The 72,089-nt window shown below is 43.4% G+C and overlaps 1 protein-coding gene across 1 annotated transcript; it reads right to left on the bottom strand.

Moving 5' to 3' along the window:
- Nucleotides 1-20,727: 20,727 nt before the first annotated feature.
- On the bottom strand, nucleotides 20,728-68,337 carry mal2 (mal, T cell differentiation protein 2). The gene is made up of 4 exons (XM_068032196.1): nucleotides 68,088-68,337; nucleotides 67,806-67,976; nucleotides 30,197-30,361; nucleotides 20,728-21,315 (listed from the first exon to the last, which is right to left on the bottom strand). The coding sequence occupies exons 1-4, from the start codon at nucleotides 68,316-68,318 to the stop codon at nucleotides 21,244-21,246; spliced, it is 639 nt and encodes a 212-aa protein (XP_067888297.1). The 5' UTR covers nucleotides 68,319-68,337; the 3' UTR covers nucleotides 20,728-21,243.
- Nucleotides 68,338-72,089: the final 3,752 nt, after the last annotated feature.

Genomic DNA, 72,089 nt, shown 5'->3' with positions numbered 1-72,089 from the left:
GGTTGGTCCAGTTTCCTCCTACAGCCAAAGACTTGCAGGTTGATAGGTAAATTGGCCATTGTAAATTTCCCCTAGTGTAGGTAGGTGGTAGGAGAATGGTGGGGATGTGGGAGGGAATATGGGATTAATATAGGATTAGCATAAATGGGTGGTTGTTGGTCGGCACAGACTCGGTGGGCCGAAGGGCCTGTTTCAGTGCTGTATCTCTAAATAAAAAAAATAAAGTATCAGCCTAGATTACTGTGCTTAACTCTCTGGAGTGGGACTTGAACCCACAACCTTCTGACTCAGATGCAAGAATGCTACCCACTGAGCTGTGGCTGACACTAAATAAGGGGTAACAGAGCAATATGTTGAATCTTTCTGAACAAGGAAGAATGGAAGGGTTCCTCACAACCAATCTAAAACAAACACATGTCAATAACACCCAATTAAAAGAAAAGTAAAATGGTACTGTTATGACTGAGGTGGGAGGAGTGCACTGTCTTCTCTAGTTCCACTTCTCTGCAGGTCACAACATATATTTTAAAAATGTTTACCCAGTTACAAATTCGGTCAATCACATACTCTACTCTTTATCCCAGAAAAAAATACACCAACCAGATTTCTTTAATAAACAACAAAATTATCGGTTTATTATCAAACAAGACTAGCTCATTCTTGAAGAAAAAAAAAGAGAAGATCTGGAAGGAAGTCAGTTATCCCTTTTGGTCTGGCATCCGGGTATACAGAGATGGGTCACAGGGATCTTTTCTAAAGCAGTTCTTTTCAGGTGGTGTTGAGAATTAATCTGGCAGGTTTTTCCAGCTTCTCAGGAGAGATGCAACACCAGGGATTTTAGCACTCCCACACTGGATCTTTGCAGGGTTTCTTCAAAGGGACAGAGAAAGAGGTGAGCTGGGAGGTTTCTTTTTCCTTGGCAGGCAAAACACCAACAGTCTTCAAAACAGTTCACACCCCAACTGAACCAAAATAATATCTCAGAAGCGAAACTCCAAAAAGAAAGTCAACTTCCTAACCTCCATAAACCTTGACACGTGGCTTCTCTGTAAACATCTTCCCCAGGTCACCAAGGTTTCTGTTTTAACTGAGCTTAAAGCACATGATTACCAGCAAAGGTTGTTTTCAAACAACATCTCAGTGTCTTTTCAGTGAACTGTCAACAACAAAACAAAGTCCAGCATTTATAAAATCTTCGGCCTTCCAATAAATCCATCTCCACAATTTAAATATGAGTCCTCAAAAAAATACTTAAAAAAATAAAGAAGCATCTTCATAACACCTCCACCCTTGGAGGAATGAAACACCATTTTTAAATGTGTTTCATTACAAAGAGTAAAAAAAAAGATGAAAAAAATTAAAACACATTTACACACTCATTCACTCTTTACCTGTTGTCATATGCACTTCTGTTTTTTTTTAAACACGAGGAGGTCTGTGTGCCGTTAAGACTGAAAAAACTCTGTGGACTATAACTGCAGAGGTTTAGTGTTTGAAGAGTCCAGGCTGCAGGGCAATTTGTATTCAAGCAACCTGATGGTTTTACAACAGGTCTTATGACTCCTATTGAGAAAGGCTTCCGGTTCCATTTTGGCAGTGAAAGAAGAAACTTGTGCTGTGAGCAACTGAAAGAGTTACTGCTGGAAACTTGCTAGGAATACAGTCCAGAAAACTCTCTCTCTTGCAAAAATAATTCCTGTATCAAAGAAGAAGTGACCCCATGATCTGGGGTGTCAATCAAATAATTTACTTCACCAATGCTTTTAACCACTTTATATGGACCACTGAACCGTGCTTTCAGAGGTTCACCCTGTAAAGGCAGTAATACTAACAGCTCATCCCCTGGTTGAAACGTTCGGGTCTTGGCATGATTGTCTGCCCATTTCTTCATGGTTGTTTGGAAAGTTTTAAAGTGTTGCTGAGCCACATTGCAGGCTCTCATGAGCCATTCTCGGAACACAGATACATAATGTATCACAGAAGATTCGTCTCTCTGTTCTGAAAATCTTTCTTTAATTAGTTTTAGAGGACCTCTTATCTCATGTCCATAAACTAATTCAAAAGGATTAAAACTGGTAGACTGATTAGGTGAATCCCTAGTGACAAACAAAAGAAATTCTAGCCCTTTATCGCAATCATGGGGATATTGATGACCGTATGTCCTGATCATCATTTTTGAGAGTTTGATGGCACCGTTCTAAAGCTCCTTGTGTCTGTGGATGGTATGCTGAAGGCTTTAACTGTGTTATACCTAAATTATTCATAACTTCCTGGAAAATTTTAGACATAAAATTGGAACCTTGAACCATATGAATATATGACTAGGAAGGGAATAGAGGGATATGGGCCCCGGAAGTGCAGAAGGTGTTAGTTTAGGCAGGCATCAAGATCGGCGCAGGCTTGGAGGGCCGAATGGCCTGTTCCTGTGCTGTACTGTTCTTTGTTCTTTGTTCTTTGACTGAATCTCAATCAGTAATCCCATATGAATTAGGAGAAGTAAATTAAAAGCAAAATACTACGGATGCTGGAAATCTGAAATAAAAACAAGAAATTCTGGAAAAATTCAGCAGGTCGGCAGCATCTGTGGAGAGAGAAGCAGAGTTAACGTTTCAGGTTAGTGACCCTTCTTCAGAACTGGCAAATATTAGAAATGTAAAAGGTTATAAGCAAGTAAAGTGGGGGTGGGGCAAGAGATAACAAAGGAGAAGGTGTAGATAGGACAAGGTCACAGTAAATTTTTCACACAAAGAATAGTGGTATCTGGAATGAGCTGCCAGAGGAGGTGGTGGAGGCAGGAACAGTAGCAACATTTAAGAGGCATCTGGACAGGTACTTGAATAAGCAAGGCATAGAGACATATGGAATTAATGCAGGTGGGATTAGTATAGATAGGCATTATGGTCGGCATGGATGCGGTGGGCCGAAGGGCCTGTTTCTATGCTGTACGACTCTATGACTCAAATAGCTGACCAGAAGGTCATGGAGCAAAGATATGTTAATGGTGTGTTGAAAGACAAAGCATTAGTGCAGCAAAGGTGTTAACGGACTGAAAACTGAACAGCCGCAGTTGCAAACATGAAAAAAACAGTGGGTAAGCAAACTGAACAAACTAAAATGGAATAAAATAAAATAAAATAAACACGAAAAAATATATTAAAAAAAAGGAAAAAGAAAAAAATAACTAAAAATGAAAGTAAAATGGGGGGCCCGTCATGCTCTGAAATTATTGAACTCAATGTTGAGTCCGGCAAGCTGTAGCGTGCCTAATCGATAAATGAGATGCTGCTCCTCGAGCTTGCGTTGATGTTCACTGGAACACTGCAGCAATCCCAGGACAGAGATGTGAGCATGAGAGCAGGGGGGAGTGTTGAAATGGCAAGCAACTGGAAGTTCGGGGTCCTGCTTGTGGACTGAGCGGAGGTGTTCCACAAAGCGGTCGCCCAGTCTACGTTTGGTCTCCCCAATGTAGAGGAGAACACATTGTGAGCAGCGAATACAGTATACTACATTGAAAGAAGTACAAGTAAATCGCTGCTTCACCTGAAAGGAGTGTTTGGGGCCTGGGATAGTGAGGAGAGAGGAGGTAAATGGACAGATTATGGAAAGATGTAGGAGCAACAGGGTGGTGGTGATAGGAGATTTTAATTTTCCCAACATTGACTGGGATTCACTTAGTGTTAGAGGTCTAGATGGAGCAGAATTTGTAAGGAGCATCCAGGAGGGTTTTCTAGAGCAGTATGTAAATAGTCCAACTCGGGAAGGGGCCATACTGGACCTGGTGTTGGGGAATGAGCCCGGCCAGGTGGTTGAAGTTTCAGTAGGGGACTACTTTGGGAATAGTGATCACAATTCCGTAAGTTTTAGAATACTCATGGACAAAGACAAGAGTGGTCCCAAAGGAAGAGTGCTAAATTGGGGGAAGGCCAACTATACCAAAATTCGGCAGGAGCTGGGGAATGTAGATTGGGAGCAGCTGTTTGAAGGTAAATCCACTTTTGATATGTGGGAGGCTTTTAAAGAGAGGTTGATTAGCGTGCAGGAGAGACATGTTCCTGTGAAAATGAGGGATAGAAATGGCAAGATTAGGGAACCATGGATGACAGGTGAAATTGTGAGACTAGCTAAGAGGAAAAAGGAAGCATACATAAGGTCTAGGCGGCTGAAGAAAGACGAAGCTTTGAAAGAATATCGGGAATGTAGGAACAATCTGAAACGAGGAATTAAGAGGGCTAAAAGGGGTCATGAAATATCTTTAGCAAACAGGGTTAAGGAAAATCCCAAAGCCTTTTATTCATATATAAGGAGCAAGAGGGTAACTAGAGAAAGGATTGGCCCACTCAAGGACAAAGGAGGAAAGTTATGCGTGGAGTCAGAGAAAATGGGTGAGATTCTAAACGAGTACTTTGCATCGGTATTCACCGAGGAGAGGGACATGACGGATGTTGAGGTTAGGGACAGATGTTTGATTGCTCTAGGTCAAGTCGGCATAAGGAGGGAGGAAGTGTTGGGTATTCTAAAAGGCATTAAGGTGGACAAGTCCCCAGGTCCGGATGGGATCTATCCCAGGTTACTGAGGGAAGCGAGAGAGGAAATAGCTGGGGCCTTAACAGATATCTTTGCAGCATCCTTAAACACGGGTGAGGTCCCAGAGGACTGGAGAATTGCTAATGTTGTCCCCTTGTTTAAGAAGGGTAGCAGGGATAATCCAGGTAATTATAGACCGGTGAGCCTGACGTCAGTGGTAGGGAAGCTGCTGGAGAAGATACTGAGGGATAGGATCTATTCCCATTTGGAAGAAAATGGGCTTATCAGTGATAGGCAACATGGTTTTGTGCAGGGAAGGTCATGTCTTACCAACTTAATAGAATTCTTTGAGGAAGTGACAAAGTTGATTGATGAGGGAAGGGCTGTAGATGTCATATACATGGACTTCAGTAAGGCGTTTGATAAGGTTCCCCATGGTAGGCTGATGGAGAAAGTGAAGGCACATGGGGTCCAAGGTGCACTAGCTAGATGGATAAAGAACTGGCTGGGCAACAGGAGACAGAGAGTAGCAGTGGAAGGGAGTTTCTCAAAATGGAGGCGTGTGACCAGTGGTGTTCCACAGGGATCCGTGCTGGGACCACTGTTGTTTGTGATATACATAAATGATTTGGAGGAAAGTATAGGTGATCTAATTAGCAAGTTTGCAGACGACACTAAGATTGGTGGAGTAGCAGATAGTGAAGGGGACTGTCAGAGAATACAGCAGAATATAAATAGATTGGAGAGTTGGGCAGAGAAATGGCAGATGGAGTTCAATCAGGGCAAATGCGAGGTGATGCATTTTGGAAGATCCAATTCAAGAGTGAACTATACAATAAATGGAAAAGTCCTGGGGAAAATTGATGTACAGAGAGATTTGGGTGTTCAGGTCCATTGTTCCCTGAAGGTGGCAACGCAGGTCAATAGAGTGGTCAAGAAGGCATACGGCATGCTTTCCTTCATCGGACGGGGTATTGAGTACAAGGGTTGGCAGGTCATGTTACAGTTGCATAAGACTTTGGTTCGGCCACATTTGGAATACTGCGTGCAGTTCTGGTCGCCACATTACCAAAAGGATGTAGATGCTTTGGAGAGGGTGCAGAGTAGGTTCACCAGGATGTTGCCTGGTATGGAGGGCGCTAGCTATGAAGAGAGGTTGAGCAGATTAGGATTATTTTCATTAGAAAGACGGAGGTTGAGGGGGGACCTGATTGAGGTGTACAAAATCATGAGAGGTATGGACAGGGTGGATAGCAAGAAGCTTTTTCCCAGAGTGGGGGATTCAATTACTCGGGGTCACGAGTTCAAAGTGAGAGGGGAAAAGTTTAGGGGGGATATGCGTGGAAAGTTCTTTACGTAGAGGGTGGTGGGTGCCTGGAACGCGTTGCCAGCGGAGGTGGTAGACGCGGGCACGATAGCGTCTTTTAAGATGTATCTAGACAGATACATGAATGGGCAGGAAGCAAAGAGATACAGACCCTTAGAAAATAGGCGACATGTTTAGATAGAGGATCTGGATCGGCGCAGGCTTGGAGGGCCGAAGGGCCTGTTCCTGTGCTGTAATTTTCTTTGTTCTTTGTTCTTTATTACACCTCCTGCGATTGCAGGGGAAGGTGCCATGGGATGGGGATGAGGTGGTGGGGGTAATGGAGGAGTGGACCAGGGTGTCATGGAGGGAACGATCCCTCCGTTCTCTCAGGTCTAACCCCGACATTGTCTTCAAACCTGCAGACAAGGGTGGTGCTGTTGTTGTCTGGCGTACCGACCTCTACCTTGCAAAGGCTGAGCGCCAACTCTCAGTCACTCCTTCCTACCTCCCTCTGGACCATTACCCCACCACCGAACATCAAGCTACTGTCCACAGGACTGTCACTGACCTTATCTCCTCTGGAGATCTTCCCTCAACAGCTTCCAACCTCATAGTCCCGCAACCCCGGACAGCCCGCTTCTACCTCCTTCCCAAAATCCACAAACAGGACTGTCCCGGCAGACCCATTGTGTCAGCCTGCTCCTGCCCCACTGAACTTATTTCTTCCTATCTAGACTCTATCTTTTCTCCCCTGGTCCAGTCTCTTCCCACCTACATCCATGACTCTTCTTACGCCCTACGTCATTTTGATAATTTCCAGTTTCCTGGCCCCAACCGCCTCCTCTTCACTATGGACGTCCAATCTCTCTACACCTCCATCCCCCACCAGGACGGTTTGAGGGCTCTCCACTTATTGCTTGAACAGAGGCCCAACCAGTCCCCATCCACCACCATCCTCCTCCGCCTGGCTGAACTTGTTCTCACATTGAACAACTTCTCCTTCAACTCCACTCATTTCCTTCAAGTAACAGGTGTTGCTATGGTACCTGCATGGGTCCTAGTTATGCCTGTCTTTTTGTGGGATATGTCGAACATTCTTTGTTCCAGTCCTACTTAGGCCCCCTCCCCCAACTCTTTTTCCGGTACATTGATGACTGTATCGGTGCCGTTTCCTGCTCTTGCCCCGAACTGGAAAACGTTATCAACTTTGCTTCTAATTTCCACCCTTCTTTCACCTTTACATGCTCCATCTCTGACACTTCCCTTCCCTTCCTCGACTTCTCTATCTCCATCTCTGGGTATAGGCTGTCTACTAATATCCATTATAAGCCCACCGCCTCCCGCAGCTACCTCGACTACATTTCTTCACACCCTACCTCCTGTAAGGACTCCATTCCATTCTCCCAGTTTCTCTGTCTCCGACGCATCTGCTCCGATGATGCTACCTTCCATGACAGCGCTTCTGATATGTCTTCCTTTTTCGTCAACCGAGGATTCCCCCCCACTGTGGTTGACAGGGCCCTCAACCGTGTCCGGCCCATTTCCCGCACCTCTACCCTCACCCCTTCCCCTCCCTCCCAGAACCGTGACAGGGTTCCCCTTGTCCTCACTTTCCACCCCATCAGCCTCCATATCCAAAGGATCATCCTCCGCCATTTCCGCTACTTCCAGCGTGATGCCACTATCAAACGCATCCTCCCCTTCCTTCCCCTGTCAGCATTCCAAAGGGATCGTTCCTTCCTTAACACCCTGGTCCACTCCTCCATTACCCCCACCACCTCATCCCCTTCCCACAGCACCTTCCCCGGCAATCGCAGGAGGTGTAATACCTGCCCTTTTACCTCCTCTCTCCTCACTATCCCAGGCCCCAAACACTCCTTTCAGGTGAAGCAGTGATTTACTTGTACTTCTTTCAATGTAGTATACTGTGTTCGCTGCTCACAATGTGGTCTCCTCTACATTGGGGAGACCAAAAGCAGACTGGGTGATTGCTTTGTGGAACACCTCCGCTCAGTCCGCAAGCAGGACCCCGAGCTTCCGGTTGCTTGCCATTTCAACACTCCCCCCTGCTGTCATGCTCACATCTCTGTCCTGGGATTGCTGCAGTGTTTCAGTGAACATCAACGCAAGCTCGAGGAACAGCATCTCATTTACCGATTAGGCACGCTACAGCCTGGCGGACTCAACATTGAGTTCAATAATTTCAGAGCATGACGGGCCCCCCATTTTACTTTTATTTTTAGTTATTTTTTCTTTTTCCGTTTTTTTTAAATATATATTTTTTTCATTTTTATTTTATTTCGTCTTAGTTTGTTCAGTTTGCTTACCCACTGTTTTTTTCAAGTTTGTACCTGCGGCTGTTCAATTTTCAGTCCGTTAACACCCTTTCTGTACTAATGCTTTGTCTTTCAACACACCATTAACATATCTTTGCTCCATGACCTTCTGGTCAGCTATTCTGTGACCTTGTCCTATCTACACCTTCTCCTTTGTTATCTTTTGCCCCACCCTCACTTTACTTGCTTATAACCTTTCACATTTCTAATATTTGCCAGTTCTGAAGAAGGGTCACTGACTTGAAATATTAACTCTGCTTCTCTCTCCACAGATGCTGCCGACCTGCTGAGTGTTTCCAGCATTTCTTGTTCTTAATTAGGAGAAGTAGGCCATTCGGCCCCTCGAGCCTGCTCTGCCATTCAGTAAGATCATGGCTGATTTGTTTGTGCATCTGTTTCTATATCTAGTGAAGAGCTGTGTTAACCTCTCTAACACTACTTTAGCAGAAATTGTTCTCAAAGGAATGGCCTCTGGGAACCGCGTAGCCATATCCATGATAATGAGTAAATATTGGTGTCTTACTTTCGGTAAAGATCCTACGCAGTTTACAAACACTAAATGGTCTGCCAAAAACTGATATGGGATTAAAGATGCCGGTTTCATGGTAGGTTGCGGTTTTCTCACAATCTGGCCTGTTTTACAAAACTGCACCACGTCCTTGGAAAGACCTGGCCAGTAAAAATGTCGACTTATACGTGATTCTCTCTTCTGGATATGTCCTGCTATAGGAATTTCATATTTAATATTTCCTTAATATTTCCCAGCGATACTTGGGCAGTATCGCTATCTGGTGAACAGCCATCCATTCTTCATCCACAGGTCTCCACTTGTTCATCAGAACCCCACTTTTAACATAGTAGCCTTCTCCTTTGCCTCAGCTTCAGTTAGAGCCGATTGTGCCACTTTACTTAATTCTGGATCCACTTGCTGAGCCTTGATCAGAGAAGACTTATTGAACATTTCCTTCTTATTATCCAAATCCTCAAAGAAATTTTCAGATACTTGGCAATCTGTCTGGGGTGCCAATTTTACTTCCGACAATGCAACATGTTTAGCCATTGCTTGGGGCACTGTAAAAGAAGGAAAAATTCCTGGAACCTTTTCCTGCACCTGTTCTGTCTCTTTAACTTCACTTGGTTTTTCTGTGACTACTGGAGAAGCTACTATCTTCACTCCAACTAAATCATTCCTCAGGAGTAGGTCAACTCCGTCTACAGGCAAACCATGGACAACCTCTACTGTTACCATTCCAGACGTTAGGTCACACTCGAGGCACATACAAAGGTATGGGTATATACTCCCTACCGATACCATTCACTAAAACCTTGGCATTCAATGAGCTCTCTAATGGAAATGTTATGCCTTTCCCCAGCAAAAGAGTTTGGGTGGCTCCTGTATCCATAGGTATAACTATAGGCTACTCTGCCTCATTTGAGAGATAAAGAGTTACTTTTCCTTTCGACAAGAATTCCCTATAACTCTCAGGTATCTTGTTCACGTCCCCCGAACTCTCAGTGGTTTTTGTACTTGGCCTTACACTGCAGTCAGAGCTACAGCCTGATCTGCCATACTCTGGATCAGGGCCCTTTTCTCTACATTGGCCTTGTGCACCCCAATAAGTCCTACGGTTTTACCCTGCAACTTCCGGTAGTCTGCATGAAGGTGTCCCACCTTGTGACAATGGTAACACTCGGACCTCACTTCCGCCCTCAGCATCTTCCTTTCTGGCTTAGGGAGGAGATCCCGGGGCATTCCCAGCTGTCCTGTCTTGTCCCCAGCTGCTTGCTTTCCTTTCATCCTCCCACCTTCTATCCTTCTCGGGTTTGTGGGTGTGATGGACAAAGGTTTTTGGCTTGTAAATAAGCTCGTAATCATTCGCGTTTGACATTGCCTATCTGGCTGTTGAAACCTTCTGGTTCACTACATGGGTTCTTACTAAGGAGGGAGAGAATTTTTAAATTCTTCCGGGAGAATTAGTTTGCTAAGGTTCTCATACGTGGCCTCTACCTTTAGTGCCTGCATCCAACGATTAAAATTAATTTGCTTTGCCTTCTCCAATTCGATACAAGTCTGCCCAGGCTGTCTCCGGAGGTTCCAAAATTTCTGCCTGTACGCTTCAGGGACCAACTCATAAGCAGCGAGAATATCCTTTTTTGCCATCTCATAATCTGCAGAAGCCTCCTCAGAAAGCATAGCATAAACTTCATGAGCTCTGCCCATCAACCTGCTTTGCATTAGCGGTGTCCAGCTTTCCTTTGGCTGCTTCATCTGTCTGGTTATCTTTTCAAAAGAAATGAAAAATGCCTCTATGTCCCTTTCCTCAAACTGCGGGAAGGCTTGTACAAATTTAAACAGCTCTCCACTGGGTCCTGGGCTGGAGTCAGATCTTTCCTCACCAAAATTTTCACGGGAGTCAAGACCACCCCTTTGTCTTAATTCCTTCTCTTCTCTTTTGTCCTGTTCTCTCTTTCAAGTTCAAATTTCATCAGTCAATTCTCTTTCATGTTCAAGCTCAAGTTTTTTCATCTGTTTTTCCTGTTCAAGCTCAAGCTGCTGCACCTGTAACTGCAGTTTAGCTAATTCAACTGTACTACTATCTGGCTTGGCTTTGTTCTTCCAATTTCAAATAGTGTACTGTTACCTCAATTATATCTGCTTTCTTAGCTCCTGGTTTTAACTCAAACACCAACTTTTCTGCTAATTCCTTTCGTCTAACCTTGACTAAGTTTCTCAAATAACTCAGATACATCCTCCTTCCCCAGAAAAGTCGTAGCAACTAACAAAGACATTCTGGTAGTGTAAACTTTAGGCTAATGCACAAGAAACCTGTTTTTTCACTTTTCCTCTTTTCAATTGTTATTACCCCACGTACAATTGCACATCGTCGGCTTAGGGTTATCCTGCAGAGGCCCCAATTATATGTTACGACCGAGGTGGGAGCAGTGAACAGTCTTTTCTAATCCCACTTCTCCACAGGTCACAACATACATTTTAAAAATGTTTACCCAGTTACAGATTCAGTCAATCATATACTCTACTCTTTATCCCAGAATAAAATACGCCAACCAGGTTTCTTTAATAAACAAAATGATCAGTTTATTATAAAACAAGACTTATCCAGTAATGAAGCAAAGCATTAACACACATTGAAATATGAAAGTTCCCTTTTTAAATTCCCCACACACACTCTGAAAAAAACAGAAATTTTCTCTGCAGAGGTCTGTCACAAAAAAAGACAAAGAAAAAGAATACTATGGCCAATTACTTGATCATTCTTGAAGAAAAAAAAAAGAAGCTATGGAAGGAATTCTGTTGTCCCTTTTGGTCTGACGTCTGGGTACACAGCGACAGGTCACTTTGATTTTTTCTAAAGCAGTTTTTTTCAGGTGGCGTTGAGAATTAATCTGGCAGGTTTTTCCAGGCGAGTTGCAGCACCAGAGATTTTAGCTCTCCCACACTGGATCTTTACAGGGTGTCTTCAAAGAGGTAGAGAAAGAGGTGAGCTGGGTGGTGTCTTTTCTCTTGGCAGGCAAAACACCAACTGTCTTGAAAACAGTTCACACCCCAATTGAACCAAAACAATATCTCAGAAGTGAAACCACAAAGTCAACCTCCTGACCTCCATAAACCTTGACATGTGGCTTCTCTGCAAATATCTTCCCCAAGGTCACCAAGGTTTCTGTTGTTTATTGAGCTTAAAGCACATGATTTCCAGAAAAGGTTGCTTTCAAACAACATATGTCCTTTCAGTGAACTGTCAACAAAACCAAGGCCAGCATTTATAAAATCTTTAGCCTTCCGATGAATCCATCTCCACAATTTAAATGAATGCTCAAAAAAAAGTTAAAAATATAGAAGCCTCTTCATAAGAGTACACAAAATTCATCATCATTGAAATGTAGCAAAGGCACAAAAATGCAAACATGCTCATAGGAATATGAAAACCACCATTAGAATAATGCATAAACAGCAAGTTTCACATTTAGCTTCACATATGTAAAGAGGGACATCTCCAGATAATTCACAACCGGATATAAAGCCATGGTTCCATGGAGGATGGTTGTATGTCATGAAACAGGTGTTTAACATCATAGCATTGTATAGCCATGGTGAATCTGCCAAACCCTACTCCAAAACACACAGAAATATGAACAGAGACATGGAAAACATGGCCAAGCATGGTGTGTTCTGCAGTAGATAATATTTACAGCAGCACCTATGTTGTAGATATGATTAGATGTAGATAGATATGTAGCCTAGTGATATTTATTTGAAATGAATAGGCTAACATTGGCCAATTGCAATTCTATGTTTGCAATTTTCCACCATGTGCCTCATCATTCCACACACAGGCACCTTCATATTGTTGCTAAGGCCAGAACACAGCCTGACTAAACAACGGAGTGCCCAATAAAAACAGGAAATGCTGGAACCACTCAGCAGGTCTGGCAGCATCTGTGAAAAGAGAAGCAGAGTTAACGTTTCGGGTCAGTGACCCTTCTTCGGAACTGACAAATATTAGGAAAGTCACAGGTTATAAGCAAGTGAGGTGGGGGTGGGGCAAGAGATAACAAAAGGAGGTGTTGATTGGACCAGGCCACATAGCTGACCAAAAGGTCATGGAGCAAAGGCAAACAATATGTCAATAGTGTGTTGAAAGACAAAGCATTAGTACAGATTAGGTGTTAACACCTTCTAAGCACCTCAAAATAATGACACTTCCCCCCCTCAAACAAATGGTTATAGTTATCCTTTTGCTGTTTTGATGGGCTAGTGCAGCTGTCTCCATAATTCCCTAACACTCCTTCTGTTACACACACATGCCAGCATGTTCTTTACTTTATCTACTATGTATGGGATGCTGTAGGTAAAATGGCTAACATATCCACTGTATATAGGGGAACACAACAATATGTGCCCTTGTATGTTGTTGCTCAAAGGCAATTAGTGATGGACAATAAATAAATGATGCCCACATCTCATGAACAAATTCAAAAAAATCTCATGCTGCCTCTTGTTTGTTGCTCACTACCATGTTGGTGCAGCCCATGGGTAAACCCCAGCTTTGATAAAGTAAATTGGATGTTCAGGATCAACGTTTCAACTTGCATGAATTGTCAACCCTCACTACGTGGTCATATTGGACATACTAAAATAACTACGCACTGCACAGTAATAGAATGCAGCAGCATGGGCTTAATGCTTAATGTGCAGCATTTTAAATTAAGTTGCATCCATAACAGTAATAGCGGACATATTAAATAACACCTTCGAGTGAATTTAAGAAATCAGATGCAATGCACAAAAAAGGAATTTAAACAGTAACCTTGTTCTTGTTTCCACTAATAATTACAAAACACTGCATTGAATTCTAGGCCATTAATAAGGTAAGAAGCCATTTTTAATGGTTGAAATTAGTTCCAGAAGTTTAATTCAAATTACCTACTTTGCATGGAGATCAAGATCAGCATCTGATCAATAGCAATCAGGCACCAAATTAGACCAATGGAAGGTTCAGATCATAACAGCAAATATCAGGTCATAAATCTGTTGCAGAATTCAGTTCAGAGCATTTGCTTCCTTAGAAAGGGTTAGCACTATTGTCATCAGCAGCTATCAAAAGACCTGCTGTCGAGCTCATTTATCTTCCAGTTTCCAGGTCTAATGCTACATCTGAAATATTTTCCCTCTACAGATATAGGGTAAAGTAGCATAGTGGTTATGTTACTGAACTATCAACAACTTATATAGTACCATTAATGTAATAAAATGTTCCAAGGTGCTTTACAAGAGCATTAAAAAACAAGGTATGACACCAAGCCACAAAAGGAGATATTCGAAGAGATGACCAAATATTTGGTCAAAGGTAGATTTTAAGGAGTGCTTGGAAGGAGGAAAGTGAGGTAGCGAGGCAGAAAGGGTAGTGAGTGATTCCAGAGTTTGGGACCCAGGCAACTGAAGGCAGTACCACCAATTGTGGAGTGATTAAAATCAGGGATACACAAGAGGCCAGCATTGGAGGCGCGCAGATATCTTGGAGAGTTTTGGGGCTGGAGGAGTTTAGAGATAGGGAGGGGCGAGGCCATGGAGAGATTTGAAAACAAGGATGAGAATTTTTAAATCAAGATGTTGCTTAACTGGGGGCCAATATAAGTCAGCGAGCACAGGGATGATAGGGGAACAGGACTTGGTGAGAGTTAAGACATGGGCAACAAGTGTTTTGGATAACCTCAAGTTTATGGAGAGTAAAATTGGGAGACCAGCCAGCAGTGCGATAGAATAGTCAAGACGAGAGGTAACGAAGGTATAAATAAGGGTTTCAGCAGGAAATGAGTTGATATGGGGTGAAGTCGGGCGATGATACAGAAATCGAAAGTCGGTCCAGTGATGGCAGGAATAGGAGGTCGGCAGCTCATCTCAGGGTCAAATATGACACCAAGGTTGCGAACAGACTGGCTTAATCTCAAACAGTTGCCTGGGAGAGGAATGGAGTTGGTAGCTAGGGAACAGAGCTTGGAGCAGGGACCTAAAACAGCTTCAGTCTTCCCAATATTAAATTGGAGGACATTTCTGCCCTTCCAGTACTTGATGTTGGATAAGCAATCTGAAAATTTAGCAACAGTGGAGGAGTCAAGAGGATTAATGGTGAGGTAGAGCAGTGTTGTCAGTGTACATGTGAAAACTAATGCTGCGTTTTTGGATAATGGTGCCGTAGGGCAACCTGTAAATGAGAAATAGGAGGGCCAGGGCCTCCTTGGGGTCACTAGAGGTGACGGTGCAGGAGCAGGAAAAGACGACATTGTAAGAGATTCTCTGGCTATGGTTAAACAGATAAGAATGGAACTAGTTGATATCAGTTCTCCCCACCACCACCCCCCACCCCAGCTGGACGACAGTGGAGAGGTGTTGGAGGAGGATTCTATGTTCAACCGTGTTGTAGGCGGCAGACAGGTTGAGGAGGATGAGGTGGAAAAGTTTACTTTGTCAGTCACACAAGATTTCATTTGTGACTTTGGTAAGAGCTGTTTCGGTACTGTGGCAGGGGCAGAAACCTGATTGGAGGGATTCAAACAAGGAGTTCCAGGAAAAACGAGAATGGATTTGGGCAGCAACACGTTCAAGGACTTTGGAGAGGAAAGGGAGGTTGGAGATGGGATGGCAGTTTGCAATGGTGGTGGAGTAAAAGATTATTTTTTGAGGAGGAATCATTATGGCAGAATTAAAAGGAGGGGCAATACCTGAAGACAGGGAACTGACTACAATATCGGCTAACATGGGGGAAGTTGGGTATTCAGCAGTTTAGTAGGAATAGGATTGAGGGAACAGGAGGTGGGTTTCATGGACAAGATAAGATCAAGAGCAGGCATGAGAGGAGATGGGAGAGAAACTAGAGAATGATGGGAGTTCAGGGCTAGGGCAGGAGGAAATATTATAGGAAGTTTGGGCTAGTGGAAGGGAGAAACTCAGCAGTGGCAGCTGATCAGATGGTCTCGATCTTAAAGACAAAGAATCCACGAGCTTCTCACACTTACTGTTGGAGGTGAGGGTGGAGGGGAGAGGGGTTTAAGACGATGGTTTGCAGTAAAGAAAAGCCAGGTGTTATCTTTGCATTCCAAGATGATCCTGGAATAGTGAGCAGTTTTAGCAAATGACAGCAGAACCTAGTGGTGTTTTAACTTGTCCAGTCAAATCTGGCAGTTGCTTGCCACATCCTTTCAAGTGTGTGTCTCTTGGATTTAAGGGAGCAGAGAGGAGCACCTGGGGAATGGTCAGGGTGAGAGAGACTGATCTTTTTATTGGGGACTAGGGCAAAGGTGGATGTGAGGGTGCCGTTGAACAAAGCAGTAGCTGTGGTAAACAGAGGGCCAAAGGCCAGATAATTAAGATTTTGAAAGTGCAGTTATAAGTGAATAGGGTGATAGTTTTTTCCAGGGACGGATACAAAATGAGGTAGATTTGGAGTTGGGGTGTGGAATCCAGACATGAATTTAAATCCCACGACAGCTGGAGACATTTTAAAAAATTCAACTAATTACACATATATGGAATAAAAAGCTCGTATCAGTAATGGCAAACAAACGATCAGATTGTCATAAAAATCCACATGGTTCACTAACGGCCTTTAGGGAAGGAAATCTGCCATCCTTACCCAATGTGGCCTATACGTGACTCCAGCTGCACAGCAATATGGTTAACTCTTAAGTGCTCTCTGAAATGGCCTAGCAAGCCATTCAGTTGTATTCAAGGTGGCAGCTCACTACCATTTGCTCACAATCCAGTCTCCTCTAGGCATGGAACTTAGTACTAAATTGGGAATTTCACTTAGGCACAGGATGATTGTGAAAATGGAAAACAGAAAACATTGTCACAATGATGCCATGCAACAAAGTTAATGTGCATTATATTTTTGAACAAAGTGAAGGAGCTTTATGCCTGTTGGAGTCTTTCTTGAATACCAACACCATTCAGCTATAAGCATAACATTCAGAAAAATAAAATGAAGAATCACTATCCATGTCTAATGTTCAAGAAAACAGAAGGAAGTAAGGTCGATTTTCTTAGGGTTAGGACCAATAAATCTGCCCTCTCCAGCAAGTTCAGCCCTACATCGAGAGTTGGAAAAGGCCAATGTTGAAGAATTTTTGCAATTAGAATATACAATTAGCATGACTTCCAGTTCCTACTATGAAGATTAGCTCTTCCAATCCACACAAAAGCAAAGTTGCCCAACGACAAAGTTAATTTAGTAAAAAGGTATAAATTGGGCAGTATTAGAATGCGAGAACAACCCAAGTGCAAAACAGACTGTCGTTTCACTATTGCTGGTTTTGTGCTTTGCCCAAGATTAATTCAGAATTTACAAATTTAAAAAAATTAAAAATACAACTCATCTCCAGGAGGTCGGTCTGGCCTATGAGACTCCAGCCCCACAGCAACATGGTCAACTCTTACCAGCCCTCTTAAATGGTCTTGTACCCCACTTAGTTGTACCAAACTGCTACCACAAAGACGAAGATGACTGGGAGGACCACCCTGCAATGGACCTAGGCACCGGAAACAACGGCACACCCTGCCCAGTCAACCTTACAAAGTTCGCCGTGCTAATATCTGGGGACTTGTGCCAAAATTGGGAGAGCTGTCCCACAGATTAGTCAAGCAACAGCCTGACAGTCATACTCACCAAATTGTATCTTACAGCCAATGGCCCAGACTCCATCACCATCCCTGGGTATGTCCTTTCTACTCGCATGACAGACCCACCAGAGATGGCGGCACAGTGGTAGACAAATAGTCAGTCGGGAAGGAGTGGTTGTGGGAACCCTCAGCATTGACTCTGGACCCCAAGAAGTCTCATAGCATCAGGTGCAATATAGGCAAGGAAACCTTCTGCTGATTATCACCTACTGTCCTCCCTCAGCTGATGAATCAGTACTCCACACTTGGAAGAAGCACGGAGGGTAGGAAGGACAGAATGTTCTCAGTGATGGATGTTGAAAACCCCCACCCAAAGAGCTCGGTTGCACCACTACTGACTGAGCTGGTTTAGTCCTGAAGGACATACCTGCCAAACAGCCCCACAGCAAGTGGTGAGAGAACCAACACAAGGGTAAAAACCCTACTTGACCTCTTCCTCACCAACTTCCCTGTAGCAGAGGCATCTATCCATAGCAGTATTGGTAGGAGTGATCACTGCACAGTCCTTGTGGAAACGAAGTCTCATCACACTGAGAATACCGGTGTTGTATGGCACCACCACCATGCTAAGTGCAATAGATTCAGAACAGATCTAGCAGCTCAAAACTGGGCATCTATGATGGCCTACAACACCTCAGCAAAAGAATTGTACTGAACCATAATCTGCAACCTCATGGCCCAGTATATCCCTCACTATCATTACCATCAAGCCTGGTTCAATGAGGAGCTCAGGAGAGCATGCCAGTAGCAGTACCATGCATACTTAATGAATTGCCAAGCTGGTGGAGCTACAACACAGCACTACATGTGAGCTTAACAGTGGAAGGAGCACACTATAAATAGAGCTAAGCTGTTTGAGTATAATCTACAACACTGGCATCTGCAAGTGGAAAATGCCCACAAAAAAAAGGGGAAAATACCACCCTATCAGTCTACTCTCAGTGATGGAAGGGGTCATCGACCGTGCTATCAAGTGGTGCTTACCAATGCTCAGTTTAGTTTCTGCCAGGACTAGTCACCTGAGGGCTTCATTAGAACCTCGGTCCAAACTTGGCCAAAAGAGCAGAATTCCAAACTTGAGGTAAGAGTGATCACCCTCAAGAACAAGTCAGCATTTGACCGAGTGTGACAAAGAGCCCAAAGAAAACTGAAGTCAATGGGAATCAGAAGGGAAACTCTCCACAGACTTGAGTCATAGCTAGCTCAAAAGATGATTGACCTCCAACAAATAAAACAATTACATCTGCCTTCACATGTTTGCTAACACTCAGCTCTACCACACAACTACTTCTCCCTACTCCTCCACTGTTGCTAAATTATCAGATTGATTATCCAACATCCAATACGGAATAGGTAGAAATTTGGTCCAATTAAAATATTGAAGACATTGTTTTTTGGTCCCCACTCCAAACTCTATTCCCTAGCTACTGACTCCATTCCTCTCCCTGACAACAGTCTGAGATTAAGCCAGTCTGTTCACAGACTTGGTGTGTCACTTGACCCAAAGATGACCTTCTGACCTCATACCCGTGCTATCACTAAGACCACCTATTTCTATCTGACTTTGCCTGTCTCAGCTCATCTGCTGCTTAAACCCTCATTCATGCCTTCATTACCTTGCCCCTCCCTATCTCTCTAATCTCTTCCAGCTCCACAACCCTCCAAGATATTTGCGCTGCTCTAATTCTGGCCCCTTGTGCATCCCTGACTTTAATCAACCTATCATTGGTGGCTGTGCCTTCAGTTGCCCAAGCCCCATGCTCTGGAATACCCTCTCTAAACCTCTCCACTTTGCTTTCTGCCTTTAAGACACTCATTAGAACCTACCTCTGATTAAGTTTTTGGTCATCTGATCCAATATCTCCTTTTGTGGCTGTTATACTTTTATAATGTCCCATAAAGTCTTGGAATGTTTTTATTACATTAAAAGCTCTACATAAATTAAAAGCCTGGCTCGGGTATAAAATTAAAACCCGACCCCGATCCTGGCCCGACTGCTGGACCCAGAAGGGAGACCCGACCCAAACCTGACACTTGTCAGGTCTGGTCGGGTTGCCACGCTTTAACAAATACAAGTTGTTGCAAAAGGTGAGCAGTGGGATTTGAATTAAGTTGTGAACATACAACTCTGTGCATGTTTATTCAGGGAATCACAAAACAAAGTAATTCACCAGCAGCCAGAATGTAGGCTAAAAAAAGGCACCCTGCAAAACAGATTACTTATTACAAAAGATAGCAAGATAAAGATCAAGAAACATTTTGTGGATTACTATCTTTATTCAGTGCAAGTTTTTCCAAAGATTAGGAAATAGAAAAAAAGAAAAAACACTATGTAAACCATTAGAAATTGAGACAGCACATTGGGTGATGGCTGCCTTGTAGGGACAGATGGACAGTTTCCATTCGCCTCCATTAAAAGTCAGCTGAGAAATTCAATAATCAAGTTTAGCCAAGTTGAGTTACTGGTTAACAGATTAATTATTTGTTTAGAGATGCCTGAATGATCAGACCTCCATGACTGAAATACCTAATTTCCCAGTACAGCACAGGGCTGCAATCTGTAAAACAAAAAAAGGTTAAATTTGGTCAGATAAAATCCTTAAGGGAGAACAACTACATGGCAAACCAATCAGGAAGTTTGGTTTTATCCATAAAATTACCATTATTCAGTGGTTTCTTTGTTGAAAAGGGGTAGCTTTTCTCATCTGTGCAGTGGGAGGTATTGAATCCTGGTAGTACAATTGGGAAATTCAGGTACATGTCATGAAAATTATGGGCAGTGGTAGAGGAATTCCTGGTTCGCACTTCCTACAGGAGTGATTCTTCACTGGCTACGAGCTCTGAAAGCTATTTCTATAGTCTCTGCCCACAGCTCTAACGTGTTATAGAAATTTAAAGGAAACTAACTTTTCAACATATGGTGCATCAACCAGTTTTTAAAAACTGTGCAGCTTCTGTAGTAAGCTACAACCAGTGCTAAGTGTCAAATCTGTACAATTTTTTCAGTATTAGAAGAGTTGATTTGTATGAAGTACATGATTATTTTTTTTTTAAAATAAATTTTCAGAAAACTATTACTAGGTCATGGACAGCATCAATTCACCAAATGAGTCACAGATCACACTTGCCAAACTTTCCATTTTACGGCAACATATCCAATACACACAAGACAATTCCTGAAAGTCACACTGAAAAAAAATTGACATTTCAAGAATGATAAAACGATGGAACAATTATGGCATAATGAAAACAATTGAGATATTTTGTTTTGCAGAAAATTACTCTAATCAAGATGCAACTGTTGTATACTAATTACTATTTTATGTACTGAATATAATGAAAATGCAAATGGATAATGAAACTTGCACAAAATAGGAAAAATGTTTACTTATAAATGATCACAATTACAGTAATATCAAGCATACAAATGAAAATGATTAACCTTTTTAAAAAAAGAAATGGGGAGTGTTCACAGATAGATAGATAGATAGATAGATAAAGTCTGACTTTTCATCTAACCTCTTTGGATCCTTTCATTTTCCTGAATTCAGGTTTACAGTAAATGAACTCCTGCTGTAATTGGTATTGGGATATTTTGGTTTGAGAAAGCTATAAATGTTTGGACAACACACTCAGCACCCAATGTTCAGATAAGTGGAAACTATTTTATTCTCCTCTGACAAGGTTTTGAACTTAACACTGAAAATCATAAAAATGCCATCACTGCTGCAAAAATACTTCAGTATAAAACAGAATTGGTCTATGAAAGGACCACCCTTCTCTTGAGAAGCATCCTCCATCAGGGTTTGAAAAAGTTTTGTGCCAATGATAATGAATCCAGCCATCTACACTATTCCAAACTGTTCATATGTTGCAATTTATAGCTTCCATCTTCTCAAAGCAAGACCCAAACTGCAGGCGTAACACAGAGTAACGACAAAAGAAAGTATCTGAAAGAGTGAAAGAAAAATCAGCATTAATTTTTAATTTTTTTTTTTAAAGAATTGCATTGTTTAAACTTGGTTATGCAGTGTTTCTGTAATGATTGTCTGTAGTTCTTTGGTTTCTGAAATGCAAACTAATTACAACACGGAGGCAAACCTTTTGGTCCAACGAGTCTGTGTTGGTGTTTATCCTCCATGCCCAGTAGCCTTAATCTCATGGGCATCCCCCACCCTTTATAGTTTTATTTTCCTTCCCTTCAACCACCTATATAACCAATTCTTAAATGTTGGCACCATCTCCTCCACTAAAGTACATTCCACAACCTCATAACCTATTACATGTTTTCCATGTTCTAGAGCCCTCAATCACTAGAAATTGTTTCCTGTCTAATCCGTAATGCTTTTAAATACCTACCAAATGAACATCTAATCAAGTCTGAATTTTTGAAACTTTTTGTATTTGTTTTTCCATACATCAGGCAGCATTCTAGTGAATCTACATTGTTCCTTTACTGTCCAAGCATCCTCCATTTTTGTTATTATATCTTGACACATTCTATACCCCTTGCTACAAAATCCAGTATTTAATTTGCTTATGATGTTATTCACATGAGATGCTGCTCTTAATTTCTTGCTAACTTGAAACCCCAAACCCTTCTGCTCTTCAGGTTACACCTAGCTATCCCTCAATATACAACTATTTTAACCAAAATGTTCTACTTCACATTTACTGATATTGAATTAACCAAAATGTTCTACTTCACATTTACTGATATTGAATTCCACCTGGCACTTCTTGTCCATTCTACCATCACTATCACTTGCAGCTTCCTTTGGTCCTCAGTTATTCACTGTGTCTACTTCAGTATATTGGAAAAGTCTGCAAATTTGGGCACCACTTCCTCCAGCCCTCTATTCAAATCATTTATGTACATTAAGTGCCCATTTTCCTGCTTTATTTTTGCTAGGCAATTCTGCTTTGATTGTTCATTTTAATAACCACACATCACACAATGACAGTTCACAGTAACAAAACAAATTCTCTGCAGAGAAGATATTAAAGATTAGAACGGCAGGTTGAAGGATTTTAACAAAATATTTAAGTACCCATGACAGGCCTAGCAAGAACAACCCGATTTGTCGAAAGGATATTTTTCACTGAAATCCTCTTAAAAACATACTGATTTAAGTAATTACAGTTCTATGCAATAGATAAGAGTAATTCAATCAAGACACAGCATATGAGTACAACACCTAAAGAATAGTTTTGAATCACAAGTAAAAAGCAAGAAGTTAATTATCGAAGTTAAAAGTTTGAGCCCTGGCCACAAAAGTAAAGGCAAATCCACTTGCTCCCAAATTCTAAATTTGGGACATGTATTTCTCAAGTGTTACTTTTTACCTACCAGGTTCTGTTCAGCTTGTAGTTAAATTGCCCAAACTCTGAAAAACTTGCAGTATCTGATAACAGCTTAGTGGGAACACTAACTGATGTAAGCCATTGGGGAAGCAGAACTACACAATGCAAACCATCAGGCAGAGAGACTGAAAATTCAGAAAAGTGCTTCAGACCAGCCTTCTTGTTTTGTTGGATCAACTTTTCTAAAAGCAGAAGTATCAGAGCAGCACCTTTATCCCCGACTGTCATTAAATATAGAAATGATTTATTTTATGAGGCATTGAGTGTTACATTTCTTCTATTGAGCTGAAAGTGGTAAACTGATGTCCTAGGTGGAGTATTTGCTAGAGTGGTTGGGGAGGGTTTAAACTAAAATGGCAGGGTGATGGGAACCTTTGCAAAGAGTCAGAGGAGGGGAGATCAAAGACAACAAAAGACAGTAAGGGGAATAAGAAAACAGTGATAGGCAGAGAAATCAAGGGCCAGAATCAAACAGGGCCACAGTGAAAAATAGTGGGAAGGGGCCAAGTAATGTTAAAAAGGCCTTAAGGCTTTGTGCCTTAATGCACAGAGCATTTGCAATAAAGTGGATGAATTAATCGCACAAATAGATGTAAATGGGTACAATATAGTCAGAATTAGAGACATGGTTGCAAAGTGACCAGGGATGGAAAATGAACATCCAGGGATATTCAGTATTTAGGAAGGACAGACTAAAAGCAAAAAGGCGGTGGAGTTGCATTGCTGGTTAAAGAAGAGATTAATGTAATAGTGAGGAAAGATATATTTGCTCTGACGACGTGGAATCTGTATGGGTAGAGCTGAAAAACACTAAAGGGGCAAAAAACGTTAGTGGGGGTTGTATATAGACCCCCAAACTGTAGTGGTGATGTTGGGAATGGCATTAAACAGGAAATTAGAGATGTATGCGATAAAGGAACATCTGTAATTATGGGGGACTTTAATCTGCATATAGATTGGGCAAATCAAATTAGTCACAATACCATAGAAGAGGAATTCTTGGTGTATACAGGATGGTTTTCTGGACCAATATGTTGAGGAGCCAACTAGAGAACAGGCCATTGTGTAATGAGGGGAAAATAATTGATAATCTAGTGGTGAGACCCCCCCTTGTGGATGAGAGACCATAATAGGATAGCAACAACTATGTCACTCTCCATCTTGATGAAGAATTCCGAGACTAGGATCCTGAATCTTAGTAAAGGAAACTATGAAGGTATGAGGCGAGAGTTGGCTGTGATGGATTTGGAAACGCTACTTAAAGGGATGACAGTGGAAAGGCAATTGCAAACATTCAAAGAGCGCATGGATGAACTGCAACAATTGTTTATTCCTGTCTGGTGCAAAAGTAGAAAAAAAAAATGGGAATAGTAGCCAAACCATGGCACAAGGGAAATTAGAGACAGCATTAGGTCCAAGGAAGAGGCATATAAATTTACCAGAAAAATCAGACCGGAGGAATGGAAACAGTTTAGAATTCAGCAAAGGAGGACCAAGGGGTTGATCAAGATGAAAATACAGTACGAGAGCAAGCTTGCGGGGAACATAAAAACTGACTGTAAAAGATTCTGTATGTATGTGAAGACACAGTCAAACAGGGGAATTTATAATCGGGAACAAAAATGGCTGACCAACTAAATGCATACTTTGGTTCTGTCTTCACAAAAGGAGGACACAAATATCATACCAGAAATGTTGGGGAACACAGGGTTTAGTGAGAAAGAGGAACTGAAGGAAATCAGTATTAGTAGAGAAATGGTGTTGGGGAAATTGATAGGATTGAAGGCCGATAAATCCCCAGGGCCTGATGATATGCATCCCAGAGTATTTAAGGAAGTGGCCCTAGAAATAGTGGATGCATCGGTGGTCATCTTCCAAGATTTTTATAGACTCTGGAACAGTTCCTACAGATTGGAGGGTAGCTAATGTAACCCCACTATTTAAAAAGGGAGGCAGAGAGAAAGCAGGGAATTATAGACCAGTCAGCCTGATGTCAGTAGTGGGGAAAATTCTAGAGTCCATTATCAAAGATTTTATAGCAGAGCACTTGGAGAACAGTGGTAGAATTGGACAGAGTCAGCATGGATTTACAAAAGGGAAATCATGCTGGACAAATTTACTAGAATTCTTTGAGGATGTAACTAGTAGAGTTGATGAGGGGGAGCGAGTGGATGTGGTTTATTTGGACTGTCAGAAGGCTTTTGACAAAGTCCCACATAAGAGATTAGTATGTAAAATTAAAGCGCATGGAATTGGGGGTAGTGCATTGCGACAGAAGGAAAATTGGCTGGCAGACGGAAACTGAGAGTCGGGATAAATGGGTCTTTTTCTGAATGGCAGGCAGTGACTAGTGGGGTACTGCAGGGATCGGTGCTAGGACTCCAGCTATTCACAATATATATTAATGATTTAGATGAGGGAACTAAATGTAATATCACCAAATTTGCAGATGACACAAAATTGGGTGGGAGGCTGAGTTGTGAGGAGGATGCAGAGGGGCTTCAGGGAGATTTGGACAAGTTTAGTGAGTGGGCTAATGCATGGCAGATGCAGTATAATGTGGATAAATGTGAGGCTATCCACTTTGGTAGCAAAAACAGGAAGGCAGATTATCTGAACAGCTATAAACACAGAGAGGGGAACATGCAACGAGACCTGGGTGTCCTCATACTCAAGTCACTGAAGGTAAGCATGCAGGTGCAACAGGCGGTAAAAAAGACAAATGGTATGTTGGCCTTCATAGCAAGAAGATTCAAGTACAGAACCAGGGATGTCTTGCTGCAATTATACAGGGCCTTGGTGAGGCCACACCTGGAATATTGTGTGCAGTTTTGGTCTCCTTAGCTGAGGAAGGATGTTCTTGCTGTAGTGTGAGTGCAGCGAAGGTTTACCAGACTGATTCCTGGGATGGCGAGACTGACGTACGGGGAGAGATTGAGTCGGTTAGGATTATATTCGCTGGAGTTCAGAAGAGTGAGGGGGAATTTCAGAGACCCTTAAAATACTAACAGGACTTGACAGGGTAGATGCAGGAAGGATGCCCCTGATGGTGGGGGAGTCCAGAACTAGGTGCCATAGTCTCAGGATACGGGGTAAACCATTCAGGACTGAGACGAGGAGAAATTTCTTCACCCAGAGAGTGGTGAACCAGTGGAATTCACTACCACAGAAAGCAGTTGAGACAAAACATTGTATGTTTTCATGAAGGAGTTAGATATAGCTCTTGAGTTTAAAGGGAACAAAAGGATATGGGACGAAAGCAGGAACAGGCTACTGAGTTGGATGATCAGCCATGATCATAAATGAATGGCAGAACAGGCTCAAAAAAGGGCCGAATTGTCTACTCCTGCTCCTATTTTCTATGTTTCTATGTAACAGCTGCTGAAACTTGCTCAACAGTTTTAAGAGCAGCTGGAGCTCTCTAACCATGATATCCATCCATTCATCACCAGATCTGGCTTAACTGCATAAAGTACCTTCAAGGCTTGCTTTCCTCTGCCAAAACTGCTCACTATCCCAGGATCATGCTGGAATACAAAAAGATAATTCCGGTCTTCTCCTCCCCACTATAAACAGTCTTAAATCCCTCTTCCTAGCATCCTCCACCCTCAACCTAACAGCTGTGCGAACAGCTCATGGAGTTTGGACACTCAGATCGAGATCGTCCAATCAATTGACTGACTCTTCCTTCTCTCCCCCTAGCCCAAGTCAGACTTTCCTTCAGGTACACCCCTCCACCCCCCCACAAAACCTAGCCCGGGACTCATCTTCCTCCAATTTCTCTCCTGCCTCCCCTATTGCTCGGAGTTCAGCTTGTCCATAAAACCCACTTCCTGCTCCCTCAACCCTATTCTCACCGAGCTCCTAACCACCCAACTTCTCTTCCTGGCCCTCATTAGTTGATATTGTTAAACGATTCCCTCTTCAGGTATTGGTCTCCTTCCCTTCAAATCTGCTAATTTCCGCCCCTACCTCACCCCAAAAAAAACTATCCTCAACTCCTGCCAAATCTCCAAACTCACTTTCCTCTTCAAAATTCTTGAAGATGTCACTTTCCAAATCCATGTTCCTGTTTCCCACAACTCCACTTTTGAACCCCTCCAAACAGGTTTCTATCCTTGCCACAGCATTGAAACAACCCCGAGTCACAAACAACATCCTATGAGACTGTGACAGTGGTAAACTATCCTTCATCGTTCTCTACTTGAAGCAGCCTTTGGCACTATTTCCACACAATCCTCCTCCTCCAATGCCTCCCCTCTGTCATTCAGCTGGGTGGGACTACACTTGCCTGGTTCTACTATATCTAACCAGCCAAAGCCTGGGAAAATACCTGCAATGGCAAGACAGAATAGTAAAAAAAAAAAGTGCCTTATGTGGTCTAGCTAGATCTGGCAACAACTGGAGGAGGTCAGGGCTACATGCTCACCAGTGACATCATCCAAAAACACATCAGGTTCCAAATGTACGCTGATAACACCTGATGGACTTGGGTCAAGCAAGTACAATTTTGAAAGTATACAGAGAATACAAAACTTGGCAACATAGTAAATAGCAAGCACGACAGAAGATGACTTCAGGAGGGCCTCGACTGATGAACTGCAGAAAATGGCAGATGCAACATCATCCCAATTGTACTATTTTGAGGGGAGGGGGGGTAGTGATGGGAGAAGGAAATGCAAGAGGGACCTGGGATGCATATTTACAAATCAAAGAAAGTAGCAAGGCAAGTTGCTAAGGTGGTTAAGGAAGTGTGTGGGATACTTGGCTTTGTAAATATTGGCATTGAATACATAAACAAAAAAAGGTAGATTCTAAACCTTTACAGATCTGTAGCTAGGCCTCAACTGGAGTATTGTGCACAATTTAGAGCGCCAAACATTTAGGAAGTATATCAACGCCAGAGAGAGTGAAGAGGAGTTCAGTTATGTGGAGAGATTGGAGAAGCTGGGATTGTTCTCCTTGCAGCAAAGAAGTTTAAAGGGAAACTTAGATATTCAAAATTGCAGGATTCCTAGTTGCAAGCGAGTCATTAACCAGACGTCATAATTTAAAATTAGCAAAAACCATGAGTCACTACATGCGGAGGTTCTATCTGTTCCTGGTGTTGCAAAGGATAGGTCTGGCCATGTTGCCTGGGATGCTCCATTCAGTTGGACTGTGCAGGACCACCTGTCCCTCGTGGAAAGTTTTGTACAGAGAAACATCTCTGACCACAAATCCATCAGACAGTGGTCTGCAAACAATGTCCTCAAGGCCCTGCAGGAAAAGGAGATGGTGGATCCTGTTGGACAGTTCCTTGAGCAGACGGTTAAACCCATTTGGCAGAATGCCTCATCGCCAGAACTTTTAAACAAGTACCAAGACATAGCTTGACTGGTGGCGAGAAGGGCCATCCCCAGATCTTTCCTGCACACCCAGCGTCACACTGTCGCAGCACACTTCGCTCGAAGTGGCTGTGATGGGTAAGAGACCGTTGCCCATTCCCTTCTGGAAAGAGGTGCAGTAGTTTCTGTTTCTCATCCAAAGCAGCTCTAACACAGGACTCAGTGCTCTATTGGCTGTTCCCAGGGATGCACAAGATAAACATCAACTACTGTTGGAGGACCACCAGCTCTGTGAAAGACGCACTTCTGTCGGCCCGAAACTTGGTTTTCCAGTGTAAATATGACAGTGTTGCAGACTTAGCAATTGGTCCTAGACCTTGGAATGTGCCAAGGACACAGTAAAGCTCGGGGCAGCTGCCACAAAGGCTCAATGGGGAAAGGCCACTGTGCAAGACCCTCCAGCCATTGTATAGAGAGGGGCTGGAAACCATGTTAAATCCCTCATGCTGTTTGCAGAGAATGATTGACGTGAAATGTAAAGAAAGTACTTTGTAAATAACTGTAAAAGGCAAGTGTAGTGAGACACCTCATGTACTGTATTAAAAGTGATCTGTATTGCACTTAATGTAATGTCAAATTTAAATTATTTTTACAAATTTTAATAAAGTATATTTTTGGAAAAAAAATGTTAATTGAAATGCTGAACAGGCAGCTGTTTTGCACAGATGCCAAACAATGACCCATTCATTAACAATGTCTGGTCACGTAAGGCACTAGATGTCCCCTGGCATTGACAAATTTCTTTGAAGGAATGCTTTTTAAAGAATCAATATAGACATCCGAGTCAGTCAGGTGAAGGAGGCAGTGAGCATATAACGGTTGCCACTGTCAAGGAGAGCTTGCGTTTTTAACAAAGTTGGCTAGTGGATCACTGTTCTTTTCCTAACAGTATATAAATAGAAGTTGAACTAATTGCACCAATTGACTATCATACTCAAGTGTTGTGTATACTTCAGTCACCGTTGACTAAAGCAGTTTACAAACCAAACCAAGCGACAACTCACCTGGTATTAACTTGGTACACAGAGATTAAAAAAAGGACTACACGTGCATAAAATATGCGATCCTGTCCAGATCACAAGGGGGTTGTTACATAACCAGATTCTGCTATCACACTATCAAATACAGGACTGACAGTCAACTTCTATGGGGGAGAAAAAAGCAATCAGACTGCTTAAGGTAGTGAGTGACAGACACTACTGAACCCAAGAAGACATTGATGTTAAGAATTTAGTTCTTCTGTCTAACTACACCCACAGTAGTTGAGCAAACTTGGGTCACACCGAACTTGCAATTTGTTTTCATTCCTTAGAGGTCATGTTCAACCTCCATGTTTAATATATTAGGGAAATCATTTTACAATGAAACTTGCATATCTCGACTTGGGCCCAAATACTTTATATTCTACCTTCAAACCAAAATTTCTTACATGCTAGCAGCTGAAGTGGTATTGGAGGACATGTGCCAAGCTACCACTCAGTGCGTCTTAGCTTAGGTTTCCTGGACATTGGGAAGTGTTACTTCCCTGAACATTTAAAAATGATCGTATGCAAGTAAATTACATGAGAGTACAGCATCAAGAATTGAGGTTGACTAAAAAAAAAGTACAAGAGCAAATATATAAAAGTTAGTGTACTCGAAAATCTGGTATTATCCCTATTATTTTAACAAATGCATCTGAAGGAGAATTAATCTTCCATTCAAGAGATTATTTATTAGAGATTCAAAAGTTACTGTTCTGAAATATATATTTATTAGTTGTGTGTTACTTAGACATCTCAGCCTTAAGATATAAAAGTTGAGAATTTTTTCATGGTGTCCTTCTGACCAAAACAGTAAATAAAACTCAGGAATTTCCAAAACAGCTGCAATTGCATATTGAATCACCTCCTCACAGGCAAACTTTAAAAAGTTAAGAACAGCTGTACCATAGTGGTTAAATATCACGTGCTCCAAATACCCATAAGCAACACTGGATTTGGATAATATACTTACTTTGAAAGCTACAATATATAATTAGATTACTTAATACCTTAAACACCTTGTATTGGAAGAAATTACAAATAAAAAAAAAACTTACCGTAGCAACAACATTTATAGCGTACTGCCGAAAATCTAGAACTGTTACAAAAATAGCTGTCGTTGCATTGATGGACTCGCGTTCTACAGCTGCAGCTGTTGTTGCAGCTTCAAGAACTGATGCTCCAAAGTAGAACACAAAGGCAACGAAGTGATAGACAAAATCCTGCAATTAAAGAAAGTGGCCATTATGAACAGTATTCAGATTTAAAAGAAAAACACAACTAAGGGCATCAATTATTACTAAAGTCTTGCTGCACTACAACCCAGCAATTGTGGAAAAAAATTACACATTCTCAGTGGCGCAGTGGTTAGCACCGCAGCCTCGCAGCTCCAGGGACCCGGGTTCAATTCTGGGTACTGCCTGCGCGGAGTTTGCAAGTTCTCCCTGTGACCACGTAGGTTTTCGCCGGGTGCTCTGGTTTCCTCCCACAGCCAAAGACTTGCAGGTGATAGGTAAATTGGCCATTGTAAATTGCCCCTAGTGTAGGTATGTGGTAGGGAATATGGGATTACTGTAGGGTTAATATAAAAGGGGTGGTTCTTGGTCGGCACAGACTCGGTGGGCCGAAGGGCCTGTTTCAGTGCTGTATCTCTAAATAAATAAATAAACACTATTAATAGCAGTTGATTAAAAAAGTTTTAGCAAACATCTTAAGATCATTCCATAATCAATCTTTTGGATGCAATTTTTGTTTTAAGATAAAGAGAAATATTTATCACGGAATTGAACCACAAGCTCTATGACAGTCCGGGCACAAATGATCAGAACCCCAATAGCTACCAAAAACCTCCAACTTCTGGTTCCTCTCATAGTTTAGCTGGATAAGGCAGAGTGTTGCTGAGCCAGAGCTTCAAATGGTCCCAGGTTTGATCCATACCCTTCCAAGAATTCTCAACTGTAATGGCACTGTAATTAGCGGCAGCTCCCAAATGCCATGCAGTGATTAGGCAGAGATGTAGATCAGGAGCAGACAGACTCAGGTTCACCAATAACATCCCTTTAATTCAATGACCTAGTTAATTACTGCTGAGGCAATAGCCGATTCAATAAGGTTGCAGAGGGCAACTATGAAAACATTCCCAACAAGTCACATCCCAGCGAGTGAGAAAATGAGTAAAATTCTTCATTTTGAAGATAAAATGCCCAATGCAAAAATTTAGTTAGCCCCCCCAGGTAACTCCAAAAACATGCAAATGTAGTACGAGAGAAATACTGTATAAAACCTGGTGAAGCTACAACACAGGACTATCTGCATGCCAAACTGCGCAAGCAGCATGCAATAGACAGAGCTGAGCGATCCCATAACCAACAGATCAGATTGAAGCTCTGCAGTCCTGCCACATCCAGCCATGAATGGTGGTGGACAATTAAACAACTAACTAGAGGAGGTGGCTCCACAAATATCCCCATCCTCAATGATGGGGGAGCCCAGCACGTCAGTGCGAAAGATAAGGCTGAAGCATTTGCAACAATCTTCAGCCAGAAGTGCCGAGTTGATGATCCATCTCGGCCTCCTTTTGAAGTCCCCAGCATCACAGATGCCAGACTTCAGCCAATTCGATTCACTCCGCGTGATATCAAGAAACGACTGAAGGCACTGGATACTGCAAAAGCTATGGGCCCTGACAATATTCCGGCAATAGTACTGAAGATCTGTGCTCCAGAACTTGCCGCGCCCCGAGCCAAGCTGTTCCAGTACAGCTACAACACTGGCATCTACCCTGCAATGTGGAAAATTGCCCAGGTATGTCCTGTACACAAAAAGCAGGACAAGTCCAACCCGGCCAAATATCGCCCCATCAGCCTACTCTCAATCATCAGTAAAGTGATGGAAGGTATCAACAGTGCCATCAAGCAGCACTTGCTTAGCAATAACCTGCTCAGTTTGGGTTCCGCCAGGGCCACTCAGCTCCTGACCTCATTACAGCCTTGGTTCAAACATTGACAAAAGAGCTGAACTCAAGAAGTGAGGTGAGAGTGACTGCCCTTGACATCAAGGCAACATTTGACTGAGTATGGCATCAAGGAGCCCTAGCAAAACTGAGGTCAATGGGAATCAGGGGGAAAACCCTCCGCTGGCTGGAGTCATACCTAGCGCAAAGGAAGATGGTTGTGGGAGGTCAATCATCTGAGCTCCAGGACATCACTGCAAGAGTTCCTCAGCATAGTGCCCTGGGCTCAACCATCATCAGCTGCTTCATCAATGGCCTTCCTTCAATCATAAGGTCAGAAGTGGGGATGTTCGCTGATGTTGCACAATGTTCAGCACCATTGTGACAGATACTTAAGCAGTCCGTGTAGAAATGTAGCAAGACCTGGACAACTCAGCTTGGGCTGAGTTGTGGCAAGTAACATTCGCGCCACACAAGTGCCGGGCAATGACCATCTCCAAGAGAGAATCTAACCATCTCCCCATGACATTCAACAGCATTACCATCACTGAATCCCCCACAACAAACATCCTAGGGGCTACCATTGACCAGAAACTGACCTGGAGTAGCCATATAAATACTGCGGCTACGAGAGCAGGTCAGAGGCTAGGAATTCTGAGGCGAGTAACTCACCTCCTGACTCCCCAAAGCCCGTCCACCATCTACAAGACACAAGTCAGGAGTGTGATGGAATACTCTCCACTTGCCTGGATGGGTGCAGCTTCAACAACACTCAAGAAGCTCAACACCATCCAGGACAAAGCAGCCCGCTTGATTGGCAGCCCATCTACAAACATTCACTCCCTCCACCACTGACGCAAAGTGGCAGCAGTGTGCATCATCTACAAGATGCACTGCAGCAATTCACCAAGGCTCCTTAGACAGCACGTTCCAAACCCGTGACATCTACCAACTAGAAGGACAAGGGCAGCAAATAAATGGGAACACCACCACCTGCAAGTTCCCCTTCAAGTCACACACCGTCCTGACTTGGAAATATATAGCCGTTCCTTCACTGTCGCTGGGTCAAAATCCTGGAACTCCCTTCCTAACAGCACTGTGGGTATACCTACCCCAAATGGACTGCAGCGATTCAAGAAGGCAGCTCATCACCTTCTCAAGGGCAATTAGGGATGGGCAATAAATGCTGGCCTGGCCAGTGTTGCCCACATACCATGAATGAATTTAAAAAAAAATTAACTGTGCTGACTTCACTTTGTAGAAATAATGGGAGTGAGCAGTCATTTAAAACTGAGCGCACAGCAGATTTTGCACAAGAGTTGAAGACAATGAAGGATGATCAGAAACTAAAGCCTAGCATTGTCCAATTATGAGGAAAACTAATGTAATGACTAGATAGCCAAGTGACTGGTGGGGAAGAATTAATGAGACGCTAAAGCTATGGCTTCTCAATCCTCGTAAAGTTGATTTGATACTAAAAAAAAAGCACCAGTGCTAAATTGAGGCAATAATACTTTCCTTCTCAACATGCTTAAGTTTCCACAAACTATATCATTTACCAAGAGGACTACACATGCTCCTCAACTTCTGCTGCTCTCCAACAAGATGCTTTAAATAGAAAATAGTAGCCCATAGCACTTTCCAATTCTCCTTCCCAGCTTGCAAGAATTCATCCTGCTTAGGACCTCTTGTAGATAGTGCGTTTGCGATCAGAGACTGGACACACACACGCACGTGCACACACAACCACCCTAAAAAAAACCCCAGAAAAACTGACAGGTGAACCAGGAAGTCTTGTCATATTTTCAAATCTAAATAAAATATGAAGACATTGCATGGCAAGCCCTAGCACAGTGTACAACTCCATGTGAGAAATCAAGTCAAGCTCTCCATAGTTCAGTAGAACAGCACTTAAACCTTTTGTCATTAGGCCATCTGTTTGTAGCTACCTTCTTCAGTTAACCCTTTAACTGGAAATTCCAGTTTTCATTTAGTTTCAGACTACAACTTTGTTTTTCTAAAACAAATGTTCCTCCCATTACAGCTCCTTGCATTTGTGTGTTAAAGCACTATACATGCTGAAGTATTCAGAGGCATAAGAAACAGAACCTGAGCCAAAAGGAAGGTGTAATTAGGAGAGGTGATCAAAAGCAAAGTTGAAGAGTTGGATTTCAGAAGGTACCTAAAAAAGGATGGGAGGCAGTTGACAGGGCAAGAGTCTTAGGAAGGGAATTGCAGTAAATCAGATCTAGGTGGCTAAAAGGTACAGCTGCCAATGTGCGGCAATGTTGGAGGGGTGGGGTGGCAGGTGACTATTGCACAAGGCCAGAATCAAGGAACACAGAGATTTCAGTGAAAAGCAAGGGAAGAAAGAAAGTTGGTAGGATGTGGCACAGATGGGGCCAGGTACCACAGAATTTAAAGACAGAGGCAAGAATTTTAAGTTTGCAGTGTTGGGAAGCCAAGAGCTAATGCAAGTCAAAATGGATACAGATGATAGTTGAACAAAATATGAAAAAGATTTGGGATGAGCTGGAATTTATGGATGATGAAGGATAGGAGTTGGTAAGATACAACATAGTGAGTTTGAAGGTCTGAAGGCAGACATCAAGGTTTCAGTGGTAGTTGGGCTCAGGTAGAGGCAGGTGCATGGCATGTTATGGAGATAGAATTTAGCAGTTTGTTAATGAAGAGGATGCAAGGTCAATTAGGACACTGAGCTTGAGGACAGTCCAGTTCAGCCCATGGCAATGGCCAGAGAGGGCGAGTCAAGCCAATGGCACAGAAAGCAGAGTTTGTTGCAGGGGCCAAAGACTGCAAGCTTGGTATTCCTGATATTTAGCTGAGGCAAGAGATTCCAGATTAGTATCATTATAGAAAATCCTAGGTGAAAGCTTGCATATTCATTAATCAAGGCAATGAAATAACAGTACATTATGAAAATGTCACTGCACTTGACAATGAACCCGATATTACTATTGGCAAAAATTCATAATCCTATTTCCAGTTCCTGTCAATTAGGAAAACACGAGTCATATCTACCAAAAAGTTTCCAAAGATCTTGACTTTTTAAGCTACTTGAATGTAGGTGTTTGACATGCAAGTGGTACAGGGACACAGGATTTCTGGTTTTGGGTAAGAGATGCCAGGCTGGTGGTGGTGGGGGGAGGGCAGGCTCGTGGAATGACAGGAAGAACTTTTTTTTTAAAAAACATTAAAAAGTGGTAATGACCTTGAACGCATTGCCTACAAGGGTGGTGGAAGCAGAGGCAACCAACGACTTCAAAAAAGGAAATTGGATGGGCAATGGAGGGAAATAAACTTGCAAGGATAGAGACTGACTGGATTGCTTTACAGACAGCCAGCATGGAATTGATGGGCCGAATGGCCTCCTTCTGTGCTGTGATGATTATGACCAGTACAGTGGGGCACAGGGAATTATCTGGTATAAATTTGCAATTTGTGCACTGAAGACTTGGCAAAGATTTGGAGGATTTTATTAATTTCTTAGAGAAATTGCCAGCTATTGGGTTTCAATTCCCAACATATTTTCATGGAGATCGAATGAATAGCTTATCTATGAATGCAAGATGCTTATGCGCAGACTGACATCCCATTCAAATGGACAAAAGTTAGATTCCAAAATGGGAAGAAATTAAGGGGTGTAGGGAATCAAAGCACAATTGAAGAGAAGTATCTTCAGTAAGCCTTTGAAAGCAGGGAGAGGTGACAAGGCAAAAAGGCACTGGGCAAAAAAAAAAAAACATTTGAGTACATGGACATAGTGGCTGAATAAGGGACCATTGATGGGAGCAGTAAACAAGAGCAGGCTGCAGTGAAAGTGAAGAGTGTAGCACAGATGCACATCTGGGGGAAATTACACAGGGGCAAGGTTATGTAGGGATCTGAAGTCAAGAGGATTTTAAAGTCAGTTTGATAGGGTGCAGCAAGGAAGCACAGCTTCCATCAAGGATAGTGTTGGAGGAAAAACAAACAAACAGTCTTATGCCAGTAGGGGAAGAGATAGGCAATATTAGAACATAAAAATAAACAATGTTGATTTCGGATACATAGGAGGCAGAGGAACAACACAGACAGACATTCAGCATTTCTGGGATAAGCCCAAGGTGGTTGTCAGAAGTAAATAGGTCTAGGTCAATCAGGTCCAAGCATTTGCAGTAGCAATTACACTATTGCATCATCTTTATCATAATAAAGCTGAATGTGGATATACAATCTCCCAGTGATGTTAAATGAGAAACTGTAGGCGGTTATGTTTGTGTATACATTCCAAAGGTCAGCTGGCAGACTGATGCAAAAGTGTCCTATTAAGAGAATTTTTTTTTAGTAAGACTGAGCAAGATTAATTTGGTTTCAAAATGTTCTTTAAAATTAAACTTAAAAAAAACAATTAGTTATAAACTGTTTGTTCAAAAAGGACCCTTACAAGTTCATGCAGATCATTTAATTTAAAACAGAACTAAACCAAACTTCACTCGGGCAGATCAGCATATTCATTGAGAACGTCATTTCGTGCATGCATGTCACCACTTAACTTATTTTGGCTACGCAACTACATCCACGAAGCCACAAAGGCAATTAAAATAAAAGCCCACATTTAAAATCAGCTTCTAATTATGTTGTTGGATATTGCAATTCATGACACTATGGAGATTACGAACTTTAAAAAAAAACTTGTATTTCTAATCTGGTGGGGTTTGGGCGAAGGTTTCGTGATGAAGCAACACTCCAATCTTCAGCAGGGTCATGGGAAATAGTTGTCCTTGGCAGATGGCAGTGTTCTGTGTGGTTTCCTTATAACTTATTTTAGATACTTATTAACCTGTAATTTTAGTTAATGTGCATCTCAATCCCAAACCATCAAGTAGAAAAGGAAAATGGAACTTGAAAACTGAGCTATCTTACTACCCTAATTAAAATTTGGGATGTATATTTTTGCATTATGTGTGATCAATAGCTACACACAAACAACTGCTCCTAAACCATCAGGTTCTCCCACATTGGGGACGGGAGAGAAGAACCACTGTCAAGCACACAGAGACATAGGCCGGAGGCCCTGCCCAGCAACAGAAAGTCAGTGGCGAGCCCACCTTCTCCAGGCCCGGAAGCCAGGCTGGTGATTTTTACGTGGCCCAGGCCCTTAGTTGGGACTTCTACCCCTCTGAGGCAGGAAGTCCCGCCTCCAAGAGTTGCCGGCAGCTCTTCAGTTCCTGCAGCAACATGGAGGTGGTCCTGGAATGCTACGTATTCTCCAAAAGTAAGCGCATGGGGCCATCAGCTAGGCCCTGGTGGGGGGAGGCGCCTTGTGTCACAGCGTGCCCAATCAGGAGGGTCCCCCACAGCCCACAACATTTTATAGGGCAGCCTTCTGAATTACTGAACGCCCCCCCCCACCACTGGTAAATATTCTAGTGGCAGTGGGAGGAGGCCCTTTAAGTGGCATTAATTGGCTTGGGGCAGGCAGACAGTTTGTCACCTCCGCCCATAAAATTGCAGCTGGAAGGTGATTGAAACGGCAGCCCCTACCTCCCACTCAATTTTAGGCCACTGCAAGTTTTGGGGGGGGGGTTTGCATAAACTTCCAGCTATAGAAACGATTCAACCTTTAATTAGCAAACACAATTTATTTCTTCAGGCAACGTATCAAATTAACAACTATACCTTGATACAGGGAGCTCTGAAAATGCAACAAGTTAATTAATTCTGAGAAAGGAGCAAAGCTACTGATTCACTATGAAAGGAAGAGCCTCCAAAAAGTTCACTTTGGCCACCATAAAAGCTTCACTCCAGAATAAATCTATTGTGATTTCACGCATCAGTATCGCACAGTCTTACATGTATTCTCTTGTCCATGATGTTCTAAATTTTTAATTTTATGACCTAAAATGAAGTTTTAGGAAATTGATTAAAAATTAGCATTCAAATCAATGAGAGAGAGAGCATGGAAAGTTACACGAGTAGCTGATTACAGTAATGTGCCAATATTTTCAATAGTTAAATATAAAACTTGCCATTTTATTGACTAATTATCAGCCTGTGCTTTAAAAGGTGCATGGGTTTTTCAAACAATAGTTCTAAAAAAAGGTGTCTGAATTGAGCCTCAAGAAGCAAGCAATGCAAGAAACTTTTGTTTTGTGCATTCTAAATCCAATGATAAAATGGGAGTTTAGGACACCTCAAAAATATTCCACACTTAAAACAGGTTTTATCTGTTTTTAAGAAAACTCAAATAATCTGCCAACAGCTATGTATCCTCCAGCAGTTAAAAAAAGTGACAGAACAAGGTTAAGTAGTTACAGATAATCTGAATCAAAACAAAGTCATTACCAAGACTTAGATTCAAGCAAACTATGATGCAGTACTACTGCACGAGTATTAAAAATGGAACTATTAGACTTCATAATATTTAATACAAAATAAGTTATTTGACTTAGCTACCCAAGGAGCAGATTTAGAAATACTACATGGGTTATATATAGGCCTCGATATTAACCCCCATGACTTCCAAGATAGGGTCAATGGAAGAGGAAGAGGTTAAAAATTCTAAAGTGGGGAATGTGTTCCCAACTCACCATTTATGCGACTACCACCATTTTCATGTTGCCAAGTTTCTTGGCATGTGAGTGCTCCATCTTGGAGAGATGGGATGCTTCAACATTTAAACCAGGCTCCCACAGTGCAATTGGGTTTTCCAGGGTTGGGAAACCTGGCAGAGAGGTGCAGAAGCTGCCGGCTCAAAAGGTAAAAGTACTTTTTACAGCACTCATTGTTCTATCTCCCTTAAATATAGGCATTGTTAGCTCTCTGCCTCGAAGCGGCCAACATCCCCAGCTTATACACACTACTGTGTCAGCGGCGCTTGAGATGGCTTGGCCATCTGAGGCGCATGGAAGATGGCAGTATCCCCAAAGACACATTGTACAGCGAGCTCGCCACTCGTATCAGACCCACCGGCCGTCCATGGCTCCGCTTTAAAGACGTCTGCAAACGCGACATGAAGTCCTGTGACATTGATCACAAGTCGTGGGAGTCAGTTGCCAGCGTTCGCCAGAGCTGGCGGGCAGCCATAAAGGTGGGGCTAAAATGTGGCGAGTCGAAGAGACTTAGCAGTTGGCAGGAAAAAAGACAGAGGCGCAAGGGGAGAGCCAACTGTGTAACAGCCTCGACAAACAAATTTTTCTGCAGCACCTGTGGAAGAGCCTGTCACCCTAGAATTGGCCTTTATAGCCACTCCAAGCGCTGCTCCACACACCACTGACCACCTCCAGGCGCTTACCCATTGTCTTTCGAGATAAGGAGGCGAAAGAAGAGCTATCTGCCAGTCCTCTGGCACTACACCTTTTTCAAGCAAATTATTAGATATGTGTAATATCTCTGCTAGCTCTTTCCCAGGTACTTTTAAAATGGGAAGCTGTAATCTATCCAGACCAGAAGGATTTATTCTGAGTCTGATCAATATTTCTTTTCACTTTAAATGCACACAATTTCTAATTTCATCTTCAGATGCCATGTCCACCTGATCTGTCTCCCTAGTAAATACTGAAGTAATTAATGCTCTGCCAGTCTGCTATTACTGTTGGCAATTTTGTTCTCTGCATCTCATAGTGTCCTTATTCCAATCCCAACTTTCCTTTTTTAAAAATTGTGCCTGTACTGTATTTTACTATTTTGTTTTATTTCCTTGATAATTTCATAGCTCCTCTTTGCCTCCCTAATTCTTTAAATTTCTCTTAACCTCTTTGTACTCTTTGTTCATACTCTCCCCTGCTGTGCATTTACTTAGTATACGTCTCTTCCCTTACCATCAATTTTTTCCCTCATGTCTTCATTCATCTGTTGAGCACTGTTTCTCATTGCTGTTTTACACCATTGTTTGCTAATATTGTGGCCCATTTTATTCCTCACCCCACCAAGTTATATTCTCATCCCCCCAAAAACAAACACCTTTTCTCCAATCTAGTGTTCCAGTTTTCTTCATACTAATGTCCTGCTCAATTATCTTAGTGTGTATTATGGCTATTATCTAGATGTTCCCCTACTTTTACTTCTCTTAGCTGTTCTAATCCATTCCCCATTATTAAACCCAGTACCAAATGCGCCCTTGTTGGCAAGGGATGAGCAACAAACACTGGCCTTGCCAGTGATGCTTCTAGGAAAGAAAGAAGGCAGTTTACATACTTGGTCAGAAAGTAGCCCTGTGTACATTGTAGGAATTCCATTATCCCCTTTACCAACCTCTCTGGCCGATTAATTTAAGGTTAGTTGAAATCACCCATGTTTTTTTTTGAAAAACTAAATTTCCCCAATGTTTGCATTTCTTTTGACACCTTTCTACCACTATTAAATGGTCTGTAGACTTCCCAATTAGTTTGATTGATCCTTTACTTTCTTTTACCTCTATTTGCATAGACTATATTTGTCTTATTGTTATGTCCAAAAGCATTCCCAGGAACTTTAGGGTTATTATACTTTATAATCCCTTCACTGCAGCACCATGAGAGCTGACATTTTAGAGTCTGACCATTAGCTAATCCTATTCAATCCTGGATAGTTATGATGTAGCAATATAAAATTCAGTGCTGACATGTAAATTAAATGTACCCTTTCAGCAAGCTCCTGAAAAATGTACAACTTGCTAAGTTTAGTTTATTGCAGTAGCTTGATGTATGGTAAGGGCCAAAATAATGTAGCACTGCCTATGGAAAAAAATCAAAATGCAAGGCAATTCGCTATAAAACAGACAACAGTTAGATTGTGTAAAGTTTTAGGCTTCATCTTATAGGAAGGATCTTGAGGCAATTGAGTGGCTAAGATTCACAAGAATTTTACCTGGTGTGAGGAAAAAAGGCTTCAACCTTTAAAATCAGAACAGATGGTGATTCAAGAGAGGTGTTTAAAATTAATGAAGGGATGGGATATGGTAGATAACCACTGGAATTGTTCAGTTTCTAAGTGATCTAGAATTAGGGTTGCCAATTCTGCTTTGACATACTTCTGGAGATTTGATGTGACATTCAATCACCTGAATTTTCCCACTTGGTGCCCCAGTATCACCTGAAAACAATAAAACTTTTAGCGAGGTGAACAATTTACAGATCAAAAAAAACACAACAGCAAGATAATTAGTGTCTCTACAGTATCAACCTCAAAACAAATCAAGTAAATTCCACTAATTCAGCAAAAATATCCATACAAGTAACCTTTAATATTTCCATACAATTTGACTTTTTACACTACATATCAAGTTATAAAAACATAAATCAATTCACTGACTCATACTCCACCACTGAAGCCAGTATCAGGGCAGTGGGACTCAGCCCTGAGACCCACCAAAACTACCTGACATTATACAATAGATCATATCACAGGGCAATGGCCATGTTAAAAGGTGTGCATAACTCTCATTCTTCAATATTCTCTTCCACATGTCACGCAGTTATCTGAAGCTACTCACACCAAGAAATCCCCCGATTCAATTTTGGCTCAGGTGAGTAAATTGCACCTATTACTTTAAGAAAATAAGTCGATCACAGTATTTTTAATGAGCTATGACAAATGTATTTTTACCAAAGGAGGAATACACTGGTTACTCAATAACTTGTGTTACAATTTAAACCATTAAGTTGAACACTTCTCTCTTTCCGTCACCACATAGCCTAAGCTATTCATATATGTTCAGGGCAGTAAACATAGGCCATTAACATTAGGCTATTTGACTGCAGGGGACATCAGACATATCCTGCCCGCTTTCAGCAGTGGTTGCTGGACAGTGATTTGGATGAGGTATCAGAGTCATTAAGGAAAGTTAGACAACAGACCAATGTAAAAAGCTTCAAATCTGCTTCAGATGGTTCCATGGGAAAAATAAACATTCTTCTTTGGCCTCCTTGTCGAGAGACAATGGACAAGTGCCTAGAGGTGGTCAGTGGTTTGTGAAGCAGCGCCTGGAGTGGCTATAAAGGCCAATTCTAGAGTGACAGACTCTTCCACAGGTGCTGCAGATAAAATTGGTTGTCGGGGCTGTTACACAGTTGGCTCTTTCCTTGCGCCTGTGTCTCTTTTCCTGTCAACTGCTAAGTCTCTTCAACTTGCCACTCTTTAGCCCCACCTTTATGGTCGTCAGCCAGCTCTGGTGATCGCTGGCAACAGACTCCCATGACTCGTGGTCAGGTGTCACAGAACCTCAGGTCGCATTTGCAGACATCTTTAAAGCGGAGACATGGATGGCCGGTGGGTCTGATACCAGTGATGAGCTCGCTGTACAATGCATCCTTGGGAATCCTGCTATCTTCCATACGGCTCACATGGTTAAGTCATCTCAAGGGCTGCTGGCACAGTAAGGTGTATATGCTAGGGATGTTGGCTGTATAATTAAGCCATAAAGGAGCAAGAGAGGTTCAAGTTTCAATCCAGTTGGGTTACTACAACTGGGCTCAACATCTCTGTACTGGTGGAAATGAGGGAACTGGAAGCAAAATTAAGCCAGGAATCTTGCTCATCACTATCTGGTAATATCTGCCAGAAATGGAGAGATGGGAATGGATGATGGGGGGTGAGGGGGGACTGAATGCATTGAGGATGAGCCTCTATGATTGAATAGCCTGCCATCAGTCACCATTTACACCCAAGAGTCATAATGTGCCAAAGGTCTGCTGGTATCCATGGAATCAAACCAGCATGAATCAGCATATTTAAGGATGGAGTGAATATTGGGAAAAGGGAACATCTCCATTGGAAAGACAGTTGGCAGGTAGCCCATCAGAAATTGGGAGTTAAAAGAGATTGGACAAGATGAAAGAAGCAACTGTACTGTTGTGGGCTAGAAATAAAATCCCAAAAGATGGGGGGAATTAAAACAGAAATGAGACCACAAGGAGCCATGGAAATAGAAGATAGCAATTAGTTTTGAAAATAAAAGCACTGAATGGAAAGAGACCAGTCCATCGAGTCTGCTTCTTCTCATCCTCAATTTAAATTTGGGAGGGAAGCAACCCTCAATTACACTAGCAAAAGACCATTCCAAATTTGCGCATGCGCGTGTAGAAATTGAAAGGGGGGTGGGGGACGGTGGCGGGGAAAGCAGGAAGAATGTTAACTTCAATGCTAGAGAATGTGCAAGGCACATGCTGTGTAGAACTCACTCCATCAAGAAATCTTTCAATTAAAATCTTCCAAAACCATTTTGTACAAGGTAAATCAAGCAAAACTCAATATTTATCCATTCAACCACCTGAAGGATTCAAGCTTACCATCAAGGCTTTTATATTTTAAAAAGAAAGCTTGTTCAGGTCAATGATATATTTGCAAAAGTTTGCATAAGAGAATTAGATTCTCTGTGCACCTTGCCACCCAACAATCCCACAATATATAAAACTTAAGATTCCCCCACAGTGTACTTAGGCATGGTTAAAGTCAACTCCTTGGATGATTAGGAGCCTATCGAGTGAGTGGCTAAGCAATACACACCAGAAGAGTACCAGACTTTATCCTGGTTTGCAGAGTTAGCCAATTTCAGCCCAAGTAGCATTCAGGGCAGTCGCCTCTTCTTAGGCAGTCTCTTGGGAATGAGGATGACTTTCTTCCACTCCAGGATTGTGGGTCCTTAGGTGACTGAATAGTCCAATTCTGGATCCGCACACTCTGCCACAGGGACAGGTAGTGTTTGGTGAGGAGAGTGAATGGGATGCTCGAAATTCCGAACGCTCCTTCTGCTGTTTGCACTTGCTCACTGCCTGGGCATGTCGAAGTTGTTCGAACTGGCTGGCACTGTTGCTGATGTTTCTTCTCTATTTTGGGCAGTTTCAGGCAAGAGATTCCCACGTATCGATGGAGACGTCACTTTTTTTTTTAAAGGGAGGCTTTAAGGACATCCTTGGAGCGTTTCCTCTGCCTTCTTGGTAGCCTCTTGCCATGACAGAGTTCAGAGTAGAAAGCTTGTTTTGGGAATCTTGCATCAGGCATGTGGACGATGTGGCCCGCCCAGAATAACTGACTAGCCATGACCAGTGTCTTGATACTGGGGATGTTGGCCTGAGAGGGGACAATATTGGAGTGCCGGTCCTGCCACTGAATTTGCAGGATCTCAGGAAGCACCGCTACCTTCATTATTCCAGATTAGGGAAGAGAGAAAAAAAAAAAGAGATATTTGAAATTCAGCTATCCAACAGCCTATACTAGGTACGTGTGGAAGTTTGCAATCCCTGACATGCGAAAAAGGAAGAAAAAATGTTTTCCTAAAGTGCCAGAGGAGGCGGAGGATAAAACAGAATTGCGACTAGGACAGCTTTGAGATAAGAGTCGGTGTTGCTGATGAGAGGGGTAGACAGCATGTCTGGGGGTGCCTGGTCTTGAGCCTGGATCTTAGGATGCTGTGACAGCATTGGTTGGAGGAATGCTGAAATGAAAATTGCTGAAAATAGAGACATGTTGAAGTTTTTTGTCTTGCACTCAACAGGACAATATGCAATAATCAATGCAAGGGAAAATAACATACTGCATGAGAAGAGTGCGCTGATTGGTTGGCAAATGAACTCTGGTAGAGGCATTGCCATAGATAATGCACCAGTTTACGGTGACTGATAGTTAACTGCCAAGCTTTATTTGAAATCTAAACCAGGCAGCTTGACTGATTGGTCAAGGCATTGTCCTGGAGGAATGAACCACCAATGGCTGTCACTTATTTTGTTTAGCTGTAACAAGCACAATGTGTGTACATGTTCTTTCTGTCTGCAAAGAACAGGGCCCTGTGCATTAATTATATGTAGCTTTCAGTATGCGCAAATGCACCACACTGAATCTTAAATTATCAGCATAATGCTCATCACACTGGGGATTATTGAACAAATGTTGTTTAATCACAGATTCACATCTAATGTTGCACACTGTTTTGAGTTTTGCATGCACAGGCTGGTTGGGTACGGCCTGTACCTTGCCCATTGCAAACAGCAAAAGGGACAAGTTTTTTGATACAATCCACCAGTCTTTGGGACGTACGGCCTAGCATTGCACTGGCACTGAAATTCACACATCACATTACTCATGTGTGCGATAGGTGGGACGTCATTTTGGTTTGAAAGCAGCATCTTGTTAGTGGCGAAGACCATACGTGTTGCTACTGCATAGTAGTGGCGTGAAACAGCTTGTTTCACCGGTTCAAATTTCTGGGATATATTATGCATCCAGGATAATTTGAGGTAGACTGGGCCCTTTCCAGGGTCGAAAGCAGCAGCCTTAGGCCTGTTCATAAATTTGCAGGATATACAGCAAGAAATGATCTGATCAGGGCAGCCAGCGTCATACAGCACGCCTTTGATTTGCCCTATTTAGGTATGGGGTGGGAGAGGAAAAAGGGGTGGTGGTGGAGAAGACAGAAACGGCACAAAATTGGCTGAAGAAAAAAAGTGAATACATGATTATTGTGTTACATATCTACCTGCTCTTTTTGCAATGTATATTTTTAAACCTAGCTTTCATGGCCAAGATTATCGCAATATAAATCAAGGTGTTAACATGACTACATGCAGCACACCCATGAATTTTAAATACCATCAGACTGCATGAGTAACCACTTTTTCTGCCTGTCAATATTAATTGTAAAGGATCAGCAGGAAGCAAGATATACCAGTTTAAAAGGTGAAAAAGTACAGCTAGAGTTCAGTCTCCAGGGAGAAAGATAAAGGCTGGATTTTGCAGTCAGTCAGTGGTGAAGAAATGGCCCTTGCAGTTCACTACTCTTATAGCTGCCTGAAGACTTTTTGCAAGCTTTTGAGCAGCAATTCACAGAAAGCAGCAAGGTTTCTAGAGATCCTTTTCAGCAGGACATCTTCTATAAAAAGGGATCTGTGGCAAGAGAGAGCAGGGCAAGCAATATTGTGCTTTTACAACCAAATTGAAGAATCCTCACCTGAGACAGAGTCTAAACCACAAAATATTAAAAGTATTTAATTCAAATGAAAAATCATGTACAGAAAGCAAAATAAGAGGGAAAGAAAGATGGGATTACAAAGTATGATTTTTTAAAAATAAAATCTTCAAATTCTGAAGGAATGAGACTCCAAACTTGTATACTTATACTTTCATGACCAGAGGGGTTGCTTGGCTGTATTTAATATTTATCATGCTGTTAAAAATTCACTTACACCTGAATGCACCAGCCCTAACATTTTCAGGTGTTGGTTATTTAGTGCACAAGTACCTGCAACTTCTAGACAGATTTTAGTGCTTCATTAGAAACTTATGTCGCCAGTATCAGCAGACAGTTAAGTTTTTCCTGCAAGTGCAATCCAGCAGTCATTTTGGATGCTCCTCAGTTTACACTGAAGGGCGCTGCATGCTTGACGGTAGGCTGTCTTATTCTCTTGGCTGGCTGGGCCCGACGAGCTGATTTTATTTTTAAGCAGGACTTGAATTTCCTTGTCATTTTCATCAAACCAACCCCTCTTCTTCTTAGTGCTGGGTCCAATGACCTCATTGGAAGTATCTAGTACTGCAGGTTTGATGTGTTCACAGAGCTTTTCTGGAGTGGAATCAGCAGTGAGATCAGGATGCTCCAGTCTAGTCTGCAAGGTTGCTTGATATCTATCTCTGCAAGATGAGGTTTGCAGGTTGCTTTGTTTCTTTGATGGATTGTCTCTAGGCCTCTTCTTGGGCTTAAGCTTAGCTTTGAATGAACGAACGAACGGATGGGTCTGTATGACAGTCGGCACTTGGCATGACTAGTATGCAGGACATCCTTTAGGTCACACTGTCGCACCAAGATGTAATCTATCAGGTGCCAGTGTTTAGAACAGGGATGCTCTATGCAGTCTTGAAGCAATCTTTTTGTTGAAAGAAGGTGTTGGTTATGGACAGCTGCTTTTCTGCACAGAGTTCCAAGAGTAAACATCAGTTTTCATTACAGTTTCCAACACCATGGTTTTGGAGCACTCCCTTCCATTCCAGGCTGTCACGGCCCACTCTGGCGTTGAAATCGCCAATGACGACAATTTAGTCCTTGGGAGGGGCATTCTGGATGACTTCACAGAGATCAGTGTAGAACTCATCTTTGTCAGCTGGGTTAGCCTTTAGGGTTGGAGCATTAGCACTGATGAGGGTTGCACGCTGCTGGTCTTGGGAGGGGCAGGCGAGGGACATGATGCGTTCGGACTGGCTGATTGGCAGGCTTGCAAGTTTAGTGGCAATAATCTTCTTCATGAAGCAGACACTGAAGAGGCGTTGTTCACCTTGAGGTCTACATGACCAGTAGAGGGTGTAGCCAGTGTTGTGTTCGGTTAGGCTACCTTACTCAGAGAAGCAGACCTCACTCAGGGCTGCTATATCATCAAGGACTAGTCTGGCTAGCTCATGGGCCACCAGGGCTGAGCTTTGTTGGGGGCAGCTGTTGTCACTGGAGTCGAGCATTGTTTTCACCTTCCAGAATTTTTCTCTTCCCATGTTTTGAAGCAAGGTTAGTAGTTTGCATTTTCTTCTGCCGTAGTTTGACTGCCTTAAGAGATGTCCGTTGACCGCGGCAAGCCAACTGGGTGTTAGGGAGTCAAGCATTTGTTCAGGCCCCCTTTTCTTGGCCCCTCTCCAATTTCAGAGCAATTAATGCAGTCTTTCAAAAAGGCTGCTTGGTCACTCAGGATGCTACCAGGTGATGTAATCTCTAGGTCGTCAAAATGAACGATATCCTGAGTGCCTGCATGCAGGATTGGAACAGCAGCTACCAGTGCCATCTTGCACCTGCCATTTTTGCCCCGTTCCTGTCGTTACAGGACTTACTTGAGTTATAGTTGAGGTGGATGGATTTCCTTCCTGCCTGCCCAGTGGTGCTTGAAGGTGGAGTACAGTTTGCGCTGACTGACCCAACCCTTTAAGCCTGGAGCACATCTGCCGTGGCCCAGAGAACTGGGACGGTGGCAGCGAGGTCTCCAAGCTGTAGGTTTGGATTCAGAGTTTTCTTCTCCTAGATGGGCTGCCAACTAAAGCTTGAAGGGACCCTCCTTCCCTTGCTATTTTATCCATAGCTGGTATGCCAACAATCTTAGCCCATGCAATATGGTGGGGTATGCCTTTGGTCCACAACATTGTCACTTGAGCCACTTGGAATCCTTCCACCCTGGCTATTACCTTTATCAAGAAAGGCATCCGCCCAGGTGGTGTCATGTACAATATTTCTCCCTTCATTACGTTTCGCCCATCAGCTGAAATGGTGTGGCATTTGGAGCCAGCAGTGAGAGCTGGGTGTAGATGAGGACCAGTGATTCCAGTCCATCCTACAAAGCTGGATGCAGCTGACTGCAAATATAATGGTACTACCTCTATCTGAACACCCCAAACAGCCCCCCTCCCCCCCACAACAAAGGAGTGCCAATGGCAAAATACACTCACAAGGAGTCAGTCCTGGATCGCTGGTCAAAGCACTTTGAAACTCTCTTCAGCATCAAGTGCACAGTGCATGATACGATCAATCGCATCCAACAGCTTGTCAAAGAACAAAATGAGAGCCCAACTCTGGAGGAAACAGTGACCAACCAGATGAAGAACAAAGCCCCCAGAGCCAATGGAATTCTACCTGCAACCTTGAAGCATGGTGGCCCTGTCCTATACACCAAGCTCCATGAGTTTTCCATGGGCTGTTGGGAACAGGGCAGGATTCCACGGGATCTTCATAATGAACAGCCAGAGGTTGTGGTAACATTGGTACCAACGACATAGGCAGGAAGAGTGATGAGGTCCTGCAGGGGGAGTTTGGTAGTAAGTTAAAAAAACAGGACCTCTAGGGTTGTAATCTCTGGATTACTCCCTGTGCCACGTGCCAGTGAGGCTAGAAATAGGAAGATAGTGCAGCTAAACACGTGGCTGAGCAGCTGGTGTAGAAGGGAGGGTTTCAGATATCTGGACCATTGGGCTCTCTTCAGGGACAGATGGGACCTGTACAAGGAGGACGGGTTGCATCTAAACTGGAGGGGCACTAATATCCTGGCTGCAAGGTTTGCTAGCGTCACTTGGGAGGATTTAAAACTAGCGTGGCAGGGGGGTGGGAACCAGAGCAGTAGGACAGCTAGTGAAGTAAATGAGGAGGACATAGTAAATAAGGCCAGTAGGACTAAGAGGAAGAGCAGGCAGGGAGATGTTGCTGAGCACAGTGGGACTGGTGGTCTGAAGTGCATTTGTTTCAATGCGAGAAGTATAACAGGTAAGGCAGATGAACTTAGAGCTTGGATTAGTACTTGGAAATATGATATTGTTGCTATTACAGAGACTTGGTTGAGGAAGGGCAGGATTGGCAGCTAAATGTTCCAGGCTTTAGAAGCTTCAGGCGGGATAGAGGGGGATGTAAAAGGGGTGGGGGAGTTGCATTACTGGTTAAGGAGAATATCACAGCTGTACTGCGGGAGGACACCTCAGAGCGGTCATGCAGCGAGGCAATATGCGTGGAGCTCAGGAATAGGAAGGGTGCAGTCACGATGTTGGGGGTTTATTACAGGCCTCCCAACAGCCAGCGGGAGGTAGAGGAGCAGATATGTAGACAGATTTTGGGAAGATGTAAAGGTAACAGGGTTGTAGTAATGGGTGATTTTAACTTCCCCATTATTGACTGGGACTCACTTAGTGCTAGGGGCTTGGATGGGGCACAATTTGTGAGGAGCATCCAGGAGGGCTTCTTGAAACAGTATGTAGATAGTCCAACTAGGGATGGGGCCATTCTGCACCTGGTATTGGGGAATGAGCCCGGCCAGGTGGTCGAAGTTTCAGTGGGGGAGCAATGACCATAATTCCATAAGTTTTAAGTTACTTGTGGTCCTCGGGTGAAGGTGCTGAACTGGGGGAAGGCTAATTATAACAATATTAGGCAGGAACTGAAGAATTTAGACTGGGGGCAGCTGTTTGAGGTTAAATCAACATCTGACATGTGGGAGTCTTTCAAACGTCAGCTGATTAGAATCCAGGACCAGCATGTTCCTGTGAGGAAGAAAGACAAGTTTGGCAAGTTTCAGGAAGCTTGGATAACACGGGATATTGTGAGCTTAGTCAAAAAGAAAAAGGAAGCATTTGTAAGGGCTGGAAGACTAGGAACAGATGAAGCACTTGAGGAATATAAAGACAGTAGGAAGGAACTTAAGCAAGGAGTTATGAACGGCTAAAAGGGTTCATGAAAAGTCATTGGCAAACAGGATTAAGGAAAATCCCAAGGCTTTTTATACATATATAAAGAGCAAGAGGGTAACCAGGGAAAGGGTTGGCCCACTCAAGGACAGAGATGGGAATCTATGCGTGGAGCCAGAGGAAATGGGTGAGGTGCTAAATGAGCACTTTGCATCAGTATTCACCAAGGAGAAGGATCTGGTGGATGATGAGCCTAGGGAAGGGAGTGCAGATAGTCTCAGTCATCTCATTATCAAAAAGGAGGTGGTGTTGGGTGTCTTGCAAAGCATTAAGGTAGATACGTTCCCAGGGCCTGATGGGATCTACCCTAGAATACTGAGGGAGGCAAGGGAAGAAATTGCTGTGGTCTTGACAGAAATCTTTGCATCCTCATTGGCTACAGGTGAGGTCCCAGAGGACTGGAGAATAGCCAATGTTGTTCCTTTGTTTAACAAGGGTGGTAAGGATAATCCAGGAAATTATAGGCCGGTGAGCCTTACGTCAGTGGTAGGGAAACTATTAGAGAGGATTCTTCGGGACAGGATTTACTCCCATTTGGAAACAAACGAAATTAGCGAGAGACAGCATGGTTTTGTGAAGGGGAGGTCGTGTCTTACTAATTTGTGGAAGTGACGAAGATGATTGATGAGGGAAGGGCGGTGGATGTTGTCTATATGGACTTTAGTAAAGCCTTTGACAAGGTCCTGCATGGCAGACTGGTGCAAAAGGTGAAGTCACATGGGATCAGAGGTGAGCTGGCAAGATGGATACAGAACTGGCTCAGTCACAGAAGACAGAGGGTAACAGTGGATGGGTGTTTTTCTGAATGGAGGGATGTGAATGGAGGGATGTGACTAGTGGTGTTCCGCAGGGATCAGTGCTGGGACCTTTGCTCTTTGCAGTATATATAAATGATTTGGAGGAAAATGTAGCTGGTCTGATTAGTAAGTTTGCGGACGACACAAAGGTTGGTGGAGTTGCGGATAATGATGAGGATTGTCAGAGGATACAGCAGGATATAGATCGGTTGGAGACTTGGGCGGAGAAATGGCAGATGGAGTTTAATCCAGACAAATGTGAGGTAATGCATTTTGGAAGGTCTAATGCAGGTGGGAGGTATACAGTAAATGGCAGAACCCTTAGGAGTATTGACAGGCAGAGAGATCTGGGCATACAGGTCCACAGGTCACTGAAAGTGGCAACGCAGGTGGATAAGGTAGTCAAGAAGGCATACGGCATGCTTGCCTTCATCAGTCGGGGCATAGAGTATAAAAATTGGCAAGTCATGTTGCAGCTGTACAGAACCTTAGTTCGGCCACACTTAGAATATTGCGTGCAATTCTGGTCGCCACACTACCAGAAGGACGTGGAGGCTTTGGAGAGGGTTCAGAGGAGGTTTACCAGGATGTTGCCTGGTCTGGAGGGCATTAGCTATGAGGAGAGGTTGGATAAACTTGGATTGTTTTCACTGGAACGACAGAGGTGGAGGGGCGACACGATAGAGGTTTACAAAGTTATAAGCGGCATGGACAGAGTGGATAGTCAGAAGCTTTTTCCCAGGGTGGAAGAGTCAGTTACTAGGGGACATAGGTTTAAGGTGCGAGGGGCAAAGTTTAGAGGGGATGTGCGAGGCAAGTTTTTTTTTTTTTTTTTTTTTTTTTTTTTACACAGAGGGTGGTGAGTGCCTGGAACGTGCTGCCAGGGGAGGTGGTGGAAGCAGATACGATAGCGACGTTTAAGAGACATCTTGACAAATATATGACTAGGAAGGGAATAGAGGGATATGGGCCCCGGAAGTGCAGAAGGTGTTAGTTTAGGCAGGCATCAAGATCGGCGCAGGCTTGGAGGGCCGAATGACCTGTTCCTGTGCTGTACTGTTCTTTGTTCTTTGCTGTTATCATCTTGTGTAAAAACAAAGGAGAAAAATCAGACTGCTCCAACTACTGTGGGATCATCCTCCTTTCTATGGCTGGGAAGATCCTGGCTAGAATACTTCTGAATAGGCTTGCGCCTGCCATTGCAAAAGAAAACCTCCCAGAGAGCCAGTGCGGTTTCAGAGCAAACAGAGGCATCACAGACATGGTATCTGCACTCAGACAATTACAAGAAAAGTGTCATGAACAAAACAAGGGCCTGTACGTCACTTTCTTGGACCTCACCAAGGCATTCGACATTGTGACCATAGATGGACTTTGGAAAATCCCTGAAAAGCTTGAATGCCCACCCAGGTTCCTGGCCATAGTGATGCAGTTTCATGAAAATCAGTACGGACAAGTCAAGCGAAACAGCGACCTCTCGAGCTCCTTCCGTATGTCCAATGGTGTGAAGCAGGAATGTGTGCTGGCCCCGACCCTATTCACCATGATGCTGCAGCAGGTAACGGGAGACCTTGAGGGAGTTTATATACACTTCCAGACAGAGGGAGGCCTTTACAAACTCAGGAGCCTTCAGGCTCAGACAAAGACACAAGAAAAACTCATCCAGGAACTTCTTTGAGTATGCTCTCCTGGCCCAGTCAGACCTGCAACGGACAACACAGTTTTCCAAGGCGACAGAACTCTTCGGGCTAAAAATCAGTTTCAAGAAAACTTGAAGTCCTGAATCAGCCTGTACCCCAAGAATATAGACCACCAAGCATGGTCATTGAGGGAACCGAGCTGAATGCCATCAATCAATTTACTGATTTGGGGAGTGTCATCTCATTTGATGCCACAGACAAGGCAGTGGACAATAGGCTCTCAAAAGCAAACAGTACATTTGGCAGACTCTACAAACGAGTGTGGAGCAACTACAGCCTCAGAGCACAGACCAAACTCAGTCTACAAAGCATAGTCCTCACCATCCTTCTGTCTGGCACTGAGTCATGGGTCCTATACCACGTCACGTACGCATTTTAGAGTGCTTCCATCAGCGCTGCCTCCGCAGGGTCAAGATCTGCCTGCAGGACCGCATCTCAAACATTGAAGTCCTGGAAACAGCCAACATCATCAGCATTGAGGCCATTCTCCTGCAAAGCCAGCTGCACTGGGCAGGTCACATTGCCCGGATGGACGACAGTCACCTGTCCAAGCTAGTGCAGTATGGAGAGCTGACCACAGGCAAAATGAACAGCGGGGCCCCAGGCAAATGTTTCAAGGACTCCCTGAAGAAGTCCCCCTCTGTGTGCCACATCGACCATCGCCAGTGGGAAGCGCAGGCCATAGATCGTGATACCTGGAGATGCTACATCAGGAGGGCTACAGACACCTTTGAGACTAAGTGAAGAACCAGCGTGAAAGAGAAAAGGGGAAGGATAAATCCAATTGCCCCCAGCAGCAACTACACCTTCACATGTACCCACTGTGGGAGAATGTGCCAGTCATAGATTGGCCTGACTAGCCACCAGCGGGCCTGCAGCCGATGACTACAACCGTCCCAAAATCTTCATCCGAGAAGACATACCAAGAGAGCAGCTACCTCACACCCTTCATTTGGAGGTATCCAATGTAGCAATAGGAGCCTGGCAAATGCAGCTGAAAGAAACATGCATGTGCGGATGCAGAAGTTGTCCGACGTACGCCATTATACCGGTGAGAGGCGCGCGCACGCGAAAAGGCGAGTTACGCAAGCAAAACCTGGATTACTTCTCCTTTCTGATGTTTATTATGGAGCACCATTTAATGTTGAGTTACTTTACCATCCCTTAGAATTTCTTTTACCAGATGTTTAAAAACAAACTTTCTATAAAAATTAACTCAGTAGAAAACAATCACACCTAAAATTTCCATGAAATGGAAAGTGAGAATTAATCCAAGAAGGAAGATTATTCACCATCAGAGCATGGAATTGATCAATAGGTTTCATCTACCTTCAATGTTTAAATAGGTCTTACTATTAATAGTGCAGTAGGAATGTCAAATATGAAATAAAGGGATCGTAGCTGTGACACTGATGTAGTTTCACTCACTGCACTTTACAAGAACTCAACCTGACAAGTTATTAAAAAATGGAAAGTGGACAATGTGCTTCAAAATGGCCAAAGGTCCAAAGACATTGCCTTCGTATATTCAAACTGTCTGGCAAGGATAAGAATACATTCCAAGCTATGAGGTGTCAAATGCACCCATCAAGAGACATTTTTGAATTGAATGGGTTCTTCTGAAGCAAAGGTGGTGTGAAATATCTACATCCTGGGACATTGTCAGTCACTACAAGGAGAAAGGTCTCATTTCCCCCAGCAGAAGAGAAACTTTTGGCTTTGAAGGTAGTTCTCCTAAGAGGGAGGGAGACCCAGGAAGAACCATCAACACTTATCCAGCTAACAGCTGGGAGAAAATCTAACAAGCAAAAAAAAAAGCCCTATTGTGAATTCTACATTTTCAACTTGTGTGGCAGAATTGGAAGTGATCCTCGATCTTCAAATTGTAGATTTCTCTGGTTTAAAGTTTAAACACCTCAGGCCTGCAACCAGAGAACTCAATCTGAATGGATTCAACAGGTTTACTGTAAACCCCGAAACCCTATCTCACTTCAAACCACTTACCCCTTTGGGCTCGAGGGGGTGCATGTGACAATTTCAGGACAAGGCATATTGCTCAATAAATCAATCTTCTGTTTTAAACCTACAAGAAAACCTGTTGCTGTTTATTTGACAAATAAAACACAAAAGGGGTTAAAACCCCCAATAACAAAACACCTGCTGCAGTCAGGTGGTAGTTGAACAGTGGGAATCACTCACACCACATGGTTGTAACAGAAACAGGCTCAAGAGAAAAAGAACCTAAATGATAAAACAGTAAGGACACACCTGAGGTGTTTCCAGTGAGGAAAATCTGGGCATGTCCTGGCAAATTGTTGATATTCCAAAAGAGGTACTGCAGTCAAGCCAGAATCTGTAGCTATGAAAGCATAAGCATGTGTTCTAACATAACTCAAGAACAAAGCACATAACAGAACTTTTTTTTTACAAAAAAGGAAAAATGACTCCTTTTGTATCCCAGGCAAAGAAAGAATCATCCTCAGGGATAGCAATTGTTTTCAAACCCTACTGGCAGCCAAGTTTACAAAAATGCCACCTAAAAATAGAATGGGTTGGGATAATTCCGAGCTTACCCACACAGGGGTAGACCTATTGCTGGGCAATGACTTGGCATGAAGCACAGTATTGTACCCAGAGGGTCCAGAACAGCCCATGGAGACTGGAGAAACTGAGGGGAACAAACATAACACTGCACTGCTGCAGAGGGCTGAGGAAGTCCCAAAAATCCCACAAGTGGTGACAGGGCCAGTAAAGATTAAAGAAGCTAAAGAAAAGCCAATAGAATTTTTAAAAAAAGCCTAAATAGAAGCAGTGGAATTAAAAAAAGGCCAAGGTGGAGCCAGAAGAGTTTAAAAGAGCTTAGATAAAAGCAAAGGTTGAAGGAAAAGCACCAGAGATAGGTTTAGCTGAAACCTTCTTTAAATGTTTAAATAGGGATAAGGAAAGTTCCCAAACAGGAAAGCCAAGAGGAGAGAAATGCCTCACCTAGCTGAAGCACCACAGGGGAGCACAGTGGAAACTAGACAACCAGCTGTGAGTAGTGTCCCAGGGGACATGGGGCAGATTATTGGTAAAACCCATTCCCAAAGAAAAAGGGAAGGTAAAATAACCCATGCAAGCAACACTTGTGAAAGGCACCAGAAAACAAAAAAAAAAAAGTGAGGTCAGTGTGGATATGCCCACTGAAAAAAAAAAAATCTAAGGTCAGGTTCTAAGTCCAGAGCTAACCAAACAGATTCAGAACTCACCAAGGACAACATTCAGGAGAATCCAGATGCCTCACAGGGACTCAAAAGACAAAAATCACCCACTATCACCCTTAAGATAAAAATTATCAATGTGCCAGAACCTGACCTATTAAACTCATGTGCTGTGGAAGCAGCAGGTAAGGGGTTAAGTACTATATACGCAGTGAAATTTGATAAAATGTAGCAATGGAAATTTGAATATCACAAGCCTAGGAACCGAAATGGTGGTAAACCTGATAAAAGGACACACCAAACGTTCTAAACTGAAGACTTCTGGGGCAAAACTTCAATGCCCCAAAAGGAAAAATTAAATTATAATTGTGCCTCGTCTGGAGACAGGATGATATAACACAAACTCAAAGAAATGGCTGTAACAGAAGGCTGCGTTTGCTGACAACGCTACCACTAGGTAGCGCTGCAGTGGCACACTGGTGAGCGGAGCAGAGCTTCACACATGGGTGAATACCCGTTGGCATTGCATTGCTGTAGGCATAAAGCGCATGAGCAGAGGCTAACCATGCACATTGCCTGAAGATGCACACGTCACACAATGACATCGGCACATGCGCTAACCAGTCCTGGCTAGACAGAACGCAGCACTCGCGCAGAGAACAGGAGCCCATCTGCCCGCTATCTTCAGGGATCTGTGAACATTCACTCCAAGGTCCCTCATTTCCTCTACACTTCAGTATTTTCCCCCATTAATTGTGTATTCCTTTGCCTTGTTTGAGCTCCCCAAATGCATCACCTCACATTTCTCCAGGCTGAATTCCATTTGCCACTTTTCTGCCATTCTGACCAGACCATCAATATCTTCCTGCAGCCTACAGCTATCCTCCTCACTATCTACCACACAGCCAATCTTTGTGTCGTCTGCAAACTTCTTGATCATGCCCCCTACATTTACATCCAGATTGTTAACATATACCACAAAAAGCAGGAGACCCAGTACTGAGCCCTGTGGAACACCACTGGAAACAGCCCTCCAGTCGCAAAATCACGCAACAATTACCCTTTGTTTCCTACCACTGAGCCAATTTTGTATACAAGGCATATCGCTTAATAATCAATCTTCTGTTTTAAGCTACAAGAAAATAGCTGCTGTTTAAAATAATGGGTTAAAATCCCAATAAAACATTTCCTGCAATCAGGTGGCAAATGAATAGTGGGAACCACCCACACTCCTCACCACATGGCCGTAACACTGTGCTCAACCAATGTCCGCAAGTATACTTTCCTGCAGGAGTCATTGAACAGCAATAAGCAACGGGAATACAAGGCATAAAAATAAAAGCAAAATACTGCGGACGCTGAACCACTCAGCAGGTCTGGCAGCATCTGTGGAAAGAGAAGCAGAGTTAAGGTTTCGGGTCAGTGACCCTTCTTCGGAACTAGCAAATATTAGAAATGTCAAAGGTTATAAGCAAGTGGGGTGGGGCAAGAGATAACAAAAGGAGGAGAAGGTGTAGATAGGACAAGGTCACAGAATAGCTGACCAAGAGGTCATGGAGCAAAGGCAAACAATATGTTAATGGTGTGTTGAAAGACAAAGCATTAGTACAGATAGGGTGTTAACGGACTGAAGATTGAACAGCAAGTACAAACATAAAAAAAACAGTGGGTAAGCAAACTGAACAAACTAAGATGAAATGAAAAACAAAAAATTGTAAAAAATGTAAAAAAGAAATAAAGACTAAAAATAAAAGTAAAATGGGGGGCCCGTCATGCTCTGAAATTACTGAACTCAATGTTCAGTCCGGCAGGCTGCAGTGTGCCTAATCGGTAAATGAGATGCTGTTCCAGTGAACATCAATGCAAGCTCGAGGAACACTGCAGCAAGCCCAGGATAGAGATGTGAGCATGAGAGCCTGGGGGGCCGGGGGTGGGGGAAAAGTGTTGAAATGGCAAGCAACCGGAAGCTCAGGGTCCTGCTTGCAATTTCTTTTCTTCCCTAACCCAAGGCTGCTGAGGCCATTGCACACCAATTGTCCTAGATGATCACCCAATTCTGCACAAACCAAGAATCAAACCTAATATATAGTTCAGCTACTTATGGTGATTATAGTCTCTGCTTTTTAAACCATGTTAACATGCTGCTCCTTACCCGGATACCACAAGATATGATCTCAGTAACCAACTCATTTCACTGTGGAACATCTTATGTCAAAGAAAACACAATCATGCTGTACAATATAAACCATTGCATAAAGAGAATACAAATGCACTGAATATGGACAAAACACATGAGACAATGGGTAATGTGTGTACCTTCAGCAAAGACAACTGCATTCATACTTTGACAATCCCAGGTGCCACATCTTTTCATACGAACATACAAATTAGGAGCAGGAGTAGGCCACTCAGCCCCTCGAGCCTGCTCCACCATTCAATAGTTCCTGGCTGACGGATTTTTCCACATTACCACCTACCCTTGATACCCTTTCACCCCCTTGCTTATCAAGAATCTATCTCTGCCTTAAACATATTCAAAGACTCTGCGCTCACCACCTTTTGAGGACAAGAGTTCTAAAGACTCACGACCCTCAGAAAAAAATTCTCATCTCTGTCTTAAATTTTAAAATAGTGACTCCTGGTTCTAGATACTCCCACAAAAGGAAACATCCTTTCCACATCCACCCTGTCAAAACCCCTCAGGATCTTATGCTTCAATAAAGTCACCTCTTAATCTTCTAAATTCCAGTGGATACACGCCTAGCCTGTCCAATCTTTCCTCATAAGGTAGCCTGCCCATTCCACGTATCAATCTCGTAAAACTTCTTGGAACTGCTTCCAACACATTTACATCCTTCCTTAACTAAGAAGACCAATACTGCACACAGTATTCCAGATGTGGTCTCACCAATGTCCTGTATAGCTGAAGCATAACCTCCATATTTTTGTATTCAATTCCCCTCGTGATAAACGATAACATTCTATTCTCTTTCCCAATTACGTGCTGTACCTGCATACTAACCTGTTGCGATTCATGTACTAGGAGCCCTCTGCATCTCAGCTCCGCAATCTCTCAGCATTTAGATAATATGCTTCTTTGTTATTCTCCCTGTCAAAATTGACAACTTTGTATTTTCCCACATCATACTCCATCTGCCAGATTTTTGCCCAATCACTTAACCTATCTATATCCCATTGTAGTTTCTTTATATCCCCTTCACAACCTACTTTCCTACTTATCTTTGTGTCATCAGCAAATTTAACAACCATACCTTCGGTCCCTTCATCCAAGTCATTTATATACATTGTAAAAAAGGTTGAGGTCCCAGCACAGCTTCCTGTGGCACAGCACTAGTTACATCCTACCAACAAGAAAATGACCCATTTATGCCTACTGTTTCCTGTTAACTAGCCAATCTTATATCCATGCCAATATGTTATCCCCTACACCATGAGCTTTTCCTTTTTGCAATAACATTTGATATGCCACCTTATCAAATGCCTTCTGGAAATCTAAGTACAATACATCCACCGGTTCCCCTTTATCCACAGCACATGTAACTCCCTCAAAGAGCTCCAATTAATTGGTTATACATGATTTCCCTTTCACAAAACCATGTTGACTCTGCCGGATTACCTTGAATTTTTCTAAGTGCCCTGCTATAACGTCTTTAATAATAGCTTCTCACATTTTCCCTATGACAGATGCTAAGCTTACTGGCCTGTAGTTTCCGGCTCTGTCTCACAGAACAAACATAGAACAGTACAGCACAGTACTGGCCCTTCGGCCCACGATGTTGTGCCGAACTTTTAACCTACTCTAAGATCAAACTAACTACCTACCCTTCATTCTACTATCATCCATGTACCTATCCAAGAGTCGCTTAAATGCCCCTAATGTATCTGCTTCTACTACCACCGCTGGCAGCGCATTCCACGCACCCACCACTCTCGGTGTAAAGAACCTACCTCTGACATCTCCCCGAAACCTTCCTCCAATCACCTTAAAATTATGCCCCCTGGTGATAGCCCTTTCCACCCTGGGAAAAAGTCTGACTATCCACTCTATCTATGCCTCTCATCATCTTGTACCCCTCTATCAAGTCACCTCTCATTCTTCTTCGCTCCAATGAGAAAAGCCCTAGCTCCCTCAATCTTTCTTCGTAGGACATGCCCTCCAGTCCAGGCAGCATCCTGGTAAATCTCCTCTGCACCCTCTCTAAAGCTTCCACATCCTTCCTATAACGAGGCGACTAGAACTGAACACAATATTCCAAGTGTGGTCAAACCAGGGCCTTATAGAGCTGCAGCATAACCTCGCGGCTCTTAAACTCAATCCCCCTGTTAATGAAGGCCAACACACCATACGCCTTCTTAACAACCCTATCAACTTGGGTGGTAACTTTGAGCGATCTATGGACATGGGCCCCAAGATCCCTCTGTTCCTCCACACTACCAAGAATCCTGTCTTTAAGCCTGTATTCCGCATTCAAATTCGACCTTCCAAAATGAATCACTTCACACTTTTCCAGGTTGAACTCCATTTGCCACTTCTCAGCCCAGCTCTGCATCCTGTCAATGTCCCGTTGCAACCTTCAACAGCCTTCCACACCATCCACAACTCCAGCAACCTTCGTGTCATCGGCGAACTTGCTAACCCAGCCTTCCACTTCCTCATCCAAGTCATTTATAAAAATCACAAAGAGCAGAGGTCCCAGAACAGATCCTTGTGGAACACCACTGGTCACTGAGCTCCATGCTAAATACTTTCCATCTACTACCACCCTCTGACTTCTATGGGCCAGCCAATTTTGTATCCATACAGCCAACTTTCCTTGAATCCCATGCCTCCTTACTTTCTGAATAAGCCTAGCATGGGGAACCTTATCAAACGCCTTGCTAAAATCCATATACACCACATCCACTGCTCTTCCTTCATCAATGTGTTTTGTCACATCTTCAAAGAATTCAATAAGGCTTGTGAGGCATGACCTGCCCCTTACAAAGCCATGTTGACTGTCTCTCATCAAACCATGCTTTTCCAAATAATCATAAATCCTGTCTCAGAATCCTCTCCAATAACTTGCCCACTACCGACGTAAGACTGACTGGTCTATAATTCCCAGAGTTATCCCTATTCCCTTTTTGAAGGAAGGAGTTACATTCGCTATTTTCCGGTCTAGCGGAACCTTCCCTGAATCTATGGAATTTTGGAAAATTAAACTAATACATCAACTATCTCACTTCTTTTAAGATCCTAGGATGAAGTCAATCAGGACCCAGGGACTTGACAGCCCACAGCTCCAACAATTTGTTCAGTACCACCTCCCTGGTGATCGTAACTTTCTTAAGTTCCTCCCTTCCACTTCCTGACTTACAGCTAATTCTGGGATGTTACTTGTACCCTCTATAGGTGAAGACCAATGCAAAATACCTGTTCAATTCATCTGCCATCTCCTTATTATCCATTATTAATTCCCCAGACTCACTTTCTATAGGACCAACGCTCACGTTAACTTTTTTAAAAATATCTATAGAAACTTACTGTTTGTATATTTCTAGCTAGCTTTCTCTCGTACTCTAATTCTACCTTCCTTATCAATCTCAGCTGTTTTTTTTTTAATATTCTTTCCAATCTTCTGACCTGCCACCCATCTTTGCACAATTATATTCTTTTTTTCTTTAAGTATGATACTATCGTTAGACAGACATGGATGGCAGGTCGCCCCCACTCCTCCTCCCCCCCCCCCCTTGGAATTTCTCACATTGGAATGCATCTATTGTGTATTCTGAAATATCCCCTTAAATATCTGCCACTGCATCTCCACTGATCTATCCCTTGCTAGTTTACTTTAGCTAGCTCTGCTTTCATGCCCTCATAATTGCCATCAAAGTTTAAAATACTGGTCTTGGACTCAGTCTTCTCTCCCTCAAACTGAATATACCATTCAAACATATTAAGATCGCTGCTACCTAGGTGCACCTTAACTATGAGGTCATTAATTTATCCTATCTCGTTGCACAATACCAGGTCCAGTATAGCCTGCTCTGGTTGGCTCCAGAACGTACTGTTCCAGGAAATTATCCCAAAAACATTTTATGTACTCATCTAGGCTACCTCTGCCATCTGATTTTTCCAGTCTATATGTAGATTAAAATCCCCCATGATTATCGCCGTACCTTTCTGACAGGCAGCCATTATTTCTTCCTTTATACCCCGTCCTTAAGCGTGGTTAACATTAGGGGGCCTGTACAGCACTCCCAAAAGTGACTACTTGCCTTCATGATTTCACATCTCTACCCAAACTGCTTCTGCATCCTGGTTTCCTGAACTTAAGTCATCCCTCTCTATTGCACTAATACCATTAATTGTCACTTCTCCACCTTTTCCTAGCTTCCTGTCAGACCAGTGTTTGTTTACCCCCTTCCCAGCAGTGATACCATTTTAACACTTGATGTGGCACAGAAGTTGCTTTTTTTCTACGATCTGGGATGTCAATTATATAATTCACTATTACTACTTTACTACTCTGTACGGGCCATTGAACCAGGCTTTCAAAAAGTGCTATTATCAATACAGGGAGCACCAACATGGGATGGAATTTTACACCCCCCAAACAAGCAGGCTGGTGGTTGGGGGCCAGGGGGGAAACAAAAGTAAAATGGAGTGGAGCACCCCCGTTGCAATTTTATGCAGAGCGGTGGCCGAACAGCACAAGCCTCAAAAAGCCAGCCTTCTTGTGGGCTGGTGGGGGGTGCCCTCCTGATTAGACACCCAGTGCCCCACGGTGGGCTATCCCCGAAGCTCCAACCGCCCCCAACACACAACACTTCTCCGCCCCCTAACTGACCACCCCACCCACCCCCCAGCCTCACCGGGGCCTGACTGACTGCCCCCAGCGAGGCCCTAAAAACCTTACTTTAGTTTCAGGGCCATCCTCCATCTTGCTTGCCACGGCTAGGCGTAGTCCAGCACTGGCCGCCACTCTCAGTAGCACTGCTGGGATTAAGAGCGGCGGCCCTCTGATTGGCCAGCAGCTCCATTAGGCAGGCCAACCTGCCTCAAGGAGGTGGAAGTCCCGCCCATGACCAATTAAAGGTCTGGGGAGCAAGAAGTCCTGGTCTGGCTCCTCAGGCCCGCCACCATTTCGGCCAGTGGACAGGGCCTCCTCCCCAATGAAAAATTCTGGCCCTGGTCTCCAGGTGGAAATGTTCTGGCCTTGGCATGTTTATCCACCTGCCTTTTCATAGGTGTCCGGGAGGTTTTAGGTGCTCCTGAGCCACCACACAGGCTCTTGTCAGCTGTTCTCAGAACATGGAGATGAAGTCTAACAGGGAAGCTTCGTCCCCATGTCCCATAAACTCTCCTTGATTAGTTTGAGGACCTCTCACCTCATGTCCATAAACTAATTCAAAGGGACTAAAGCCAGTGGTCCCATGGGGTGAGTCTCTTGCAGCAAACAGAAGAAATCCCAGCCCTTTGCCCCAGTCACGAGGGTACTCATTGCAGTATGCCCTGATCATTGTCTGGTGATACTACTCCAAAACCCCTTGTGACTGTGGGTGGAAGGCTGAGGGCTTTAACTGGGTTATGCCCAGATTACCCAGGACCTTTTGAAAAATGCTGGACATAGTTTGTGCCCCGATCCGACTGGATCTCAACAGGCAGCCCATATTGGGTGAAGAATTGGGTTAGCTCCTCCACTACTACCTTGGCAGAGATAGCTCTTAGAGGGATAACCTCTGGAAAATCAGGTAGCCACATCCATAATAATGAGAAAATACTGGTATCCCCCTTTTGTTTTTGGCAAGGGTCCCACATGATCTACTAACACTCTGAAGGGTTCCCCAAAAGCAGGTCTGGGAATTAGAGGTGCAGGTGCTTTTGTAGGTTGAGGCTTCCCCACAACCTGGCACATGTGGCAAGTCTTCCAGAACTCCACCACATTCTTGTGGAGTTGTGGCCAGTGAAAATGCTGTCTGATGCGAGCTTACATGTCCAGCCATTGGAATCTCGTGGGCGATTCCCAATATTTCCTTACAGTACACTAAGATTGGTGGAGTAGCAGATACTGAAGGGGACTGTCAGAGAATACAGCAGAATATAGATAGATTGGAGAGTTGGGCAGAGAAATGGCAGATGGAGTTCAATCAGGGTAAATGCGAGGTGATGCATTTTGGAACATCCAATTCAAGAGTGAACTATACAGTAAATGGAAAAGTCCTGGGGAAAATTGATGTACAGAGAGATTTGGGTGTTCAGGTCCATTGTTCCCTGAAGGTGGCAACGCAGGTCAATAGAGTGGTCAAGAAGGCATACGGCATGCTTTCCTTCATCGGACGGGGTATTGAGTACAAGAGTTGGCAGGTCATGTTACAGTTGAATAGGACTTTGGTTCGGCCACATTTGGAATACTGCGTGCAGTTCTGGTCGCTACATTACTAAAAGGATGTGGATGCTTTGGAGAGGGTGCACAGGAGGTTCACCAGGATGTTGCCTGGTATGGAGGGCGCTAGCTATGAAGAGAGGTTGAGTAGATTAGGATTATTTTCATTAGAAAGGCGGAGGTTGAGGGGGGACCTGATTGAGGTGTACAAAATCATGAGAGGTATAGACAGGGTGGATAGCAAGAAGCTTTTTCCCCCCAGAGTGGGGGATTCAAATACTAGGGGTCACGAGTTCAAAGTGAGAGGGGAAAAGTTTAGGGGGCATATGCGTGGAAAGTTCTTTATGCAGAGGGTGGTGGGTGCCTGGAACGCGTTGCCAGCGGAGGTGGTAGATGCGAACACGATAGCGTCTTTTAAGATGTATCTAGACAGATACATGAATGGGCAGGAAGCAGAGAGATACAGACTCTTAGAAAACAGGAGACATGTTTAGGTAGAGGATCTGGATCGGCGCAGGCTTGGAGGGCCGAAGGGCCTGTTCCTGTGCTGTAATTTCCTTTGTCTTTGTTCTACCTTGGCAGCACTACCACCTGGTGAACCACCACCCACTCTTCATCTGCTGGTCTGTGAGGAGGTCTGCACTTCATCAGCACCTCATCTTTTAATTGGTAGCACTCAAACTCCCTGTGCTTCAGCTTCAGTTTGGACAGTCTGTGCTAACTTTAACCCTGGGTTGGCTTGCTGAGCCTTGACTCATCCTCTGGGTCCTCCAACTTTCCAGAGATGGTTACACACAACCAGACAACAGGGTAATCGGTCTGCAATGCCAGTTCAGCCTTCTCTGACAGAGCTTGTTTGGACATGGGCTACCAGACAATCAGGAAAAATGCCAGGGACCTTTTCCTGCAACTGCTCTCTCCCTGACCTCTTTCAGTCTCTCTCTCTCTCTCTAAAACCACTGGGGAAGTACCACCTTCATCCCCCGCCAGATCATTACCCAGAGGCATGTCGACACTGTTCACAGGTAAGGGATAATCCCCAAGGTTACTGGTCCTGAAACAAGATTGCACTCCAGGTGCACCCGGTATAAAAGGTATGGGCATAATTTGCTCTGATACTGTTTACTAGCACTTTAGCATTCAATGCACTTTCTGGGGGGGAGGGGGGGGGGCGGTGGGGAAGCAGACGTGGAAGATCATGCCTTCTGTATCCCTGGCCCCTGTATCCCCACGTATAACTATTGGCTTACTCGCCTCACTCAAGAGGTCACTTTTCCTCTGGACACAAAAATCCTGGAAACCCTCAGGGATTTTGAGATATGTTTTCATGCACTCTTAGCAGTAGGTTTACCGGGTTTTACTGGCACACAGTTAAAGCCACAGCCTAGTCCGCTGTGCTTTCCATCAGGGCCCCCTTTCCTGCACTGGTCTGGTGTACCCAGACTGTATCTTAGCTAATGTTACTTTATCTGTTTCAGATTCTATGCCTGTCGCCAGTTCTTCAGTGTTAATTTTAAATTGGTTGGCCACAAGTTAAGATTTTGGATTTCTGAGCTTTTGGATGGATAGTAATCTTTAGCTGCCCAGCTCTTCAACAGATAGGGCTTTTAACCTGCCTAAGTTACTTCACTCTGTTCTAGGAAGGTACTGGCCTTGAATTTTCTTCTTTATTCATTTATGGGATGTGGGCGTCGCTGGCCAGACAGCATTTATTGCCCATCCCCCAATTGCCCTTGAGAAGGTGATGGAGAGCTGCCTTCTTGAACCACTGCAGTCCATGTGGGGTAGGTACACCCACAATGCTATTAGGAAGAGAGTTCCAGGAGTTTCCCCCCCCCCCCCATGCTTGCAGTTACAGCAAACAGCTCCATCTGCTCAGGTACCATCATTCTCCTATTCTTTAAAAACCTCACTGTGACCCCTCTCCACTTGAAAACTACCATCCGACTTCAAACATCACTTTCCTCTCAAACAAAAAGACAGACCTGCATTTATATAACACTTTACACAGCCACCAGACATCTCAAAGCACTTAACAGCTAATGAAGTACTTTCTGGAGGTATAGTCACTGTTGTAATGTAGCAAACACAGCTGGCCTCAAATTTCCATTGCAATAAACTTCAGCTCATCTAAGATTCTGCTGCTGATATCCTAACAGAAAGTTCCTTTCAGCTATGGAGTACAGTAACATAGTGGTTATGTTACTGATGATCTGGAGACAAGTTCAAATCCAATCTGGAATAAAAAACTACTATCAGTAATGGGGACCATGAAACTACCATTTTGTCACAAATCCAACGTCCTTTCGAGAAGCAAATCATACCTCCATACCCAGTTTAGCCAAATGTGACTGCAGATCCATGGAAATATGATTGATACTTCACTGCTCTCTGAAATGGCCTAGCAAGCCATTCAATTGTATTCAAGGCAGTGACTCACTACCATCTTCTCAAGGGCAATTAAGGATGGGAAATAAATGCTGACCTTTGCCAGCAACACCCTATCCCATGAATGAATAAAGAAAACTCTTGTTCACCAACCTACACTAACAACCTTGCCTCTCCCTATTTCAGTAACTTTCTCCAGCCCTACAACCCTCAAGAACTCTGCCTACCTCCAACTATGCCCTTGTGCATCTCCTTTCACCTCAACTCTAGCAGCATGCTTTCAGCCCTCTCAAGGTCTAGAATTCCCTCTGTACACCTCTTCATAAAAACTTACCTCTGATCAAGTTTTCAGTTACCTTACCTAATAGCTCCTCATATTAATGCTTTATGATTACAATGTGGTCAGTTGGCACATTTGACTACATTAAAAAGCACTATAAGACAAGCAAATTGCCATTAGACCATGATGTAGCCATACACAATTCCCAAGGACCACCTGTCAGAATAAATCAAATCCAGAAATATCAATTTGAATTGCTATTTAGGTTTGAGTTAGCCGTTTCAGCTAAGATGCCGACTGAGCATGACGACTGACTTCAGTGCAGAGTCAGAAACAGGAAAGATCAGATTCTTAACGAGTTGTGCTATATTATGAATTGTACCAACCAAGAGTGCATCCAAACTAATAAACTTACCTTTCAGCAATCTGTTTTGTTTCATATTCCCAGTTTTGTTATGTTTACTTCAGATTCGGAAACTTGCCCTGCTACAAATCAAAGTAAAACTGCTCTGGAAATGTTCAGGCTCCCTGTAATACCACTGTACACCAACAGGCCAACAATCTGGCTTCTTACTTCACGAAAGTGAAAAAAGTAGTTTAGTTACAACGCTTTGGGATATTAGATCTTACAGACGGGGTTAAAAGTGGTGAGTGGATAGTTTCAGGAGTTTGCAGACAAGTACATACATTTAACTTTCCTCCAACGCTGAGCAGTGATGCCACGGATGGTTTACTTTCACCCGGTATTACGATCCCCAGTGATTACTCGGTAACAAGCGACATTTACTTACCACCAAATTCCAGTCGGTATCCAATCGGTCGGCTAGTCCGCACAGATACACAGACAGGTATAGGGACGAACACAGGAACATGGTGACGGCCACAAACATCACCCAACCTTGCATCAGAGTCACGGGGACATTGGACGAGGCGACCAGAATCCACACCAACCCTCCGAACAACTTTCGGTAAAAGAGCAGAGAGAGAGATTAATACCCCAAAAGAGCAAACACGCTCGGCGCCACCGCCCAGCTCTACAAGCAGCTCTTGCAACGACTGTATCGACTACTCACAATCTCCAAACAGATGAAGGCGCCGGAATAGGTTTGCAGAACCGACGTGCCGAAAGGTAAGGTGATCCGAGAAACCGGGAAGGCCACGGTGTTGGGGTTTGCAACGGGAGCCGACATAGTGCGTGCAGCTCCCAACAGGTAACAGGAGAGAGACCTGGGGCGGCACCACGTGATGCTGCTCGTGGACAGGTGCTGGTAATCCCGGAGCACGCGCCCCACCCCGCACAGCATAGTTCACCGGGCTGCTGGTCTAATATAGAGAAGTGCAGCAAGACCGCCTGCTCACTATGTCCCAGCTAACCACCTGCAGATTGGTTATGAGAGGTGGGCGATAGTGAGATTAATTATGCCTCTTATTTAAGGACTGCACTACAATATAATAACACATCTTTCGGGCATTGTGAGGTGGAAAAATCTACGCGCGACTGGTTAAACTGAGGTGATCACCTGGTAATAAGTATCAAGATGTCCTTCAAAGCAGCCATTGCACCTGCTAGAGAATACGTCAAAAATTGAGGAGAAAGGCAAACACGTTTGATGATGCTTTTGAGGTCGTGTCATATTTCAACTGGCTCTGGTATAGTCTTAAAACGAATAAGGTTTAGTGATTTCAGGATTAAGTGTCATAGCCAGATTTGTTGTAACAGCAACAGGCGTTGTTTGTGGTATGCAGGTAAGAATCATTGGATATTGTCCCTGAAAGCCAGCACACAATTAAGCTTGCAAAGCACTAAAAGTTAAATGATGCAGCAACTCTATTTTTAAAAACAATTCGTTATATTCCCTGACAAAATCCATTGTGTGAACTGCTAAAGGAGTTGCATGCTTTACTTGGTATTATTTATAGCAGATCTGCTAATATTGTGATTATGCAACCAACATGTGAAAAGCAAAAGGAGGGGATAAAGGGCACGGAAAAAATAGAGGACAGGAGGATGATGGGAGAGAGGAAAGGTATAGAGGAGGGGGCATAAAAGGAGTTGGTGGTGGGGAGGGTGAAACAGACGGGAGCAAAAGCAGGGAACCAACAACAGTGTTGTGAAGGTGAAAGAGCAAGGTGGGGTGGGGCTAGGATGAGATGGACTTACACAATAAAACCTCAACAGCACTACCAGCCCAGCATTTAAATCCAGCACATGGAAGGGGATTGCAAAACCAGTGAATGGCAAAGGGAGGAACAGCATAAAAAATTAGTCTGCTGAGGAGTGGATGGCAGCAAGATGGGGGATGGGGGATGGGGGGGGGGGGGGAGAGAGAGGAGGGTGTTGGTGGTGGTGGTGGATGAGGAAGGGCTCTGTCAGTGAAAAAAAAACTTTGGGAAGCAGCTGCTTACGCAGTGCATGCAGGACATTGGCACTGCCTGGGCTGGTCAACTTTCTGGCTAATGTGCAGTCATTGGAGGGGCTTGTTGAGTCTATTTGGATGTGTTACCACCATTATCTTTCTACCCATTTCAGCTATTTACTGCTGTAGGGCATTGCATACCATGGCCACTGACCAATTTTATTCACTTATCTATTCATTCTTGGGATGTGAGCATCCCTGGTAAGGCCAGCATTTATTTTCCATCCCTAATTGCCCTTGAAAAGTTGGTGCTTCCTTGAAAGGCTGCAATCTGTGCAGTGAAGATGTGCCCACAATGCTGTTAGCAAGGCAATATCAAGATTGTGACCAAGTGATGATGAAGAAATGGCTATATATTGTTACGACAGGTGAGAGATGATGGGGATGGTTCCCCCTTTTCACCTCTCGACAAACCGAAGACAGTTTTTTAAAAAATAGGTGTTTTTTAACCCCGAATCCTTTCCTCATCAATGTTATGACGGTGCTTTTTGTTCAGTGTTTTTTTGAGAACTCATGTATTTTAGAATTCTGGACATTGTTTTATTTGGGAAAACTGGAAAGGATTCCATGCATTTTTTGTCACTTGGGTCAGGTCATTGAAAGGACACTGAGAGGTCTTTTTTGAAAACAACATTTACTGGAAGTCAGCTGTCTTCAGATAAATATCCAGCAGAGGTCTTTTGACCTGGGGGAGATGTTTACAGAGAAGTGACAGGTAAAAATTTATAGGGGTCTGGAAGCTTGACTCTTGAGATATTGCTTTTGGTTTTACTTTGGACAGTGTGTTGGGGGTGTAAACTGTTTAGAAGGCAGTTGGAGAAAACCAGCCAAGAGAGCAGTCACCATCAGCACCCTCTTCCATCTCTTTGAGAACTTCCTGAAAATCAACTGTAAGTAATAGAGAAACTGATGCTGCATTTCTCCTGAAAAGCCTGCCAAACTGTTGCTCAACATCTCCTGAAAAAAGCTGTTCTAGAAAGATCCCAGTGACAGCCTTCTACTTGTATTTGGGACGCCAAACCAAAAAAGGGACAACTGACATCTTTCCATAGCTTCTCTTATTTAGAAAATAGAACATAGAACATTACAGCGCAGTACAGGCCCTTCAGCCCTCGATGTTGCGCCAACCTGTGAAACCATCTGACCTACACTATTCCATTTTCATCCATATGTCTATCCAATGACCACTTAAATGGCCTTAAAGTTGGCGAGTCTACTACTGTTGCAGGCAGGGCGTTCCACGCCCCTACTACTCTCTGTGTAAAGAAACTACCTCTGACATCTGTCCTATATCTATCACCCCTCAACTTAAAGCTATGTCCCCTCGTGTTTGCCATCACCATCCGAGGAAAAAGGCTTTCACTATCCACCCTGTCCAACCCTTTGATTATCTTATATGTCTCTATTAAGTCACCTCTTCTCCTCCTTCTCTCTAACGAAAACAACCTCAAGTCTCTCAGCCTTTCCTCGTAAGACCTTCCCTCCATACCAGGCAACATCCTAGTAAATCTCCTCTGCACCTTTTCCAAAGCTTCCACATCCTTCCTATAATGCGGTGACCAGAACTGCACGCAATACTCCAGGTGCGGCCGCACCAGAGTTCTGTACAGCTGCAGCATGACCTCGTGGCTCCTAAACTCGATCCCCCTACTAATAAAAGCTAACACACCATATGCCTTCTTAACAGCTCTATTAACCTGGGTGGCAACTTTCAGGGATTTATGTACCTGGACACCAAGATCTCTCTGCTCATCTACACTACCAAGAATCTTCCCATTAGCCCAGTATTCTGCAATCCTGTTACTCCTTCCGAAGTGAATCACCTCACACATTTCCGCATTAAACTCCATTTGCCATCTCTCAGCCCAGCTCTGCAGCCTATCTATGTCCCTCTGTAACCTACAACATCCTTCGGCACTATCCACAACTCCACCGACCTTCGTGTCATCCGCAAATTTACTAACCCACCCTTCTACACCCTCATCCAGGTCATTTATAAAAATGACAAACAGCAGTGGCCCCAAAACAGATCCTTGCGGTACACCACTAGAAACTATACTCCAGGATGAACATTTACCATCAACCACCACCCTCTGTCTTCTTTCAGCTAGCCAATTTCTGATCCAAAGCTCTAATTCACCTTCAATCCCATACTTCTGTATTTTCTGCAATAGCCTACCGTGGGGAACTTTATCAAACGCCTTACTGAAATCCATATAGACCACATCCACGGCTTTACCCTCATCCACCTGTTTGGTCACCTTGTCAAAAAACTCAATAAGGTTTGTGAGGCACGACCTACCCTTCACAAAACCGTGCTGACTATCGCAAATGAACTTATTCTTTTCAAGATGATTATAAATCCTATCTCTTATAACCTTTTCCAACATTTTACCCACAACCGAAGTAAGGCTCACAGGTCTATAATTACCAGGGCTGTCTCTACTCCCCTTCTTGAACAAGGGGACAACATTTGCTATCCTCCAGTCTTCCGGCACTATTCCTGTCGACAACGACGACATAAAAATCAAGGACAAAGGCTCTGCAATCTCCTCCCTGGCTTCCCAGAGAATCCTAGGATAAATCCCATCTGGCCCAGGGGACTTATCTATTTTCACACTTTCCAAAATTGCTAACACCTCCTCCTTGTGAACCTCA

Source organism: Heterodontus francisci, chromosome 5, assembly GCF_036365525.1.
Source record: "Heterodontus francisci isolate sHetFra1 chromosome 5, sHetFra1.hap1, whole genome shotgun sequence".
Taxonomy (NCBI): domain Eukaryota; kingdom Metazoa; phylum Chordata; class Chondrichthyes; order Heterodontiformes; family Heterodontidae; genus Heterodontus; species Heterodontus francisci.
The sequence above is the reverse complement of the archived record's forward strand: the minus strand, read 5'-3'. Positions and strand labels throughout refer to the sequence as shown.

Excerpts from the sequence above, each read along its gene's own strand:
- mal2 (XM_068032196.1), bottom strand. The coding sequence starts at position 68,318 with ATGCTGTGCGGGGTGGGGCGCGTGCTCCGGGATTACCAGCACCTGTCC. Across the intron at positions 67,977-68,087 it reads CCTTCATCTGTTTGGAGATT|TTGTTCGGAGGGTTGGTGTG; the intron begins GTGAGTAGTCGA and ends TTTTACCGAAAG. Across the intron at positions 30,362-67,805 it reads ATACCGACTGGAATTTGGTG|GATTTTGTCTATCACTTCGT; the intron begins GTAAGTAAATGT and ends CTTTAATTGCAG.